General features: G+C 58.0%; 2 protein-coding genes across 5 annotated transcripts; one reads left to right on the top strand and one right to left on the bottom strand.

Moving 5' to 3' along the window:
- Window positions 1-9,958: 9,958 nt before the first annotated feature.
- Window positions 9,959-13,305, top strand: TIMM22 (translocase of inner mitochondrial membrane 22). Of its 2 annotated transcripts, XM_036394920.2 has the most exons (4): window positions 9,959-10,196; window positions 10,514-10,710; window positions 11,715-11,787; window positions 12,727-13,305. In XM_036394920.2, exons 1-4 carry the CDS (start codon window positions 9,962-9,964, stop codon window positions 12,801-12,803), a joined length of 582 nt encoding a protein of 193 aa, XP_036250813.1. In that variant the 5' UTR covers window positions 9,959-9,961; the 3' UTR covers window positions 12,804-13,305. The 2 variants fall into 2 exon arrangements, with proteins under 2 accessions (XP_036250813.1, XP_036250812.2); XM_036394919.2 differs by lacking the exon at window positions 12,727-13,305 and having other exon boundaries at window positions 11,715-12,173.
- A 1,169-nt stretch (window positions 13,306-14,474) lies between these two features.
- On the bottom strand, window positions 14,475-52,206 carry ABR (ABR activator of RhoGEF and GTPase). 3 transcript variants are annotated; one of them, XM_036394915.2, is made up of 23 exons: window positions 51,954-52,206; window positions 38,543-38,727; window positions 34,109-34,213; window positions 33,438-33,623; window positions 32,942-33,049; window positions 32,288-32,348; window positions 30,157-30,209; window positions 29,873-30,013; window positions 29,451-29,572; window positions 29,176-29,341; window positions 28,544-28,666; window positions 28,393-28,468; window positions 28,154-28,258; window positions 27,647-27,721; window positions 27,404-27,501; window positions 27,161-27,292; window positions 20,174-20,233; window positions 19,971-20,080; window positions 19,541-19,680; window positions 18,997-19,131; window positions 18,638-18,743; window positions 16,941-17,088; window positions 14,475-16,811 (listed from the first exon to the last, which is right to left on the bottom strand). In XM_036394915.2, exons 1-23 carry the CDS (start codon window positions 52,174-52,176, stop codon window positions 16,722-16,724), a joined length of 2,748 nt encoding a protein of 915 aa, XP_036250808.1. In that variant the 5' UTR covers window positions 52,177-52,206; the 3' UTR covers window positions 14,475-16,721. The 3 variants fall into 3 exon arrangements, with proteins under 3 accessions (XP_036250808.1, XP_036250809.1, XP_036250810.1); XM_036394916.2 differs by lacking the exon at window positions 51,954-52,206 and adding an exon at window positions 43,090-43,287; XM_036394917.2 differs by lacking the exons at window positions 27,161-27,292; window positions 27,404-27,501; window positions 27,647-27,721; ... (11 more) ...; window positions 38,543-38,727; window positions 51,954-52,206 and adding an exon at window positions 24,072-24,348.
- Window positions 52,207-53,197: the final 991 nt, after the last annotated feature.

Raw genomic sequence — 53,197 nt, 5'->3', positions numbered from 1 at the left:
GCATTAGTTCTAAGTCCCTAAATTCAGTCAGGTGCTGTTCCAGCTTTGCCAACATCCACAATGTACCAATCCTTCTACCCTGCCCATTTTGACAGTTCCTTCAATACCCAAGGTCAGGCTGTGTGAGCACAGGTAGAACTTACCCGTTCTGTATTTTCACAGAACATTCAGAGTTCTTGAGATGATTCACAGCTCAGATAAGGAGGAAGTTTCTGTAGATACTTGATCTGAATGCAGAGTTCCTCCTCCCTGAGGAAGTGACCCCACATGTGATGCAGACCAATGAGGTCACTTGGTCCCCAGGGGAGGGACAGCAGCTCAGCCCTCTGCTTAGGGATCACCATCACAACTGAACAGATGCAGCTCAAAAATACCAGCTCAGGGCAAACAGCTGCAGGGACCCTGAGCTCACCAATGAGAGGGACATCAGGTGCAGACACCTTGCTGAGAAGATTCTTTGGCTGAAGAAACCAAACCCTTTTTGGAGAGCAGCATTCTGCCCCTCTGCCACTGCTGGTGAGTTTGTTTGGGCTCAGAGGGACAGCAGTGTTGGCAGCTTGATAGGCTTTCCTATCCTCCAGCCAAGAGAAATAAAGAACTGAGATGAGGGAGTGGGGAGGCAAGATGAGCTCCTGTACTGCACTCTCAAATATCTTTGGGATACATTTGATAAATATAACTTGACCGAAACCTAAAAATGAAAAGCTTGGCTGTAAGGAGACAGTCACAACATTTACATACTTCAGCTTGGGGAGACAGCCTGGAATAGTGGTGGAGAATTTCCCCAAACCCAAGGAGACCAGACAGTATATTTGTTTATTTAGAGGTTTTCTGGTAGCCTTTATGGCTATAATTACCTGATCTCTTTACTTGGACCAAAGAGTTATTCAGCATAAAACTTTCTGAATTGATAAATTGCCTTTCTGTTAAATGAAAAAACAGCCCAGAAACAAACAGCTCAAATGAGTTGGCCAGGCTGAAAGAAAGCCAGGGCCTTAACCATAATTACTTTCACACAGCCAGGATGAGAAAACAATTTCAAGTAGCAATATAAACTTTTTGCAAGTATCTGCCAGGTTCTCACCCAGCTGGTAAAATTGGTTGACAGACAAAATAACACTGAACATATTGCCTGCATTCTGCTCAATGCACTTGCTCCCACAACTTCCCTACAAGGTATGAGAGAATAAGATCAAACCTCACCGTTAATACACCTTAAAAGTACTGCATTTGAGGAATTTAAAGGCTTTATGCTGCAAACTGCATTAATGGTACAATTCCACAAGAACAGCTATGGATGAGAACTTAATGAAATGGGCAAAGGGCAGAATTTTGGGTGGCACAGCTCATTTGAGAAGCAAATGCATAGTGTGGAAGAAAGACTCACTTAAGGAACAAGGTTTAAAATATCTTTGCATTTACAGATATTTATGCCATATTTAACTGCTTTTGTGCATGAAACAATCTTAATTACAAAGGAGAGAAATTCCATAAACAAGGCTGCTATGTCAATAACAATGTCTTTTTAAAGCAAGTCTCTAATTCAGCTGTAAGGCTTGGGACGTTGCTGTCTGGAGTTGGAAAACCAAAAGCAATTACAAAGGCAAGCCTGCATCAGACAGTGGATATTAGTGGAGTGAGGCCATGGCTTTGGGACAGCTTTTACTCTGTGCTTTTTCCCTTTTGGACATAACTGATCCAAACTTCTTTATTTTCTCAGTTGCAGTGCAGATGTCAGGAAGTTCACGCTGCTGGTGGACGTTTGCAGAGTGAATCATGGGGCACCACTTTCCATTTTGACAAAAACAACTGCTGCTCAGTCAACAAGATGCTGCTGATCAAATGGGTGGATGGAACTCCTGCAACTGCTGCCAAAAAGGCTCCACCAGCACAAGCAAAACTGTGTGAGCTGGCTTGCAGAACTGGGATTTATTTTTCCTTCCCTGTTCTTAAGAGACTACTCAGAGTTCCATGTTCCTACCCAACACCTGAGGGGCTCAGCCTGTGGCTACCAGTTTTGACCTGCAAATGGAGAAAACGCTTGTTGCTGGGAGAGACTAGAATAATTAAATTGGGGTGAAAAAAGGCAGATAATGTTTTATGGAACATGGAGTGCTATAGGAGACAAGAAAAACAGCTTCCTCTGGTGCCTATTGCCAAAATTTCAGAAGACCAGACAACAACTTGAGAATTTCCAAGGGAACAGCCACTGAGTCAGTCAAGAATAGAATTAGGAAACTGCCTGTTTCAAAAGTAACTCTGTAAGATGTGCCAGCATTTTTCAGTATTTCTGTAATTTCCAAGTAGAACACTCAAGAGTTAACACACATTTATCTACAAAAAAAAATAAAAAAGCCAACCCACAGAAAAAGTCAAAATGAGAAAGGAAATCTATGTAGCAAAGAAACACTCATCATATTTCATATACTTAAAATAAAAATTGCTGATCACTTTTGCACACATTTATGCAAAGTTTATCATTCTTTGCAATTTTCAAACATTTCCACTTCCTTAGGCATCATCAACAACCAAGGACAGCTTTCTTGCTAGTCACCCTGTTATTCAAAATGTAGATAAACCTGAACACACAAAAAAGGCAACCCTGAGTGCTCTTCCCTGAGAGAGGACCATAAGACTTATACTGTTCTTTTTTACTAACTGATTTTTTGTTTTAATTTCAGTGATTAAAAGCAAGAAAGGCTTAAGGGAAAAGGAGTAACTTTCTATTTTATTATTCCTCGCTGTTAGTTTTCAGCTATATAGGTTATAATGTGGCACTCATTAACAATTCATAGAGAATTACCATATTCAAGTAGCACAGCAAGTTCTAACTACCTACCCAGGCAAAATCCTGCACAACCCTCCTTGCTCCCTTTACTTATTGTCCCAGAGGGATCTCATGCTGGAAGAGCTGGCATTTTATCACCTAACGGGAGAGGAATTCCAACAGGTTAGAAACTCCAAGGAGCCCGGAACAGAAAAGCATTCCATTAAATCACTGACAGCGCAGAGCTGCACAGCAACACGAAGCTCTGGAGATGTGTGCTGGAGGCTGCCTTGGAATTAAAACCCTGACGGGATTCTGGAGCAAAGTCCCGCTGCTTTGAACTTCTCGCTGCGTTTCAGGGGGATGCAAATGAAACACCGGAGGTGTCAGCTTTGTCTCGGAGGGATTCCCGCTGGAAGCGCCGACAGCCGGAACGGGAGCGGAGCTGGGGGATCCCCCCGACCCACCGGGGGCATCAGGGCAAATCCACAGAGGGAACTCAGGAAGCACCAGGAGGTCAGGCCCCAGGAGAGGAAGGAGCCCTCTGATCAGACCAGCATTGCAGAAAAAAGGCTCTTGGCAAGATCTGATTCCCCGCACAGCAACGCCTTGGAGTGCCCACCTCGTGCTTCCTCTCTGCATCTTTTACAGACACTCCATCAGTATTGGTTCATCATTACAGTAGCTTAATAACTCATCTATTTTACAGGTCAGGAAATGAAAGCACCTAAATTACTGAATAAATATCACAAATTAGCAAGGGTCTACAGTGCTCATCAATTTTAACTCCCATCTAAATCAGCAGTTTTGACAGACATGCACACAGAGGCACCCAGAAATTCAGCATAGAAATTTGGCTTTGATGATGTAATCAAATTCAGAAAAAAGGGAGAATCTAAATTAAAGTTCAACAATTCCTTTCTTCTAGACAGCTTGTAGGAACAAACATGTTTGCTACTGCTTAAACTTTTAAATCAGCTTAGCAGGCTTGAGAAATTGAACCAAGCAGCTGAAATTTGAAGTGCCCGAACACCGAGACCCTCCCAGCATTAACCACAATGTTACAGAGGAACCATTAAGAAGCAAGTAGTGCTATAATGCAGGCAAATTCCATTCTGAGAGCCAGGTTCTGCTTTCAAGACTTCTTATGAAAGTATTTCCTTGGATCTCTTGGTTGGCCATCATAATCCCTTCAGATTTTAAACTCTTGGTGCAAATCTGGCACTCAATAAACCTCACAACTAAAATGAATCAGAAGCATCCTTAAACTCAGCAAAAAAGATCTTGGCATGTGGCTCACGTTGCCTACAGGGCAGGTAAGGACAAATATCAACACTTCACCAGCATGAGCTCATCCTGCAGGCACCATCTTCCCATCAAACGTGCTCAGTGCCACTCGTGCTGGCTCTGCTGTGCCAGAGTTCCCCCCCACACAAAGTGGATGCAAAGTGCTCCTCTCCTCAAGTTCTCATTTTCTCATGCAGCACAGCCACACCAAACAGCCCACACCAGAGCAGAACCTCCCCTACCAAAAGCCCTAGATGCCCAGAAGCAAGAGGCACAGGCAATGAAGGGGGAAAGCAGCAGGAATAGGTGCTCAATTTTCATGTTTCTATAAAAGCAAGTGATAATTTAAAATCTCCAGCAGATATTATAGTAGGAGGGCAATGAAGCAAGAGAACAGATTGCATGAAAAGGAAGAAGTGCCCTATGGAGTTTGTGACCTGTTTACCATAAGTAAATAAATAAATGAAAGCAAAAGAACCCCCTGAGGTGACAGTTTGCATGAGGGACATTAGTGACTCTGTCATGTGGAAGCCTATAGAAACAACTGTCACTACAGAGCGAGGGATTGATTTGCCACACAACAGGAACTCAGGAGAGAAAGCAGATGTGAAAGAAGGGAAGAGGAAGGTTTGGAAATGAGGACAGCAGGGAAGTCACTCTAATATTGACCAACTAACAGCACTGCCCTGGTACACAGCAGCTGAAGGCCAAGAGGAAAATGGAGCAGTTTGAGAACACCATGAAATGAAGAGAGAACACACAAGCCAGGTCTATTCTTTCTACTCCCCACTGAATCACTCAGCAACTCTTCCTGCTCCTGTGGCAGGTGGACTATCACAATTTTGCATCCTTCATTAGGGTTAATTAGTTCACTTGCTGACAATGTTGAAAGAAAGGCCAAGTGTTGGCTCAGCCAGAGGGAGTGACATCTCCAGTTCCTGCAGGAGCCTGCTGCCCAAGGAAAGCCTGCGCTGTCCCTGCCTCTATTCCCTGATCTGAGGGCAGGCTCCAGAATAAATCTTATTCCTTTCAGTTCCACTACCATCCACTGCTATCAGAAATCAGGAATATGTTATTTTGGCCTCTTTGATCTCATTCAAACCGTGAAAACAACAGCCTAAGCATTTTGCCCTGCTGTATCTCGGGGAGCTGGAAACCTTTTACCAGCAAGAAATTCTTACAGCAGTTACCATGGTGACTCTGGTAATAGATATTTAAAGGCAGCTCACTCATAATCACATTCATTAGATATCAGGAGGCTTTAGTAAGAAAGGCACAAAAAGCTTGAAACCAGGGAGCCAGCCAGGCTTGGTGATGGTGTAAGAAATTTATGGGGAGGGATCTGCTTATCCCATCATTTAGCTGGACACAAAGGGCTCCTGTCCAAATCTGGAATGGCACTGAAGCCTGCAGAATAAACTATTTTTAGTTTGTCAATTAAAAAATTGGTCCTGAAAGCCTCATTTTAATTGTGGTATCTCAATTAATCCTTTCAGAGTGGCCATTGCCAGAAATATAAGAAATAGCTGTGCCACAGCTCCATCCCCCATTAGAGCCAGGCTGCTGGGAATCTCCTGGTCTGCCATCACCTGGAAACTCAAATCTGGATAAAGCTCACTGAGTTGAAGAGGTATGTTTGGTTATACAAATGTTAAATCATTTATTTCTTTAGGTTTGAGTCCACAGCTTTCCAATCACTGGAACACAACCCAGAGAATCTGCATCTCCAGATAGGGAGCCACTTCACCAGGCTGGCTGAGCCTGTGCAACAGTCATCAAACTGAGATTTCCTTTCTCTTTTCGCTGCATATTTCCATGACAACTTTCCTGCAGTATCAACTTCTTTCTCTTGGAAAGGTCTCTCAAAGAGAATTTAGGCTTCTATAGCAACAGCTGAAAGCCCTGGGAGATAATGATGCCTGAAACTTTTTTTAGACCACAAAAGTGTGTTTTAAATTATATAGGTGAAAACAAAAATATGTGTAATATTGGGCAGATTGTGAAGAGGAGAAGGAGCACCTTGCTGAAGTGGAACAAACACAAAGAAACCACCTTACTTTCAAAAGGGGTGCAGACTTTGAGATCTAAAACATTTGGGAGAGCAGACAGGATCAAACACTCATCTTGAAAAGCCACATCCTGTTCCTTCTCTCTGAGTTACAGAGCACAGTCACAAGGAACGAGTCTGCTGATCCTACAAGGAGATTTTAGTCCAAGATCTCTGCAGCCTATTTTATATTGACTTCAAGCAAAAAAAAAAAAATTGGAAAATCAGTGAGTCAGGATACCTTTTGAGTTTTAACTCCAATATACCTGCCACCTTCCTGTAATCTAAACTTTTTCTTAGTACTTTAGCTGTTTGCCATGGTAGTGACACAGTGTTCTCCAACACTGAGGGCTACTTTAGAAAAAGAAAACCCAACTGCACTCTCAACCAAATAAATTTGCTAAACTCATAAAGCCAAGGAAAGTACAGAAGCTGAAGCAGCTTTCCTTCATTGAAATTAGATCTATTTCACAAAGCACTTCTCCAGTGCACTTTCCAACCTAAAGTCTTTCAAAGAAAAAAAAAGACAAAACATTTTGACCTACATTCACAAGGTCAAGGAGAGGAAGGAAAGGATTAAATTTAATGTATAGATGGGAATACCACAGGGTGGAAACAAAGCCCAGCAGGTCCAAGCACCTTCCCTTTTGCAGCCACTGGAATCCTCTTTGTACACAACAGGTGAGATCAGCATGTGACCACCTGCAAAGCAGCCCCACTTTCTTCTGCTTGTGCTGATGAAAAGCTTTGCCTTTTAAAATTAAAATGCCCATTAATTTATCTCCTCTTCTTCTCATTCACCCCTACATCAGGACAGTTCTGATAAGAAAAAAAAAGTGCCCACAGGTAGGAATGAGTGGAAAAGAATGGATTTGATCTAATTCTTGTTGACTTCCATCTTCAGTCACTCCTTGCCCAGCTGAACAACTTCAGAGAACACTCTGGAACTGACATTTTGACAAAATAAAACTTGAGGACTGGACTGTGAAAACTTATTTTAATTTTTTAATAGCACTGCTTGAATCTATTCAAAACCTGGAACTCTACATCCAAGACACACATGCAAAACCAGGATTTCCGACAAACCCCCTCATTATTTCCAAGATTTATCCTGTCTGGAGAAGACTGAAGCGTGGGAGTCACTGAGTCACTGCAAAGGTCAAGCGAGACGCAAAGATTCGGTGTCACCGTGTGCTGCCCTCTGCTGAGACAGACACCGAGCTCCTCCGAGCAGCGCCAAAGCTCGGGATCATCTGCGCCCGCTGCTGCCGTCACACTCGCCCCAACTCGAAATGTTTCATTTCCTGGGACCAGGCAAGGTTAAAAATAACCTGAGCTCTTGCACTGGACTGAGCAGCTCCAGGATAAAGGAGTGTCTGGGGAGAGAAGCCAGGGAGAAGGAAGAGGGTCGGATGCACCGTCACTCTGCAGTGTTGGAGGGTCACAGGCTTGGAAAGAAGAAACAGCTGAAAGTTTCATTTAAACAACTTGTTTATCAAAGATGCTGAACTCTCATAGTCCCTCTCAAATCCTTAATCCTCCATCTGATTTCACCCACACGAAAAATCTGTTCAGGCAGAGGAGATTATTCAAATACTCAGGCACCGGAATTTGTTCGTATGTAGAACAGAAGGGGGAGAGGAGAAGACTATTAAATATCTAAGGGGAAAATGACATCTAATTACACATTAATATCCATAAATAAGTATATTTTATAGAATCATATTTACAAAATCCTTGCTTAAATATTTTATTTACAAACAAATAGTAACCCAGCATTTTCTCCAAAACTCAGGGAAAGGGGAAAGAAAGTCAAAGCAATATTTCAACTATACATATAAACTCTCAGTGCTGAAATTCCCAATCCAACACATATGTTTTTTCCCTTTAGGCCTTTGGAAATTAGGCTTTGCTGTGTGACTTCAGCCCAGCAAGGTTATTTCGGCTCAAGAAGATTGAAATCTTAGGTTGAGGGCTCCTTAGGGAGACCATCCTGGCAGCAACCTCCCCTACCCTGACAAGATCCTGCTGTAGTAGATTTTAACCACGTGTTTTTTCATGGAATTTGGCCTTAAAAAAGGGGGAGGGGAGGGAGAGGGAAGTACCCCCAACAAACAAACAAACAAGAATCCCAAACAAACAGTAAAAAGCCATATTTTAAAAAACCCCAAGGACAAAAAGAAAAAAAGGAAAAGAGGGTATAGCAGCGGGTAGGTGGTGCAGCCAGTAGAGGGCAGTGGGATTTAGAGGAAAGTTGTTGAACTTCGTCTAATGAAGTATTTGAAGTGATAAAATTATCCATTTAAATCGTTATTTGAACCTACCTACACTAAGACATAGGCAGGATAGAAAAAGAAACGAACCAAAATAGAAAAGAAAATTTATTACTTTAGGACCTCTAAAAAGTGTTTCAGGGTATCAGGAAGATTTCATACTAATGCATCATTTACTTAATTTTGAAAGTAATTTTCAATTACTGAAATACAATAATTCCATGCATCCTATTGAAACCAAGACAACTATGTCTCATAGATTTTAAAGCATATGGGTAACTTAAAACAGAAAAATATCAAATGAGAAGAAAGGTATTTTTAAGGCACACCTATTGTCACTTGTGAAGATGAAAACGGGTTCTAGTCAACAAGAAAGTAAAACAGGTGAAGAAAAAGCAACACAAGCAGGAAACATAGATTTTTTTTTTTTTAATGCACCTTATTCACCAAAAGGAAAAGCAACATTTCTCACCTTATCACCAAACAGAACAGCTCCCCAGAGCTAAGATTCGTGGATTATTTGACACGAGCCCAGTCTACATTTTGCGACGGAATATCGTGGATATTCTCAGAGCCCTTTTGAGCTACACATGTCCTGAAGCAACACCGCTGCCCCACGCCAGAGGGGACCGAGCTGTCCCCGGGAGCAGCGGGGCATGTCCCGGTGCTCCGCAGCACAGCGGGGACACCTTTGCCAGGTTTGGGAGCCCCACTGCCCCTCCGAGCCCTGCCGGAGCCCCGCTGCCCTCAGAGCCCCCCGGGGGCTGCAGGAGCCCCGCTGCCCTCAGAGCCCCCCGGGGGCTGCAGGAGCCCCGCTGCCTCTCCGAGCCCCCGCTGGAGCTGCGGGAGCCCCGCTGCCCTCAGAGCCCCCCGGGGAGCTGCGGGAGCCCCGCTGCCCTCAGAGCCCCGCTGGAGCTGCGGGAGCCCCGCTGCCCCTCCGAGCCCCGGCTCGGCTCCGGCGGGACGCTACGGGCACGAACAGCGTCCGCCCCGTGCGGGACCTGTTGCCCTCAGACACCGGCGCGGGGCCGGAGTCAGCGGCGGGGAGGATGCGGGGTCACGGCGGCGACACCGCGACACCTCACCAGCTGTCCGCACCTCAGCCAGGGCACAGTGGTCCCGCACTGCGGCACCTCAGCGCTCCCCCAGCAGCGGGATGCCCGGCGCGAGGCTGCCGGTTCTGCCCAGCCCAGCCGGTGCCCCCGCGCTGCCCGCCGCCTCCCCGCGCTCACCTGCAGCCGCCGCCGCCACCGCCGCCGCCACCGAGCTCGGGGATGCTCCGCAGCCGGAGCCTTCACTTCACCTCACCTGCACCGGCCGCACCGGCCACCAGGGGGCTGCCCTGCGGCACGCCGGGTAATGTAGTCCCCTGGCTGCCCGGGACGGCCAATCCCCGCGCGCGCCGCGGAACGTGCCGGGAGTGGTAGTTCTTCCCGGAGGCGTCGGCGCGGGGCAGACTGGGAGATGTAGTTAAAACGCTGCGGTGCGCAGCTGGCTTCTCCCCGCTGTGGAACTACAATTCCCGTGCGCCCCCGCCGCGGCGGCTCTAGCGGGCCCGGACGCGGCGCCGAGCGGCCGTGGGTGTGCATGGCCATCATGGCGGCCCCGCCGCCCTCAGCGCCGGGAGAGCAGGGGCCGCCGCCGCCGCCGCTGCAGTACAGCCTCCTGCTGCAGCACCTCGTGGGCGACAAGCGGCAGCCCCGTGTCTGGGACCCAGCCGTCCTCGGCGGAATCCCCTGCCCGCCCAAGAGCGAGGAGCAGAAGATGGTGGAGCGGGTCATGGAGAGCTGCCCCTTCAAGGCGGCGCTGGCTTGTGTGGGAGGTGCGGCGGCTGTGGGGTCGTTCGGGGTTCCTGTGGCGTCGGGAGAGGGGCAGATGGAGAAGAGACTGCAGTCCCCGTGTTTGGTTTTCCTCCTAAGCCTCCTCCAGTGCCTGTCACATGTCGCAGGCAGGGATCTGTGTCTGCCTTCCTTGGAGGTGCTCGTGGCCTTTCCTCACACAGCACGGGCTGTCACAGGTGTCCACAGCACGAGGGATTCCTGCCCTGTCACAGACAGCAGGGGCAGAGCCGCTTCATTGCCTGCAGGGAATGTGCTGCTCCTGCGCAGCCAAGTTAATTTCACTGTTTATCTCCTACAGGGTTTGTTCTGGGAGGTGCGTTCGGTATCTTCACAGCTGGCATCGACACCAACGTGGGGTTTGATCCCAAGGATCCCTACCGCACGCCCACGGCCAAAGAGGTGCTCAAGGACATGGGGCAGCGAGGCATCTCCTACGCCAAGAACTTCGCCATCGTGGGTGCCATGTTCTCCTGCACGGAATGTGTGGTGGAATCTGTGAGTAAGAGCCTCTCAACCATTAAGAAATGTTTTCTGGTATCCTTTAAAATCTTCTACTAGATCCAAATAAGTACATATATTCTCCTTGTAATAGGGCAATGGAATAGGCTGCTTTGTTCTTTCTTGGCCAGCAAAGCTTTTCACCTTGGAGATCTGTCTTCAGAGCTGCTGTTCTCTGACAGAATGAAGAACTCTTCCGCAGTAGCAAAGTCCTTTTCTGTTTTTAGTCCTAAACGTATTGGCAAGCATAGGCATTACTTTTTAAAACCCTAGCTACAAGTGCTTGTGTAAAATGTCAAACTGTGAGTTGCGAGATGGTAATTTGAGTGTCTAAAAATTCCATATGCAGAAAGGGATCATTTGATGAAAGTTCTTGAGTAACAGGCCCATTTTCATCTGGCTCCTACAGTCAGAAATTACCTTTTGCAGCTCAGTGGTAAATCTGTCATCTGTTTTTTTAATAGGAAAATTACCCTGTTATGAATTTGAGTCCTGCCTTTTAACTGAAAGGCACAATGAGTTAAGAAGTTTAACTCATCTAGAAGAAAAGTGTATCTGCTTGCACAATGGAGCAGAACAAAGAGATCTCTGCACTGGTGAAAATCGAGCATGTCCTGCCTATGGAAATAGTGCACCTTTGTCAGCTGGTGCTGTGACTCTCACTGTGCCAAGGACCAGCTGCATGGCCAGGCTCAGGGCTGCTCGGATGTGGCTGTTGCACTTTTATACTCAGGGCTGTGTTCTGTCCTGGCTCACCTGAGGATCCTTCCCACAGCACTGCATTGCACCACATGGATTTGTCTCACCTCTCCTAGTTCCCTTCTCCTTCCTCCCTTCCCTGCCCTGCAAGTCTGGGAGTGCAGGGCCATCTGCTGAGAGCAGAGGGAAGAACACCCTCAGCTGAGAAGGGGATGGAAGGGCGTTTAACCGTCCTTGCTGTTAGCACAGATACTGAGTGTTATTCCATATTTCCTTGTTGGCTGTGATTTGTAACTCCACAGTATCGTGGGAAGTCAGACTGGAAGAACAGCGTTATCAGCGGCTGCATCACGGGAGGAGCCATCGGCTTCAGAGGTTGGTGGTGCCTGCTGGGAACTGTTTCTGTGATAAGATTGGATTTGGTTATGCAGCACACGATGTTCTCAGTGCAGCACACACAGCACAAACCTCTTTGCATGGGGATGTGGTGAGGCCAGCGTGAGAGTGTGCTCTGGACTGGCAGAGCTGTCAGCTCCAAGAATAAGTGGGGATAAGGAAGGGTTGGTCAGAGAGGAAAATCAACAAAATTCACTTGAAAGAAAAATCAGGAGATGGTGCTGGCTGTCCACACTCTTCTGTGGTGTCATGGGAGAGAGCCAAAATACAAATAGAAGCTGTTAACTGAGCTCTACACATCTGCCATTTCACTGTCTCCGCTACTCTCCTTTGAAATTAGAACTAAAGAGCTCATTTCTTTTGTACCATGTGTAAAATGCTTTTTTCCTTTCTCATGTATCAGTTCAAACAGACAATTTTACTTACATGTGAATGAGAAGTGGAGTTTTAGTCCAGCAGCACTAGTGGAGACTTTCCTTTAGTGGTAACATCTGGGAAAATGCCCAAGTAGGAGAGAGCTGTTCTGCTCATCAGAAACATCAAACTTCTCTCACTCTCCTTAAAAAAACCCCAGTCCTGTTTTAAGAAGCGTAAATGAAAAGAAAGCTCTTGAAAGTGCTTCTAATTGAGCTTAAGTTGTGTTTGTCCTAGACCTAATCCTCTTAGAGCTGTCAGAGCAGTGGCTGCTCCTCCTCTCCCTCCCTAGCCCCACCAAGCCACTTGCAGGACTCAGATGAGAGCACAGTAAAGTCAGCAGTGGCCACGGGAGGGTTTGTACATCAGGCAGTGGCAGTGTCACTGTCCCCTGAGAGGGCACTGCCAGGTTCCTGCTCCTGTGAACTCTGAGCCAGCACAAGTTACTGGGAATAAGAATATTTCTCCTGCTTTGTCTCATGGTTTCCCACCCTTGCCTTGCAGCTGGGCTGAAGGCCGGCGTGATCGGCTGTGGAGGATTCGCCGCTTTCTCCGCCGCAGTCGATTACTACCTCCGGTAACAGCCAGGAGCAACATTCCCTGTTCAGTGCTGCTGCTGAGAGCCTGCACCATGGCACAAGCACCAGGCTTACCTTTCCACTGCCTCTGGAGTCGGGGTGGCGCTGGCCACTGTGTGAATGACTAACAGCAACCTGGCTGCGAGCCCTGGCGAGCTGCTGCAGGCAGGCTTGCGGGAGCAGGGGAGGATGGAGCCAGGCACAGAGCAGCATCTCCAGGACAGATCAGCTGACTGTCAGTTTCCAGGAAACATGCCTGGACTCTGAGCTCTTTCGATCCTTTGGGGCTGATTTTGATTAAGTCTGTTGCTGGCATCAGAAGAAGGCAGGAGGACAATCTTCGAAGAGAAATGCAGCGATTTAGGTTATCACGTATTTGAAGGTGCTGCAAGTGTTTTAACAGTCACCAGTTTGCAGCTTGCTACTCTGTTGGGGAGAGGTAAGATCCTGTAGAGAAATAAGCTTGTTCCAGGCTTTTCTTAAAATACCAGCTGAAGACAAACCACCATCTGTACAACTTGTCTTATTTCAAGTACAGAGATGAGCGCCAGATTTCTTTACCATGTTTTAAAGGGAAAAGCAGAAAGGAATCCTTACCCTTAGAGCTGTGGTTACTGGCAGATGAACAGAACAGTTTAAGGGAAAAAAAAGAGGTTGTTGCTGAAGTATAATTCTCTGTAGCCACTTGGCTAGCCTGATTTAACCTCACTGTGGGAGTGCAATCTTGCTACTGCTTTAACTGCCCCAGGCTCACCCCATTAGTTCCAGCAGTTTGATAGTGAGACTTAGAGCTGTGAGAATAAACCAGTGTTTGACACATAACTGGGCACTCACTCAGCACACAGCCTGCTTCCCATCACATCCCTGTGCCACCTCCAAGTGCCCCAGTGTTACTTACACAGGGGGAAGTGAGTGTTTTTTCTCAGCTCAGTTTTTTCTGAGCCCAAAATTGGTGCTGAAATCAAAACATCTGTTTGTTAGGTCAAGGAGCTGCTGATTGGTGTTCTGTCTGCCCTCCTGCTATTCTAACCAAGCTCTGTTCTCAGACCTCAGAGGGTCATTTTTAACCTTCATTGAGCCATTCCATAAAGGCAAACACTCCCTCTAATCTTTTTGAGGCAGTGGCATTTCAGATGCAGTGCACACAAGTAATAGGGATTCTCCCACTCACCTCCCCTCCTTTGCATCCACGGTTGGACATCCCAGAACAGTGACAGCCCTTGTTGACCTGGAAGAACAACACTAGCAGTGTGTTTTGGCTGATACAGTGGTCAGTGGTCAGTTTGGAGGCACATTGGCTCCCATTCCCACATGGAAAGAAGTGGGGAGACAGCAAGCACCATGTGATCTATCAGATGAGGTTTCCAGATCTCCTGATGTCCCTTGCTGTGCCTGTTCAATATCCTCAGGCCAGAAGCTGTGCAAGTCAGCTGAATTTTAAGCTTGAGTAATTCTAGGCTGATTAAACAGCCTGGCTCCAGACAGTCCAGGGTTTTTTTCCTCCAAAATGCAAGGATGGAGCCCAAACCATAAGAAGTCTCTTCAAAGATTGCCTGGCACAACGCCTGTGCTTATACCACTGGCTTGAAGTGCAACTAGCAAGAATTCCACGACAGAAACAAGAAGCTGTGATGCCAGAGTGATCAGTTAGTGCAAACAGCAACACCACAGGGCTTCTTTTGTGCAAATATCAGGGCTTTGCATTTTTATTAACATTTTTTTTTCTCCTCACGAAGTTTTACAGCCATTTAAAGTTTATAATCTACAGAAATTGAAACAGAACACAAACAAAAATATATCCTTAACAACTTTTGAAAGTCAAATATTAATTAACAGTTCTATTCTACCTGTAGCTGCAAGAGTCCACCCCCCTCTTTTCCTTCCTGTAGGGACAAGCAAAAGCCAGTCATGGGGACAGCCACAGCCTGTTGTGCTGGGCTGTGGGGACTGGGCCTCCAGCCACTGTCACAGGGGGAGATTTGGCTGTACAGAGTCTCCATCTGGAATGACAGAGAGTGGACAGAGACTTGGACACATGTAACAAATCAGACACACACAGGGATCTGTTGTGCAGTCAGATCTAAAGCTCGGCCTCCTTACTGGGTCCAGGGCCAAGACAGACGCCTGGTTATTTTCTGCAATGCTGTTTCCCTTCTGTTTAGCTGGTAGTCAAGAGGAGCAGGGTCTGGAGTGTGAGCCCTTTGGAGGGGGACTGAGACCTCCCCTCCTTGGTTGCTTTGCTGGTGCAGGGCTGGCAGGTGCTGCCTTCCCCAGGGAGGGGGCTGAGGACATACCTGGTGCATCGGTGGCTGGGCTCTACCTGGAACAGTCCATTAGCTGGGAGGGTAAAGGCAACGCTGCTGTGGGGGACAGGCTTGGTCACTTCTCATCCATCTCCATTTGGCACAGGAGAGCACAGGGCCAACGCAGTTGGGGACATGGGGGGGCTTTTCCCACAAGAACACAGACTCAGCTCACAGAGCGAAAGGTTTTGTGTCCCAACAGGTACCAACACCTACGTGGGAGCCTGGGGGACATCCCAGGAGCCAGGCACTGGGGCAACCTGTCCTGCCCTGGGACACGGCCTGACAGCTCCAGCCATCAGCTTGGGAGGGGTCACTGGAGCCACTAACAAACAAACCTGAGCTGGCTGGGCACAGCTAATCCAGCAGCAACCACTTTGGGAGGAAGACAGAACGAAGCATTTCTGCCTTCAGTCACGAGGGCCATGAAGGTTTCCTCCTTCCATCCTTCTGTGCTGGTTCCCAGGCTGGGTGACCATCCAGCTGCTGCAGAGCACTTGCCTCTGGCAGCCAGGCTGCCACCGAGGCAGGGCCATGTGCTGCCATGTGCCCACTGCAGCAGGGAAGGCCAAGGAAGGGATAAAACATCTCCTTGTCCCTGTGGCCACGGGAGGAATGCTGGTGCCCCAGCAGGCTGTGCCACGGGGTGCATGCAGTGCTCATGGCAGTGCTGGGCTGGCAGGGGCACGAGTGCCTCACTATGGCAGAGGGAGAACTGTACAGCAGATAGCCTGTTCCCCACCAAATTCCCAAATTGAGGAAATTTGCGACCACATCAGTGCCAGAGCATACATGGGGTCAGCCCGTGGTGCAGAAAGCAAATCTGCCTCTGGCTGGCCATCCTTTCAGCCTGCTGTGGATCGAGACCAGCACAGCACCTCTGGCTCCAGCCTTGTGTGAGGGGTTACCCCATGACTACTCAGAGGCGAAATCCAGCGAGGGGAGGAACCGCCACGCCACACACACACAGGCAAAGCACAGGGCTGGAGAGGGGACTGGCCTGAAAACACCCAGAGGAGCCGTGGCAGGGAGGAAGCAGCGCCCTGCTCCTCTGCTCTCGGGGCCGCAGTTTGCTCAGAGCGGAGCAGGATCCGGGCACGGGGTCCGACGTTTGCGCAGGCAGCGAAGCCAAAGCAGGGCTGGTGTCACCGTCACCAGGGAGGGAGGGAGGGAGGGAGGCCCGTGAGCTCCCGGCCTCGGAGCGAGCCAGTGCTGCACATGCAGGCGTGGGCAGGGAGCTGGGCAGCAAACAGGCACTCGTGGGGCACTGCAGGCTTCAGGCAGGGGGTGCCTGGAAGGAGTGAGCGGGCGGGAAGGAGTCCAGGAGAAAACTAGCCAAGGGGGAAGCCTGTGTCCACAGCCCTTGTCAGTCACTACCTCTTCCGTTGAGCAAATATACATAAAAACAATCCTTGAACACAAGAAGGGACATAAGACACGACTACTTTACAGAGAGGGCCTGGCACCTGCTGGGACCAGGCCACTGGAACGTGATTGTACAGGAGCTGCAGGCAGCACCGTCCTGGGTCTGGGCTGGTCTCCCTTGGGGGCTGTGGTCCAGTCCGTGTCCCCCAGCAGGGAGCTGGAGTGTTTGCAGCTGGTGCCTTCTGCCTGCAGGCTACACGTCCGTGGAGAAGTAAAGTGTGTTGCGTTTGAGCTCGCTGAAGGAGATGGGAGGATGCTGCAGGTAGTAGAGAAGGACCTGGACCTGTAGAAGGTAAATGGGGGGTGTTACTACAGAAGGAGAAAGAGCTGCCACCTCCAGCTTGTCCATCAGCAATAAGTAACAAATCTACCCAGACAGGCAGGGTGAACCCCTCCAGTACCCAGCTCTTACCTGGGCCATCACATCATGGGACCAGATGTCAGAGGCCAAGGTGAGGTGCGCCTTGCTCTCCCCCTCTGAGGGTCTCAGAAGTGTTGGTCCAAAAACCGTGGCCAGATTGTGGAGAGACATTTTGTTGATAGGTTCCTTTTCAGCCACCCTGTGGGGTACAGGAGAGAGGCAGTGTCAGCCCCTAATGACGCTCAGGAGTGGGGATCCATGGGGTGATGTGGAGGCCGAGGGCTGCTCTCCCTTCTCCCAGCAGCAGTGGGGCACCTCCAGCTTTCCACTGCCCTCTGTAGCCCTCAGAAAAGCCAGGTACAGGGCAGGGAGCTCTGCCCCCTTCACGGCCTCTGCTGGAGCTGCTGGGCCTGGCTGGGAGCCCTGGGTGTGATGTGGCAGCAACCAAGCCCTGACTTCTGCACTGCGGGGCCTCCACCCTTCCCGAGCCCGCAGGGTACAGGGAGCCCTGCACCAGCCCCTGCCCCCTGCACCCACTCCCCTCGAGGCTCCCTGCCCCAACAGCCCTGTGGGAGCCCTGCCAGCACGGAGGGAAGCAGGACCACAACATTGCCATGTTAGGAGGCAGCTGTGCTCCCCGGCACAGGCTGCTCGCTTGAGCCCCGGCCAGGGGAGCAGATGTGGGAACTGGCTGTGCCCGGTTCTCAGGATGGAAATGGATTTTTCCTTCTCCATCCCCCAGCATCAATCACTTTTTCTGTTTGATTTTAGCCAAAGCAGAGGAACAAAAAAAAAAAAAATCATGATGCAAGTAACATGAGCCATGAGCCCCAGCTCTGGCCAGGCTCTGTGTTCTGCTCTGCTGCCCTTCCACAGCCCTGTAGCTTTCCTGGGTTTTGGGCTCCCAAGGAGCCCCTAGTCCCTGAATCCCCAGGTTTGGATGCACCTCATCTGGGCCAAGAAAAGCCTATCAAACCACAAACTGCTGCACTCACCCTGGGATAGCTGATATGAGGTGTCACCTGCAGTTCTGGGACATTTCCACAGAGCTGAGTGTCCTTGGTTCTTGGCCACCCGCTGCTGACAGGTGACAGGGATTGCTGCATCTTGTTTTGCAAGGACTACTGCTGGACTGGTGGGAAGGGACACTGCAGAGCTCCCAACTGATTCCTGTCCTGTGCTGAGGCCAGCTGCTCCCTGCAGAGCTCATCCAAGCAGCTGCACGCCGGCTGCAGCAGCCAAGTGTTCCGTGTTTGCAGAGGCCGTGTGCTCCCTGCAGAGCTGACCTGGATCACTGGCCAGGCACAGCCCAGACCCTGCTGCCACCACAGCCGGTGGTTCTGGGACACCAGGGGCTGCTCTGGAGGGGCAGATCAGCTCCAGGACACCCCCCAGGAGAGAAGATGTGGAAAGCCAACACTGATATCAGAGAAGGTCTGAACAAGCTGCAGCCTGGGGAATATGCCAGAGCCCAGAGAGACAGGGCAGGTGGGACACACCTGGAGCTGTACCCTCTTGGAAGGGAAAGGACCACTCCATGCCTGCCCCAAGCTGCTGTTGCTGGCCCTGGCTGCTGCCCTGCTCTGCACCAGCACAGCCTCCGCTTTGGGATCAGCCTGGAGCCATGCAGGCACCACAGGAATCAAACAGCAGCTCTGACTCTGTTCATGTCCCATCCCCACGGCAAAGCAGTGAGACAGACCCATCCTGCACCTCCCACCCATCCCAGGCAGCCCCTGAGCCATTACCTTTTCAAGTGCTCCAGCAGGAAGAGGAAGGTGATGAGGTTGGGGTCAGGCAGCGAGCGGAGAAGGTGCATCATGCAGTTCTCCTTGGCAGCAGGATCTGAGAGAGCTGGAGGCAAAGAGGGAGAGGGCTCAAGACAGGGTCTGCTGCAGCAGCAGGACCCACCACAGCGAGATACCTCCCAGCAGCCACTGTGTGAGCACTGGGGAGCAGCACCACCAGCCCTGAGCTGGCCTGGAGCCAGCAAAAACAGCCAGGACCAAGTGGGCTGAGCTGGGAAGGACCCTTGGGAGTGTCCCATCCCAGAGCAAGCAATGCCAAACAGTTTGTGCATCGTCCCTTTCCCCTTGCCATCCCTTACCGATGCCCTCCATGAAGGCAGGGTAGAGCCTGTCAGTGAGGAGGGGCTCGGGCAGCTCTCGGAAGTACAGCTTCAGCGTGCCGGCGATGGCATTGATGTCCATGTCACTCAGCATCACCAGGATGTCCTTGTTATCTGTCCAGAGAGCACCCACGTGTGATGCCTCCTGCCCTCCTGATCCCCTCTGTGTCACTCCAGCCAGCCAGCCAGGCTGCCAGCTGCAGGGCAGGGACAGCACTGCTGGGTTCACAGCCCCATCAGCCAGGCTGAGCCTGGGAAAAGCCCAGTGGTTCCTGCCTGGCTGGGCAACAGGACACACAACGATTTGTGCAAATCCATTTGCAACGTTTCCCTGACTCAGTGTCTCCCAGGAGCCAGCTCAGAGGCACAGACAGGCTGGGATCCCTGGGTGTTTTTACCCCTCCTCATCCCACCCCTTCCTGTGCAGAGTGGCACATCTGGCACAAGTGCAGCGCAACAACCAAACCCAGCCTTGCAGGGGCTGGGGGAGTCTCAGAACACCAAGCTCCCCCAGGACACTCACTCGCATCAAAGACAGCTTTCAATGCCTGGATGTCAGTGGCCACTCCAGAGATCCTGTAGATGCCAACCTCTTCAATTCCCCTCTTCTCCACCTCCTCCACGCACTGGCGCACAATGTAAGGCACCTTGGAGCGCTCGCGCCTGGCTCGGGAAGCAGAGCTGTCACCAGAGACTCCCAGGGGAACCCTGGCAGCCAGCCCAGCCCTGCCAACCCAGTGCCCAGCCCTGCATGCAGGAGGGGAGGATGGGAATGGCAAAGGGAACAGGAAAATCCCCAGCAGAGAGCAAAGGCCAAGCTCCCCAGTGCTGGTGGGAGCAAGGGGACACAGTGCAACTGGAGCAAGGGGACATAGTGCAGCCCCACACCAGAGCAAGGGGACACAGTGCAGCCCCACACCCAGAGCAGATCAGCCCCACAGCCCTGCATTTACTTTGTCACAACACTGATTTTCACCCCGAAGACACCAGTCTGCTTTTTGGACGGGGTCCTCTTCAGGCTCATGTCCCTGCTTGTGAACTTCATGGAGAACTCCACCTTGATCTGTGGGAGACAGGGGGTGAGTGCTGGCTGGCCTGAAGGCAAGAAGGGGCTGCATTCACAGCGAGGGGCTGGGGGTCCCCCACCCTCACTTACTCCATTCATCTCAATCACATCCATGTGCCAGTTCTTCGTCTGCACGGCCTGTGGGTCCAGCTGTGGGGAGAGAAGGTCTGTGAGTTCTGTGGGGACACAGCCCCAGTGCCAGCCCTGCTGTCATCCCAGCCTGGTGGCCCCCAGAGCCCCTGATCTGCAGATGCTGTAGAGCACAGGATATGCTTTTCCTGGGCAACATGCTGCTCATGAGCAGAGGATGGAGAGGTTCCCCTTTAGGGTCTGGGGTCCCTCTGGCTGTGCTCTGAAGCCAGGTGGGCACAGCCCCCCTGTCCTGCCCTCTCCCCAGAGCCCCTGCAAGGCAGTGCTTTAACCCACACCCACAAAGCAAGAAACTTCCAAGAAATTAGGACTATTTCTGGCGGCAGATTGATGAAACAGAACTAGGGCAGCGTTTTCCATACAGAAAAACAACATCTCCCCATAGCCAAGGCTATTTATAACCCCTGGGAATGACAGGCTCTGCTATTTCTGGCTTTGGGGCTAGCGGGGGACTCGGTGACGCTGCCCTGGCGCCCGGGTGCAGTGAGAGGTGCTGGCATTCCCAAGGCCCTGGCACGTGCCCTGGTGGGCTCCAGGCCCCAGGGCTGTGCAGAGGTGGGTGCAGTTGCCTCTTGGGGCTTTTTGGTCCCCAGCTGGTGGTATTGATCCAGCCCCATCGATCCCTGTAATGCACAGGGCAGGCAGCCCGGCCCTAATGTCCCCTTGGGGAAGGGGATGGGATCTGGGAGCTGGTGGAGGCTCCCAGGGCTGGGGACACGCAGCTGCCAGGCCACACTGGCACCAGGCACGTGGGGTCACTCTGCAAGGACACGGGAGCTTCCTGCAGCTGCTGGGTCAGGAGATGCTCTGGGCAAGCGTAAAGATGTTCAGAGCTGCTGCTCCAGCCACAGAGCTGCTGCTCCCCTGCCCACAAAGTCACTGCACGTCATGATGGGGGGGCACTGTGGGGTCCCTCATGTCCCTTCTTGCACACCAAAACCCCACAGTCCCAAGGAGAAGCTCGAGCTGCCCTGGCTCTTGGCACAGACCCAGCACGGTGGCATTGCCACATGCCCAGCCCTGTGAGCCCGAGCAGCTCCTCAGCCATGGGAAAACTGTGAATCTCAGCAAGGCAGAAACGTCTCCAGCATGGCCCAGGAATGGCTCCTGACACGGAGAGGAGTGTCAGGATGGCTCCAGCCCAGCACATGGAAGAGCCCAGCGAGTGCCACGCTGCTCCCTCCATGCCAGCCCTGCTGGGGAGCAGCAGCAGCAGGAGGAGGAGAAGGAGGAGGAAAGCTGCGGCTGCCCTGGGCTCCCATGGGACCCTGCAGCAGGTCTGGACACTGGGATCACGAGACTGCAGCCAGAGCACAGCCAAGCCCAGTCCTGCTGCTCCAGCTCCTCTGTGCTCCCCTGCAGGGCTGCATCCCCCACAGCACTGCCAGGAAGGCAGCACAGCCAACACCATGTCCCAGGCACTTCCAGCCCTTTCCCCACTCATGGCAGTGAAGCCCCTTCATCCCCCAGCCAGGTCAGGAGCCTGTCTGCTCTGCAACACAATTTTATCTGCAGCCACCATGCCTGCCTTCCCTTCCCCAGCCCTCAGCTCCCTCTGGCTCCGATGGCCCTGGCAGCTCACATCTGGAAGGGCTTTAGCAGAGCTCTGAAGAAAGCTTTTATTAAAGCCAGGTTGGCTGCTGCCAGTGCTGCAGACCTTACCCTGAGCTCCCCTGCAGCCCCTGCCCCCTGCATGGGCACAATCATCCCACAACAGCCAGCAGGGCCCAAATTTGGGCTACTTCTGCTGGCACCATGGGCCTGAGCCCCCCTGCAGCTAGGGCAGGTCCCTGTGCACTGCTGTGGCCTAACCCTGGTGCTCTCTAACCCTCCTGCAGCAGCAGCAGCAGCACATGATGCTGCCACTCCCCAGTTTCAGCAAAGCCACGTCCAACACTTCATCTCCAGGCGTGGGAGGATGGACAGGAGCATCCACCCACAGAGCCAGAGGCAGCTCCTGCCCACACAGCGCTGGCAAACACCCTGTCCCAGCCCCCAGCACCATCTCCTTGTCCTCTGAAGGGAGCTGCCTTGCTCCAGCAGGATGCAGGGACATCCCAGGTCAGTGGGGAACTCCTGGGGCAGGCGCCCTGGGGAACAGCCCTCGAGCCAGCATTGTGCAGGATGAGATGTCAGCTCCTCTTTGGAAGATCAGACGGCTTCAAACACCCCTCTGTGCCTGGGCAAACATCTCAGCCAGGGCACCAGCACGTTTCCAGGCTGCTCCCTCCTGCATCCCAGGGACTCCCAGCCATGGTGGTATCCATGCCCAGGTCAGCATTCACTGTGGTGCTGCTCTCATCCACAGGGATCTGCCATCATCCTGGCTTCCCAAATTATCCAAAGCTGCTTGTTTGTAGGACAAGGCCCCAAGTTGTGGAGGAACAGGCAATGAGCATCCTGGCAGTCCTGCAGCACTTTGTGTGTTCTGGAGAGGTCCTGCTGGTGCTGACCCTCCCCTCCTTCTGCTTGTCTTGTCCATGGGACAGCTCCGGACTTGAGGTGATGAGGCCACATCCTGGAATTCTGTCCTCAAGACATGTCCAGGTCGTGGCAGACCCAGGCAGGACTGGGTGCACAGAGCTCCAAGGTGAGGAGCTGGTAGGGCTCCAAATCCTCAGGGTGGTTCCCCAGGACCCCAAACACTGGGATGCTGTGGTGGGGCAGGGTCAGGCTGGGCATGTCCCCTCCTCACATCTCAGGCCCATGAGGTCACCCCACCTCAGCCTGGGGTGAAGCAATCGGGAGCAAACCAGTGACTCAGTCTTTGAGGTCATCTCTGCCAGGGCCCTGGGGAGTGGGATCCCAGAGGAGCTGCTGCAGCCAGCGCTGCTTCCCATCAGCATGGCACCCACAGCTTCCCCAGCCTGGCCTCCCATGGCTGCCCTGGCGAGCAGATCCCTCAGCAGACCTACAGACAGTCCCTGAGCCCCCAGCACCGTGGGACAGGGCAGCCCCCACACCAGCAAACGCTGCCAGTGGCCAAGCACAACCCCCCAAAAAATCAGCAATCCACAGCCCTGACTGAGAGTGACCCGAGCAGCAGCAGCAGCCACAACCCAGCAGGACCCTGCCGGGGCCACATCCTGCCCTGCAGCCCCAGGGAAGCCAGCAGCCAGCACGGGCACGGGAAATGAAACCCCTTCATGCTGTGACCCAGCAACAGCCGCCGGGCAGCCTCCCCAGAGAGCCCTGCTGCCCCTTAATCCCCTGGGCTCGGCACAGAATCGAGGTTAATGCAGCTGCGTCACACACACAGAGCCAAGCCAGGCTGGGCAGGGGGACTGCACCGAGGGAAACCCCCAGAGTCCCCCGTGGGGCTTTTGGGACAGCCTGCAAGGGTGCTGTTCCCCTTCCTCTCCCTCTGCACTCTGTGTTTCCAGCAGCACTGCCTGATGTGGCTGCGACACAGCTGGGAAAGCCTGGATGGACCCGGGTTGCAAGAGGGGGACACAGGCAGTGTCCCCGGGAAGCGGCCCCAGCCAGCCCAGGAGCATCACTGCCCCCTGGAAAAGCTCCAGGGCCGGACAGGGGCTCCCTGGGGCTCTGCAGGACCCCCGGTGCAATCAGCTCAGCCTCCGGGAGCCTGCCAGCACACACAGGGAGAGGGAAGGAGCAAAACAAACACCTCACAGGCTGCCAAGTGCATCTAAGAGCTCCCAAAGCACCCAAACACCTCCCTGCTCCGCGCACAGACCCCGCAGCGCTCACTCTATACACAAACAACACAGCCCCCCGTACCAGCGCCCCCCACCCCACAAAAGCACCGGTGACAATGCAGAGCAGAGCCCGGCAGAGCCACCCCAGAGCCCAGCGCTGCCCCCCGCACCCGGAGCACCTTCTGCCGGAGCAGTTTGCTGCGCACCCTGCCCCAGAGCCGGGCGCCCGTGTTCGGGGCTCGCTTCCCCTCGGGCTCCTCCACGCCGCGCTCGCCCCCGGTACCGGCACCGGGGCTGCCCTCCGGCTGCACCAACACCTCCGTCATCGCTTCGGCTCCGGGCAGGCGACACGAGGGTGCCCGCGGCTGGGTCAGCGCAGCATCCGCATCCCTGCTGCTGCCGGCGGCGAGAGGTCAGCGGGGCCCGGCCAGGGGAGCCCGGCTGGGGCTGCGGGGCGGCGAGCGGCCGGGGCTCATCCTCAGGCTGTGAGTCGGGCTGGCGAGGCAGCCCCAAAAACCTCCCTCCCTCCCTCCCCCTGCGAGGAAGTGACTCAAAGGAGCCCCCCCCGGCGGCCCCCACGCGTTTAACCCTCGCCCTGCCGCCGCTCGGGAGCGCTGGGGGGGCTGCCCGGGCTGCCCGCCGCCGGTATCCGCTGTTGTTATCCCCTCCCGTTATCCCTCTGCCGGTATCCGCTGTTGTTATCCCCTCCCGTTATCCCTCTGCCGGTATCCGCTGTTGTTATCCCCTCCCGTTATCCCTCTGCCGTTTTCCGCTGTTTTTATCCCCCTCCCGTTCTCCCCTTGCCGTTTTCCGCTGTTTTTATCCCCCTCCCGTTCTCCCCTTGCCGTTTTCCGCTGTTTTTATCCCCCTCCCGTTCTCCCTCTGCCGTTTTCCGCCCCGAAGCGCCAGCAGCAGCCGCGGCCCCCGGGCACCGCCGCTGGCGGCTGCAGCATTCCCGGCTCCCCGCAGGAGCCAGGCTGGCTCTGCTGCTCTTGCTGAGAGCAGGAGGAGGCTTTTCGGGGTCTGTTGTCACGCCTAGGGACAGCTGGGTACCCCCACGTCCCCTCTGTGTACCCTGGCCCGTGCCAGCCCCACTGCCAGGGGGGCAGGGAAGCCCTGGAGGGTCCCTGCCGGCAGAGGGACACGCTGAGGTGCAGCTTGGGGGGACTTGAGTGCCCCCCAGTCCATCCCTCAGCAGCCCCTGGAGTCCCCACGGGTCACTATGGCTCCCTGCAGGTCAGGGGTGCCCCAACATCACAAATCTCCCCTGCCAGAGACTCTGCCAGCCCAGGGAAGGGGACAGACAGACAGACAGACAGGCAGCTATCCCCTGAGGGTACAGCAGGCACCGTGCCCATGACAACACAGGCTCTGCTTCAACAGCCAAATCCCCCCGGGCATTAATGGGCTGAGGAGGGGGGTCCTGAGACCCCCTTCATGCACCCACTGCCTTCTCCTCCAGGGCCTGGGGGCCACATCCAGCCTCTGTCCTCTGCAATGTGGGCACAAGCACAGCCTGCTTTGCCCCCCACAACACCCATCTGCCATCCTGGCACAGCAGCACACACCCCTGCCAGCACCCAGCAGACACAGCCCAGCTGCTGGGAGCAACTGGGACAGCTCAGAGCAGGGCTGAGCCCTGCAGTGCAGGGGACACAGGACCCTCACGGGGACATGAGCCAAACAGAACAGCCCTAACCTGACCACAGCATATTCCAGCTTTAGAAAATAAAGGGGTTAATAACAACAAAACAGGGTTAGTGCCAGCCAGGAGTCACAGCTTTCCACTGAGCAGCCAGTGCTGCTATGTGGAACCAGCAGCAGCTCATGATGAGCCCAGGGACCAGCCAGGGTCAGGAACATCCAGGGCAGCCTGAATGGCTCAGGGACAAGGCAGGGGGGCAGCTCTGGGGCTTGACTACAGCCCACAGCCCCAGCAGCAGCAGCACTGCCCATGCTGCTCACAGCTGTCCTGCCCTGCCACCAAGCCCAGCCCTGTGGCTCTGGGTGACACCAGGACAGCCCCAGCCCTGTCGCTCTTCCACCCATCCAGATCCTCCTTGGGATAAGCAGCCCCAGGGCCTTCTCTCTTTCCTGCTCTTCCCCCAGAACTCTTGCACAGCGGGTACGGGCTGTGCTGTCCCTGTCCCGACCCCCGCATCTCCCAGCATGACTCATGTTTGTTGATCCAGGCTATTTCCGAGAGCGCAGCTGGACTGATCCCCGCGGGACACCGAGCCCCTTGCCTGCCCTGGCCTTCCCCCTTGGCCCAATGCCACCCCCACAGCACTGCTTCCTGGGGGAGAGGGCAACGCAGGGGTGATTTCAGGTGTGGACAAGCCACTGGTGAAGCTGAGCCCCCTCCTCCCACCCTGTGTCCCCTCCAGTGCTGTTTCCCCACAGCTTCCCATTCCCTGCAGCACTTCCCTGCTGCTCTCTGCTCCCCTGGGACCTGCCCTCAGTTGCTTTCCCACGGAGCAGGCAGCCATGAGGGGCCCTTTGAAGCGGCCCTGGGTGCAGGGCTGTGTCCCAGGCGTGACCCTGTCCCCAGCACAGCCAGGCTGGGCTGCCCACCAGGAAAACACAGAGACACCCCCAGCCCAAACTGTGCTCCCCTGCCCTGGGCTTGCCTGCAGCCTGGCCAAGGTGGCTGCAGGGGGAATGGGAGATCTGGGGGTTGCCTGCCCCCCACTCCATCCTCCTGGTCCTGCTCACCTGGGAGCATCTCAGGGCAGCCCAGACCTCCATCCTCCCTGCCTGGCAACCGCCAATCAGAGGCGGCTCAGCCATTGCCCTGGAAACCCCCGTTGCCATAACAGCAGCTGATGGAGGCACAGGGAAGGCAGATGGTGGCAGAGGGGGACACAGGAGGGACGGGGGGCTGCACATGCAGAGCCCTCCCTAGGGCAGCTGCCAACCCCTCCCTGCAGCCCCCCGGGGCCACAGCACAGAGAGCAGCAGAGCAGAAAAACTTCCAGCCCAGCTGGGGCTGGATGCATCTCTGCAGGGGAGGTCTGGCTTTGCCACCTCCACAAAGGCCCCTCTCACTCTGTCCCACCTTCTCCTGCAGCCACTGTGCCCCAGGACCATCACCCCCATGCTTGATGCCCACCCACCTCCTGCCTCAACCCACAACTGCTGTACCTTGATCCCAAAAGCAGAGCTGCCCACCCCAGACACCACTCCAGGACAACCCTCCCAGCCCAGGTGCCAGGCCCTAAGGAGTCCCCCTTTGGGTGAGAGGATGCCCAAAAGCCCCAGTGCATACCTGGATCTGCCCCTTGCCCATGATCTTGTCCACAATTTCGTTGTTGTCCTTGTTGAGTTTGGTCTTGTCGTAGCACTTCTCGTAGCAGAGGATGCGCAGGGACTGGGAGCCCTCCAGCTCAATCTCAAACTCCTGGGGTGTGGAGGGAGGGTGGCTCAACCCCAGCACCCCAGAGCAGCTCCAGAACTGGGCTTGAAGGGAAATGGGGAGCACAGCCCCCCCCTGCATGCCACCCTCCCTCACCTCATTCCACTGCGGCTCCGTGGTGTCCCGGAACACCCTGGTCTTGGCTTTGCTGACAAAGTAGCCAAAGGAGTCCACCTCCAGTGTGCAGTAGAGATCTGGGGGAGCAGACACGGCTCAGCACCCCAGGAACACCCTCACCATCTCCCAGGGGACCACAGTGGGCAGAGCAGGGCCACGTGCTGGACCTCAACTCTTCTGAGCCCACCGGCCCCTCCAAGCAGGGTGGGCACCCACACTTACTGGCTGACTGCTTGAAGCCCTTGGCAGAGTGGACGATGACGTGCAGGAACCCATAAAGCCCTGGGGACTCATCATCTGTGGCAGGAGAGCAGGGGCTGTGTCAGGGCCTGGGGCTGGCCATCCCCAAGGCAGCCTTTGCCACCTTTGCCACAGCAAGCACAGTCCCTGCAGTGACACCCAGATCCCCCAAGGCCCTGCAGGGACATCCCTAAGTCCCGTATCCCCCACTGACACACATCCCAAGCTCTCCTGCTGCTGGACAGCCCTGGGGGAGGTTCCCAGTGGGGCTGGCTGGGTCTCACCCTGGGCACACTGCTCCTGCCCAGCCCACGGTGTGGGATGGAGAGAGCCCAAAAGCAGCCCCGTGCTGCAGCCAGGATTGCTCTGCCTGGGAGCCCGACGCTGCTCCAGCAGTGCCACCTGGTGGGAAGCTGTCCCCTGCACAGCAGAGCCCCCAGAGTCCTGCCAGCATCATCCCGAGCAAAGCAGGACCCAGCGGCCACTCACCGTCCTTGTTGCTGGTGACTGGGATGTTGTGGACAGTTCGCAGCTTGAAGCAGGATCCTGTGAGCACCTGCAGCTCCACTGAGCTCAGGACAAAGGCCTGGAGGTCTGGGAGAGGACAAAAACTTCAGAGGGACACAGCCAGTGCTGGTCATAGAGACTGGAGAGCACCAGGCTGGGATCCTATAGGACTTCTGGGGTGACCAGGAGCCCCAGGAGCACCTCAGCAGCCCCAAACTCACCCTTTTTCTGCAGTCTCTGGATGGCCTCTCTCCACTCAGAGCGCTCGTAGTCAGAGGAGAGGAGGAAGAGGTAGCTCTGTAAGAGAGGAGATGTGGCAGGCTGTGTGCAGGCAGGGCTGAGCCGGCCCCAGCCCCAGCCCGCCCTCCTCACCTTCCCGTTGCGGTTGTGGATGCGGAAGGGAATGGCAGGGGAGTTGAGCAGCAGCCAGAATTCGTTCTCAAACATCTTCTTCTTGAGGCGCTCGATGGCGCGGCTCTGCCCCTTGTTGGCTTTCTGCAGACGGGGAGCAGAGAGGACCTTCCAGAGGTGCCCCTGTGCCCCAGGACCCAGCCCTGATCCAGAGCAAGGCACCCACCCCAAGAGCAAGTCCCACACCTGTCACAGACATCTTTTATGAAAAATCCTTTCCTTAGGATTTTTTCTCCTGAGGAGCTGAGAGGCCTCAGGAACAAAATGTAAACAATGGTTATCTGCTGCTGTGGAATGCAACAGGTGCAACCAATCTGTGATTGGTCTCATGTGGTTGTTTCTAATTAATGGCCAATCACAGTCAGCTGGCTCAGACTCTCTGTCCGAGCCACAAGCCTTTGTTATCCTTCCTTCTTTTTCTATTCTTAGCCAGCCTTCTGATGAAATCCTTTCTTCTATTCTTTTAGTATAGTTTTAATATAATATATATCATAAAATAATAAATCAAGCCTTCTGAAACATGGAGTCAGATCCTCGTCTCTTCCCTCATCCTAAGACCCCAGTGAGCACCGTCACACACACCCTTCTCTCACCTCCTTCTGCACCTCGCTCTTGATGGCTGAGATCTTCATCTTCATGTCCTCCAGCTCGTGGTCGGGGATGACGTGGACCTGCGGGCAGTGCTCCGACTCCTCCGGCGAGGGGAACACCAGGTCGGCCAGGGGCACGTACCACTTGCAGTCGTACTGCTGGTGCTTCCTGCAGCCAGGGCACGGGTGCTGACTGACGCCTGACCCCCTCCCTGGCACATCTCCCACCCCAGTGAGGGACAGGGGGGTCGTGGCAGAGCGCCCAGCGCCCTCCTTACCCCACTGCTGTCTTCTTCAGCTTGGCACAGAGCAGCACGTCGGTGAAGAGGAAGACGTGCCGCAGCTTCCGCGAGCCCTCTGACAGCTCCACCAGGAAGCCATCCTTGACAAGCTGCCGGGTCTGCGGGCCAGAGGGGCTGCCATGAGAGCAGGCAGGGAGCAAAGACCACCAATCCATAGAGAAAGGCCAACAATCCTGTCCCTCTCTGTGGCTCAGCCACCAGGAGCATGGGAAGGTCCATATCCTCTATGTCCAGCAAGCAGCAAGGACCGGGTAGAGCCCTGACCTTGTACCTGGAACTGTATCTGGAGGAGCCTCTCCAACTCCTACCCAGGCACTAAGGAGCTCTTCAGGGCAGGGGGCTGGCAGAGGGCTCAGCCCTCACCCTGTGCCCAGGCACTGCCCACCCCACGGGCTCACCTCGCCTTTGGGGGTGGTGACCGCTGTCCTCCGGGGGTCGATGTCCTCATTGATGCTGGAGAGGAAGTTCTGGGAGATGCGGAGGGCGTCCTGGAGCAGCGGGTAGTCAGGGTGGTCAGCTGGGGTGTGCTTGAGGAGATCCTGGAAGGAGACAGGCACAGGTGAGCAGCTCGAAATCCCGCAACCTGGAGACCCCTCATCAGCACTTCCCCACAGCTGCAGACCCCCAGGAGCAGCAGAGACAGAGGCCACCACCACCCCCGTGGCCCTGGTGTCACACTCACGTGCAGGACGAGGGTGCTCCGTGTCACCCGGTCAATGGGTTTGTACAGCAGCGCTGAGGGGAGAGACAGAGTGTCAGGAGCCACCTGTGCCTGCAGCCCTGGCCCCTCTCCTGCCCCTCTCCCACCTGTCACAGTGAGCACAGGGGCAAGCAGGGGAGCCCAGATGCCCAGGGCAAGCATCTGAGCTCTGTCCTGCACAGCTGGACAATCGTGGTAGTGCCAGGAGCAGGGGGGAGCCAGCACTGCCACAGCCCCGTGTCCTGCTGCGCTGGGGGCACCAGGAGGCACAGCCAGGCCGGTGTGCGGTCCTGGGCGGTGGGGACAGGATGTCCCACCACACCTGCGGCAGCACAGGGCTGGGACAGCCCCCTGGAGGGCAGGGCCTCCCCGGGAGGGCTGCACCCACACTTGCTGTGCGGTGGCTGAGGAGCGGAAGAGCCGTTCCTCACTCTCGGCAGCTTTTTCAGTTTCCCTTTTTGCTCAGAGCTGGGTCCCGTCTCTCACCAAGCTCTGCCACGCCATGGGACACCCTGTACCCACCCCTCTGCACCACCCCAGGCAGCCCTGGCTGCAAAGGGGGCCCAGGCTGCTCCAGCAGCAGCAAAACCCCCACCCTACAGAGAACACCGAGGCTTCAGCCCCACAGCCCTGCCCCATGTCCCTGCCTGCAGCCCCCCTGACTGCCTGCGGGGCTCACCCAGGGCAGAGCTGCCTCACACACAACCACACAACACACACAGGGGGTACAGACACCCCCTTTCTCCTGCCACACACCCTCCCAGCAGGAAACAGCCCCAGAGGCTCTTCAGAGGCACATTTCAGTGGAAGCAGACAGACCCTTCTCCTCCTCCCCACCTCTTTGGGCAGGCAAAGGCACAGACCCCACTCACAGTGCTGCTCCCCATGCATGGCCACATTCATGTCTCCCCAGGCTGCTTCCAGCCAGGCTGATGCCTCTGGGGTTTCCCTTCACTTTGGAGCACTTCCCCAAACTGCCGGGGCCGAGAGCAGCCAGATTTTGGGCCATGGGAGAGGAGGGAAAGCTGCCACCTCCTCAGCCTGGGCTGACTCATGGGGAGTTCCCATCCCTGTGATCCCAGAGGGGGCTGCCCCATGGCCCCCAGCCCTGAGACAGGGTGAGCAGGGGGTCTCTGTTCAGCAGGTGATGATGCCAGGCTGCACCCCAACCAGAGGCTGCACCCCCACATCTCCATGCCAGAGGGTAAAACAAGAGCCCTGCTCCCTGTGCCAAGCCAGCCAGAACCCTGCTCTGGGATAAAGGTGACAGGCAGGGTGCCCCCCCTTTTCCAACATGAGGAAGGATGGACCCTCCTGCTGCCATCACTACGGGAACATTCAAAGCTCCGGGGAGCCCCTGGAGGGGTGGTCCCAGCACAACAGAGGAGCAAGGGGCTCCTTGTGCCCACAGTCCTGCCTGCCAGCCTGGGACCCACAGGCAGCAGAGGCAGGGATGCCCAGTGCCTCTCCTCCCAGCCCCACGATGCCGGGGCAAACGGGGACCCCTCCCCATCACCATCCACACAGCACAGCCCGCACGGGGGGGGTCCCCCAGCCCGGCACCCCCCTGCCCACCGCAGCTCCGTCTGTCCCATCACTGGCACGATCCATGCCCGGAGGGGACAGCGAGCGCGTGGCTGCGTGTGCCGGAGCCAAGATGATTCAACCGAGCCTGGAACAAAGACGCTCCCAACTTCACCCTGCAGAGCACGACCGCAGCCTCCGCCCCCCCGGCGGCACAGACCCCGCGGCACCGCTCCCTGCCGGACCCCAAAAGCGGAGCCGCCCCCCTCGCCTCACCGTAGGTGCAGTTGCAGCAGAGCCGGACAATGAGGAGGATTTCCATGGCAGCCCCGGCCCCGCGCAGCCATCGCAGCAGCTCAGCCCGGCTGCGGCAGCGCTCCGGCCGCTCCGCACGGGGAGGAGCGCTGGGCAGGGGCTGGGGGGCTGCCGCACGCCCCCCGCATCCCAAAGAGCCGCCCGTGACCCCCTCCTCCCCTCCCCGCCGGCTCCAGGCACACAAAGGGCTCGGAAATTCACCCGCGCACACAAAAGGATGCGACCCCCTCCCCGCATCCCCCTCCCCGCGTCCCTCTCCCCATGCCCGCCGTACCCTCCATGGTGACAGACGTGTGGCTCTCCTTGGAGTCCTTGGGGCCCTTCACCTTCAGCTCCTAGGGAGGGAAAGGCCCATCAGCACAGCCCGGGGGGCTGAGGTGGGGGGAAGGTCGTGGCTCAAGGTCATGGGGTCCCCCCAACCCTTCCTGCACCCCCTGGCCCCAGCCTGGCCCTGCTGGAGGCCACACACAGGTGCTGGGTGAAGGAGTGTGGGTTCCTGCCTGGCTGGGAGCAGCTCTGGCTGTGCCCAGCTGCTTGGACATGGTGCTGATGCCACCGAGCTGAACAAGAGCAGGGAGCCCAGGTTGTAGCCATGGAGGTCCCAGTTTCTGGAGGGGATCCAGGCACGGAGCTCCAGGCAGCAGGAGATGAGCCACAGGTGCCCAGCACTGGTGACAGCACAGGCTGAGCCCAACCTGAGCTTGCACAAGGTGGGGACAAGCTCCTGCAATGCCCAAAAGAGCACAGCCCTCCAGCAGAGCCCCAGTGGCCCAGCCCTTGGGGCAGTCCCTGCAAGTCCCCAGGGCAGGAAGAGCATCTCCACGGGGCAGACAGGGTCAGCTCAGCCTCGAGGACAGTGTTCTCTGCCCTGTGCAGGGACAGCCTGGGCACAGCCCTGCCCCACTGGCACAGCCCCATCCCAGCTTACCTCTGAGATCTTCTGGAACTGGTAGTTGCTCTGGCTGCACTTCTCTGCCGTCTCCAAAGCGATTTTGTAGTTATCCACAAAGGCCTTGTAGACCCCCAGCTGGCTGGCCTGTGGGGAGTGGGGGTTAGCCAGGCACCAGCAGGGTGCTGAAGCCCCCCACAGCACCCAAGGGGTCAGGCAGCCCTTGAGGTGACACTGCCCAGAGCTGTCCCCTCCTGGCAGGACACTCAGCCAGCTTGGCTCCTGCTCAGGGCAGGATGGTGGAGCTCCTGCCCAGCCTGTGCTTCCATAAAGCTCCAAAATCCAGCAGAGAGATAACAAGTGCCTGGCCAGCAGAAGCTGAAGCTACAGCCCTTCAACCTGGCCTCTCCTCCTCTACCCAGCACGGTCATGGCATCCATGGGAACAGCCCCTGAGGGCATCACGACTCCAAACTCATCACAACTCCAGCCCTTCTCCTCTTCCAAGTGGAGCAAGACCCAGGGAAGGTGCATACCAGCTTCTGGAAGAGGTGACCCATGGTGACATTGCTGTCCCACTGCTGCACCTTCGGGCACAGGCTGTCGTAGAACTCCTTGTGGATCTCATAGATATCCTGGATCTTGTAGAAAATGGTCTCGATCTGCTGGAGGGTGAGGACAGGCTGCGACGTGGTGGCCGTGGCCTTCAGTGGCTTCATGGGCTGCCAAAGGAGGGAGAGTTTGAGATGAGGGCTAAGAGGAGAACACTGGGGATGAGGAGGATCTGAGCTGGCAGCGAGGGCTGCCCAGGACAGATGGACCAAGGCTGGCAGCTGGACCAGGGGCACTCCGGGCTCGTGCATCCTCGGACTTCCCCGCAGCGGCGGTGACCCCGTGTTGCGCAACAGCGTCTCGCCATGAAGGTCAGCAAGTCCACAGGAGGAAACAAGGCCACAAATATGTCCCCAAAAGGGACATGGGCAGCAGGGGAAGTGAGATGGGGGTAGACAGAACCCAAGGGTAGACCCCAGGAAGAGCAAAGCTGACCCTGGTGTGGCTCCTGGAGCTTTGCTCCCACTCAGGCTGATGTGGCTGGGGGAAGCCACCCAGGAAGAAATGATTCCATCCATCCATCCATCCATCCATCCATCCATCCATCCATCCATCCATCCATCCATCCATCCATCCCTGGAGGGGCTGTGCTCACCAACAAGAGGGCCTCCAGCTGGTTGATGTAGATCTCCTCACTGGCCAGGAAACCGGAGAGCACCAACTTCCGCATCTCCAGGCCTTTGCCAGCATCCCGGTCGCCCTGCAGAACACAGCAAGGAGCCTGGCTGAGCCAGCAAGTGGCACAGGAGGAGACCCCTCATCCCACCAGCCCATTCCTGGCATCCCCACGTGGGCACAAATCCCTGCCAGTGTCGGGGGGAGCTCTGTGGTAAGGCGTGGGCATGCGCCAGTGGGCAGCAGAGCCCGTCTGGAGCCAGCTGGGAAAGCCACGAGCTGTGCTGGCTGCTGTCCCCTCCCTGCTCCGGGCTGGCCACGAGCCCGGTGCCGCTGGCAGCGCTCCAGGATGGCGCACAGCATGGCAGGACTCTCCCAGGGCAGAGTCCAGAGACGCCCAGTGAAATCATGCTTGGCGCTGGATGGGCTCCCACGTGAGGTGGCACCACCCTTTCCCTCGGCTGACGTTTCCCTAGGGATGTGCCACCCCAGCAAGCACTGCCCAGTGGCACCCAGGTCTGCTGCAGCACTGATGTTCCTGTGGTGTGACCCTCATGGCAGGGAGATGGCTGGGCTGGGGGGGCTCTGAGACCCTCAGCGAGGCTCTGCCAGTGCCCAGGCGTGGACACCCCAGCACCTGGACCATCCTTGGTCATGCCTTTCCTCTTAAAAACTTGAGGGCCAGGCTTTGCCACCCAGACAGGGGCCAAGCAGAGCCATGGGGGCGTCACTCTGGGCCATTCAGGATGGTTTGGGGGGGGGACATTGGTCGTGTCTCACCTCTGCCCATGCCAACCCTGGCTGTTGTGCCAGGGGAGGTGGCACAGCCCCAAGGTGGGCATGGCTGAGGATCAGCATCTCTCTGCCCCACTCCAGTGCCCACCAGCCAGCCCTGGGGGCTGCTGTGACAACAGAGTGTCCACCCTGCCAGGCTGCCCCACTGAGGCTGGGCCACGGTGACAGAGCAGCAGGAGGGTGAACGGGGGGGCCACTTTTATTCACTAGGAGCTCGTGGGCTCTTTGCCACAGATTAGTCACGGGCTCTTCCTGCTTCCCCAGCCTGGGCCCTGCGCAGGAGCTCAGCAGATAAGGGGCCCACCCACGCTCGGGGCCCACGCACCCCACGGGGACAATGTCAACTCCTGTGACCCAGAGCAGTGACTCTCACTCAGGGCCTTGTGGCTGCCCCATGCAGGAGACCCCAGGAAGAGCAGGGCCAGAGCCCTCCGAGGGCTGGAGCACCCAGGCACCCTGGCAGGGTGGGCATGAGAGGGATGCTGAGCTGCACCTGCCAGCACAGGGGTCTCCCCTGGTCCACCCCCCAGCTCTGTTTTGGGACTGTTTAGGGGTTTCTGGTGGCCGAGTGTGGGAATCGGCCAATAGCCGAGCAGCGGTCAGAGTGTAAAACCAGCCCCTTCCTGAGCATCCGGTGCCGGCTCTGCCGAGCCCCTCCGCTCCCACCCCGCAGCACGTGTGGCTCTGCTCCCCCCTGCAAGGACAGCTGGGTGGTCACCCCACTCTGAGCCCCCGCACCTGGAGCCTGGCACAGCCGTGCCCCGTGCCCTGGCACAGGCAGTCCTGGGGGAGTGCTGGGGCCGCAGTGATGCTCCCGCCGCTCCCAGCTCTGCCCCCCGCCAGCACCCACCGCATCGCCCCGGGGCCGTTCCAACACCCGGCATCGCCAGCACCAGCCAGATGCCCCTTGTCCCCACACCCACCGCCCAGCACGGGGGGCAGGGTCCCCCCGCTGCCCACCTTGTCGCCGGCCGAAAATGGAGACACGGGGCTGGTGGGGGTTCCTGGCTCAGAGTCATCTTCATCCTCCAGCACTTTATCCAGGTACCCTATGGCCTCCTCTTCCTCCTCCATGGCCGGCCGGGCAGCGGGGCGCACAGGGGACCCCACAAGGCTCCAGGCAAGGCGCTCAGGCGGCCGGGCTGTCCCAGCCTGACTCAGCTCTGGACGCCGGCCACCAGCGCGGGATGAAAGGAGCCATTATGGGATCCCCGGTGCTGCTCCAGCCTGACCCAGCTCCGGCCTCCCCGTCCAGTCCCCGCCGGCCCGGGCGCTCCCGGCGCGGCTCCGGGCTCGGCAGCGCTGCGAGCGCAGGGCCAGCCCCGCTCCCGGCCGGCTCCGCTCGGCCCCGGGGCCGCGGGCGCTGCAGGGGCCGCTGCCCCAGCCCCAGCCCCAGCCCAGCCGGCCCCGCCGCTCCGCCCTGCGCTCCTACAGGAAATGCTCTCCCGGCTACGGAGGTGGGGCCGCTCCGCCGCCGCCGCCCGCCCGCCCCCAAGGTGGGTCCGGCAAGAGCCGCGGGGAGGGGATCCCTGCCAGCCCCCCCGGCAGTGGGAGAGCATCCCCTCTGTTGTAGCCCTCTGGACCCCCGTGTCCCGTGGGAAGGCACAGCCGGACCGTGGGGATTGCCGCCAGCGAGAAGGGAGCTTGGAGGGCAGCAGCATCACCGGGTGCCACATGGGGACCCGGCTGTGCACCCCCAGAAGGGACCAGAGCTCTCCGTGCCCCAGAGGGGACTTGGGGCAGTGTCACCGAGCCGAGCCGGCTGTGTTCACACGGACCTGCCACACCGGCTGGCACCTCAGCGCTGAGCCCCGGGGCAGCGGGACATGGGGACAGCAGCACTGCTGTGACGCTCGTGAGGGACACTGAGGGCCTTGGCAGGCAAGGCAAGAGCAGGCTGGAGGAGGGGACACTAATGCAAGAGCTGCTTCAGCAATTTCCCCCCCTGGCTCCTCAGAAGCAAAAGGGGAACCAGTGGCTGCATGCGCTCTGCCCACAGGAGCCATCTCTTCTCCCTGCACCCATCTGAGCCTGCAACAAACTCCTGCTGTGAGATGTGGGGACACAGGGACTTTCCAGAGCCTGTGTCCAGCCCTGTATCCATGCCACAGCTCAGCCTTTGCAGCACAACCCTGCCCAGCATGGCCAGGTCCCCAGAGTGGGGAATGGTCCCTGTCCAGGGGAATGCTGCCCACAGTGCCAAAGCCAGCAGCACCCAAGCAGGGGCTGGGACACCAAGTCCACACCACGACCACATCCCACGGTGGGATGGGGAGGGTTAAGATGTGTCTGCACGCAGCAGTCACTGGCTCCAGACATGGTTACAGCTGCCCCAAGAGCCTGCAAGACGAGATGCCCCACCAGAAACCTCCCCAAACCAGCCCTCACAAAGGCAGTGCCACCAGTCCTGCCTCACTGCAGGAGAGCAATGGGCTGAACCTGGCACCCTGTGCCACACAAGCACAAGCCTGTGCCCCTCGCAGGGCTGGACACACTGTGCTGGTATTGGAGGGAGCTCTGCCAAGCCCCAGCACAAGCAGCTCCAGATAAAGAGAGGGAGGCAGAGCTGGCACCGGGCTCCAACACTTCCCAATCCTGTTTGTCACAACCAAGTCAATGTCCTTGCCTGTGCCCAGACCCAGGGTGCCCCACCAGCCCTCAGGGACACCCCTGTGCCAGCATCTCCCCCCAGCTCTGTCCCCCAGAGCCACCCTCCCTCTGCTGTCCCTCTGGCCTGGGGCTCAGAGCCCAGCACCGAGTGCCAGGACTGGGGTGAGGGGCTCTGCTGGGGGGTCAGGGAGCCCGAGCGGTTCAGAGACAGCCCCGGGAGGCGGTGGCAGAGGGCAGCACCCTGCTCTCCCTCCCCAGGGGCGCTGGGTGCTGAGACGGCGATGCTGCGCAGGGCGACCCTGGGGAGGAAGCCACACCTCTCCCTCTTCTGCCTCAGCATCCGGGTCAGGAGCTTAACTCTTTCCATGACAAAAATAAAACTTCACTTTTCCCAGCGCGGGCAGCGGCAGCGCCGGGGGATCCCCCAGCCCGGGGCCGTGCGGCTGCTCCCCGCACCAACCCCGAGGGGCCTGCCTGGACCCCACTGCTCCCGGCCTTCATGGAAACTTTCATTCTGGAAAAAAACCCACTTTTTTCCCTTTGGATCCCGCCCCGCAGCTCTCCGGGCATTCCTCCTCTTTTGGAAAACCAGAGCGCTTCCCGAGGATGCGCTGCGAACAGCAGGGGCTACATCGAAATTGAGCACAGCGAGGGGGGGCACCTTGCGTCCCCAGCCCTGCTGGCGCCTGGTCCCCGAGTGCCACTAGATGGAGCCGGCAGCCCGGCGGAGCCGCTGTGCCCGGTCCCCAAGGGCTCCCGGGGCTGGGGACCCGGCACTCCCCGCTTCCAGCGCTCCCGACCCGGGACCCTCTCCCCGGCCAGCCCATCCCATCCCGGCTCCGTCACGGCGGGACAGGGACCGGCGTGTCCCACGGGCATGGCACCCCCTGAACTGCCACTCCTTGGAGCCCAGACTGCCACAGCCGGCAGAAATTGGGCTGCCAGGTCAGAGCAGCTGCAGAGCACCACAAACACCGCTGGCACCGAGACCCCCCCGCCCAGCACCTACCCCTGTGCCGAGGCCATCGGTGGGCGTGGGTGACACACCGTCCCCGCTGTCCTGGCCGCGGGCGCTGAGCTGGGGGGACATGGTGGGCGACTCATCGATGTAGGGCATGGTTTCCGAGCCCTCCGGCAGCGCCTTGGGCTCCTCGTTGCCCTCGGCGTCGTACTCGTCCGCGCCATAGTTGAAGTCTGCCGGAGTGAGAGAGGGGTGGCCGTGAGCATCCAGGCGCGGCTCGGGGACACCGTGTGGCACCGAGGCCACCCAGGCCAGCCTGTGCTGACCCGCGGGCAGCTGACCCCGCGTCCCAGGGCCACTCAGGGCCAGCCCAGGGCGGCCCCGCTGCCTGCTCAGCCAAGCAGGCAAGAAGACATCACAGATCACAGCGAGCATCCCCGGCCCCGCAGGCATCCTCTGCTCGACACACTTCCCTATATTTGAATAATTCACGGAACCGAGAGGCCCGACGGCCTCGTCTGCGCAGGGACAGCTGCTCTGCCAGACGCTGCAGCCCCATGCAAGTGGCTGTGCCCTGCCTGCCCGCCGGCCACCATCCCTGTGCCATCATCCCTGTGCCATCATCCCTGTGCCATCCCCGGGGACAGACGAGCTGGGCTGGCAGCCACGGCCGTCGTCCTCCTCGCTTGCCCGTGCCCACACTCCTCGGAGCTGGAAATGCCAGGATGCCCAGCTCGGGGGGCAGTGCCACCCCCGCGGGGTGAATTGGGCATTCCCTCCCCGATGGGGGACAGAGGGGGGCTCATTCCCAGCGCAGGATGAGCCCCCCCCCCCGCCAGAACAGCACCCATTTCTGGGTGCCCCACGCTGCCCCACAGTCCCCCATCACCCAAGCCCAGGGGAAGGAATTTGAGGGAGACAGAGCCCCAGCGGGGAGACGGGGGGGGTCTGCAGAGGGGCCCTGGGGCGCAGCGGGGCCCGGGGCACATCCGAACCGGTCACCATGGGAACGGCAGCGGCTCGGTGGCGGCGGGAAGAGGCTGCAGCAGCCCCGAGATGCCGACAAAGGGGAGGGGGAAGGGAGCCCGGCTGCTGCAGGGGCGGCCGTGGGGTGCACCCAGCACCCCTCACCCCAAGACAGCGGCCAGGAGCTCCTCGGCAGCTCCCAAAGAGGGAGGGGGCTCATCCAACACCGCCCCCTTGCTGCCCTCCCATCCAGCAGCCCCATGGATCCCTGGAAGCCACATCCCCACAGGCTTCCTGGGCACAGACACTGGGGAGACCCCAGCTAAGAGCCCAGCTGATAACCTGGCCACAACGGGGTGCCCTGGGGTCAGAGCAGCCACCCCAGACCAAACCCCACACCACTGCCACTCCATGTCCCCAGGGCCCTGGCCATCCTGGACAAGGACTCCCCTGGCTCCCACCAACACCATCCAGCACATTAATCTTACATCCTGCTTCCTAGGGAAAGGGGATAAATCTTTAAATCAAAGAGCGCTGCAAAGTGTGCTCAGGCCAGGAGCCCTGCCAGTGCCAGTGGGGAGGGATGGATGGGGAGTCCCATCGTGCACCTGAGAGGGGTTGGAGGAGAGCTGTGACATGGGCCAGATGCACCCCATCTCTGCCAGGACACCACAGCCCCTCTCAGGCCTTACTTCTTCAGCAATTAGCTGATGACAATCCCTCAGTGGGCCACCACAGCCCACCTTCAACCCAGGAGCTGACTGGATTGCACCCCCCTGGTCCTCAGCTTCCAGGAAAAAAGGATCCCTGGCTCTAAGCTGCTCTGCCTCCTCATGGTGGGCTGTCCATCGTCTCTCCTGTCCTGGACAGATCTCAGCTGTGATGCTTCCAGCACCATCCAGGAGCACAGCCGCACAGGGCTCATGAGCACTGGTGTCTCCCATGGTGGCCACTCCCCAGGACACCACCCCACAGAGCTGCCTTCAACCAAGGACTGTCCCCAGGCTGGGAATGCCCCACAGAAACCCAAACTCTCCCCCAAGCTCCTTTTCTAAGGGAGAGCCAAGGCAGCAGAGAGGCGCCAAAGCTGATGATCACCATCAGGTGCCATTGCCTTCCCTCCACCACAGCCAAGGTCTGCAGCTCCAGGATCCACCACAGGGACACCCAGAGTGGCACTGTCACTGTGGCAGTGCTGGCAACCCAGGTGGGGCTCATCAGCATCCAAGTAATGAGGAACAGAGCGTTAATGAGGCAGCTGGGGACCCTGGGAGGTGACACCTGCAGCAGTGCAGGGAAGGAGGTGGCATGGAGAGGGAAGGGCCTGCAGGGATGCAGGAGTGACCTGGCTCTGTTGGTAGTAGCTGGATCTACACCCCAGCCCCAGACCAGAGCTGGGCATGACATCTACAGGCAGTGCCCAACAGGCACACACTGAGAGGGACCCTGAGCTGGCCCCAGGACAGAGCCACGTCCCCACAGCTCCAGCTGTGCCACCCGAGGCTGTGCAGAATTTGAGGGGCCTCACCTGGGGAGCCTGGGCACAGGAACCTCCCAGCAAGCCCAGAAGCTGCTACAGGGAGGGGACCAAGCACCACCAAGCAGCCAGGACAAGCAAGGGAGACACTGATGGGCAAGGGGACACAGAGAGGTTGTCCCCTGTGTCTCCCTGCCTGTGGGGTGCTTGTGCCACCCAGGCAGCCCAAACCCAGCATCTCCCTCCCTCCTCCCCCACAGCTGCATTGCCCCTGCAGCCTGTTCGGTGCCCGTGCCAAAACCCAGAGCTATTTTTGCTCCTGATTTTTAGCAGCAGTGGAAATCCTCCTGCTGCACCCCAGGCATGGAGACGGAGGGCAGGGAGGAAGCCTGGCCCAGGGGAGCCACTCTGGGGGACAAGGACACCCTGATCTGAAACAGCCTCGTGGCCCCAAGCCCACAGACAGCCCCAGGGCCCTGAGCTGGACCCAAGCCCACACTGCACCAAGGGATGCTGGCACCCATCAGGGCAGAGGCCCTGTGAGCTGGCACACAGCCCCAGCAGGGTGACAGGGCCAGGAACACATCCCCATGAGGGATTATTTTCCCCAGGAAAATGTTTTTGCTCTGCGACATCTCCCCAGGCTGGCCCAGGCTATTGGCAGCACGATGGCCCCCGTGAGGGAGCTCAGCCAAGGGCAGCAGCTGCTCCTGCCCAGCCTGGACAGAGCACAGCCACAGCAGCCCAGGGTGGCACTTCCAGATGGACACGTGCTGTTCCCCGACACCCTGTCAGCGTGTGGGCACAGCCCAGTGCTCACCCATTCCACCCCACTTCCAAGAAAAGCCCAACATCCACAGAGAGCCTGTGAGATTTTGGGGGAACGCCACGGTTTGCCTGTGCCTGGGTGAAAATTCACCATGACAACACAGATGTGTGAGCTGGCCTCAGACCTGCTCCGTGGGCCTCTGCTAAAGGGTGGCTCAACATAACAGCATCTCCTCCACACCACCACTGCCTTGCCCAGTGTGATGATGATGGCTGGATCCTGCCCTGCATCCCCCAAAACATGGGCATGGCCAAGCAGCCTCCCCCACACCTTGGGGAGGGCAGCAGGAGCAGGATTTGGGATGGCAGAGCCATGGGAAGGAGGGTGCAGAGGCTGGGGCTGGATGTGGCCCCTAGGCTCCAGCCCAAACCCCTGCACAGCCACCCCAGCCCCTGTCCCTGCTGGATGTGGCCTCTGGCTGTGGACATCAGAGGCTTTGGGCTGGAAAACCTGGGGCGGGGGCTCAGCCCTGCCCACCGTGCCCCTTGGCGGCCCGTGCTGCCTCCAGGGCATGGCAGATGCCAGATGCATGCATGGAGCATGCTCTGGAGCATCCCACCTTCCCACGCACCCAGCCAAACCCCGCTGCCCTACCAGCACCAGGCTCCGAGCCCAACGCTGCGCCCCAAACCCCAAACCCCACCCCGGGATGCCCCCGCAGCTCCAAAATAATCACGGGGACCCTGTGACCGAGCCCCTCGTCCCCTGGATCTGCCATGAGAGCAGCACCGGCCCCGGGGCTCCCTCCTCCCTGCCGCCCGTCCCTGGGGTCGGATCGGGGGGGTTCGCACCCCCAGGCTGCTGCAGGACGCCCCCGGCCCCGCCGGCTGCCAGCCCCCGGTACCGACACCGCGTTGCCACAGCACCGGCACCGCGCCTGGAGCTCGCTGCGAGCATCACGGCTGAGGGAGGCAGGGATGCAGGGAGGGAGAGGCGCCCTCCCACCGCCGCGCAGGGACAGCGATGGGACCTGCGGCCAAAAACCATCCCCATCCCCAAAACCCCCGCGGGCAGTGCCGGCTGCGGGGAATGACCTGCTCCAGCCTCAGCGACCCCCCGAGCTCGGACCACCGCCACCCACCCTGCTCATGCAGACCCCAGAGCCTGGGGGACGCCGGACAGAGCCCGGACAGAGCCACCAGGACATGCGGGATGCTCCCGGAGGGGAGCACAACCCCCTGGCAGCACCGGCAGCCCCTGGCCGGGCTCGGCTCCGCCCGGGACAGCGCAGCATCCCTGCCCAGCGCGCCGCAGCGTTACACAACAGGTAGGGGCCAGGCAGCCCCGGCCCCCCGCGCCCCCCCGGCAGCCCAGGGCACGTACTGCTGTAGAGGGTGTCGATCCAGGAGAGGCGAGGCAGGCCGCGGTGGCTCAGCGGCTCCATGCTCCCAGCGCTGTGCCGGCGCTCAGCCCGCTCGCATCGCACAACAAAGGCGGCGGGCGGGAGGCGGGGGCCGCGGGCCCGGGCGGGGGCTGATGGCAGAGCCGGACACGGGCACACGGCCGCGCTCCTGCCAAGGGTGCCCAGGGAAGGAGGTGCCGCCTGGCAATGGCAGCGCGTCCCGCCTCCCGCCCCTGCCTCGCCGGGGGGAGCCGAGCTCGGCGTCCCCCCGCACGCAGCAGCCACGCCGACCCTCCGCGGGGGTCTGGGGACCGGCGAGGAGGGGGAGGAAGATGAGGATGAGGAGGGGATGGTGGTGGCACAGCAGCGTGGGCACCCCAAGGAGAGCGGGCGGGAAAGGGGGAGTTGGCTCCATCACCCCTTCCAGCACAGTCTCACCTCCTTGCTGTGACCTGGGGATGCTGGGCCAAATTCACAGCAAAACCGCCCCAGCCCCTCAAATACCTGAGGCTGAAGGACACAGTCTCTTCCCAGCCCTGCTCTTCCCAGCCCTGCTCCCCCTGGTTCTGGCAGCCAGGGCCTGCAGGAGCCGGGAGCAGCCCTGCCCCACACAGCTGGGGCTGGCAGAGCAGGACGCGGGCAGGCAGGGGTTAAACCGCCCTCCCCGGCCGCAAAGGAGCCAAAGGAAAATACGAAGTGCCAGAGTCATCAACCCCAATATGTCAGGGCGCCAGCCAAGCGTTCAAGTGCAAAGAGTGCCCTGGTTCAGGCTGTGCCCGGCAGGGCGGGCACCATCCCCGGGCACCATCCCCGGGCACTGTCCCCGGGCACCGTCCCCGGCCCGTCCTGCCCGCGGTCGGCACGGACCGGGAGCGGCCCCGCTGCCAGGTGGAGCCGGCAGGAGGGACAATGCTCTGCCGGGCACACGGGGAAGGTGGAGTGTGAAGTGCCGGGACGCGGAGGGGAGACCTGAGGGGACCCTGCACTGCCACCACCTGATTGTCACTGCCAGGGATGCCCATGACAGGCTCGGTGCAGCATTTTGGGGGAGCACAGCAATGGCAGAGCTGCGGTTCAGCATGGCTGGAGCACAGAGAGCCATTGGCACCTGGCATCCAGGATGAGGAGCCACTGCTGCCCCCAGCACAGCCCTGCCCGCCTGGGGGCTGCATCCAGCCCTGGCCTGGCAAGGACAGCCAGAGCCTGCTGCACCCACGGGCTGTGAGTCAGGGTGCAGCCCTACAGCTGCCATTTGCCTTCCCCTGCCCCATCCCAGGTGCTCTGGGGAGCTGAGACTCCCCTTGTCCCCAAGACATCGGCACAGGCAGTGCCCAAGGGTGGCCACCATGTGACAGCCTTTGCTGTCCATCCCCCACCAACTCCTGCTTCGGCTCAAGCTGAACCTGTCCTCACTTTGCCCCTTAATGGATGGAGAGTTTCCTGCACACTCCCCAGCAAACCCCACACCCACCCCTGCACCCCCAGAGCCCGAGGCTCAGCCAGGAAGGTGGTGGTGGTTCAGCTCAGAGCATCAACCTTGTTCATGGCAGGAAACCACAGTCCGCTGGTGCCCTGGGGAGCCCTGCAGCAGCACCAGCACAAGATGCAGCTGCTCATCCTCAGCACCATGGCTGCAGAGCCGTGGGGGCAGCTGGTTTTCCATGCACAGCTCCCTGCATACAGGCAGGGAGGGGCTTTTCCACATTTCTCCCTCAGCCAGACACATTTCCTGGCCACTCCCGCCCAGCCTCTCCATGCCCCCTTTGCACATCTGCTTCTTTATCCAACGCAGACCATGAGCTGAGCACTTGGATGAGCTGCCAGAGCTCCTGGAGCCCTCCCCAGGCTGGCCACCCCCAGCCTGGCACCACACAGCAGGTCCTGGCAGTGCCACGGCCAGGAGGACCAGGCAGGCAAGTTCCCCACAGCCGGGTGAGTGTCCTGGGAAGGCCAAGGCAGGGCCACCCTGTGCTGCACCACTGAGCCAGGCAGGTTGCACAGCCCACACCCACCAGCCCCACCAAACTCCTGGGGGGTATTTTTACTTTGGTTTCCATATTCTTTTCACCTCTGCAAAAACAACAACAAAAAAACCTCAAAACCTGCAAAGCAGCTGAACCTCCCTCCTCTCCCTGTGGTTGGGGGGGGGGGGAGCACCCACCCCAGCCTGGCACCCATCAGCCCTGGGTGACAGAGCCCAGTCCTGGCTGAGGAGATGCTGCCAACCATGTTCTCAACCCCCAGCCCTGGGTGACAGAGCCCAGTCCTGGCTGAGGAGATGCTGCCAACCATGTTCTCAACCCCCGCCACCGCCCCCAGCTCCAGCTGGGAGCATCCCTGCGGCAAGAGCTGGGAGAAGCTGAGCTCCAGCATCCCTCCCCAGCAGCAGCCAGCCCTGCACAGCCTGCCTGGTGTCTGGCTGTCTGCCTGGCATCTGCCCAGCCCCTGCCCGCCTGCCCACGCCTCGCTATTTCTGGGCTCTTGTGCAAGAGTCCTCCAGTCACAGCCACGGGAGCTGCAGGAGCCCCAGGGCTTGCCCAGAGTTGGGCAAGGGCTGCTGCTGGGCACCCAGGGCTGCTGGGCACCCAGAGAGCAGCCCCAGAGCCACCTGTACCTCCAGCACTGGGAGTGTTTGCCCACAGGAAGAGCAAAACGGGAGACTGAGGTTGGGGAGCACCATGCAAGTGGCTAAAGAAGTTAAGGACTGCAAGAGCAGCCAGAGTGCTTTGGTTTGGGACAGGGAAAACCTCTGTGTGCTGAAGCCATGGCAGGAACACAGGCAGGCTCTCCAGCTGCAGAGCCTGGGCCTGAGGTGGGAGATGCCAGAGCACAGCCTGGCTCCCCCAGCTCCTCCAGTGCCTGCTCTGCTGGGCCCTCAGCAGGTCCAGGCTCACCCTCGCTGGTGCAGAGCAGCTGCTCTCCCCTTGCCAGAGGCTGCAGAGAGGAATAAATGAAAATGTTTCCAGCCTCCCTGCCAAGGAGCACAGCGGGCCCTCAGTCCAGCACTGAACTCCTCTTCCTGTATCAGTTCCAGTGGAATTGAAACCCTGAGGTCTGTGCTCACTGGGGCACAGCTGAGAGGTGCCTGGGGAACAGGGAGGTCACCTGGAGCATCCTGGCCTCAGGGCAGTGCCAGGCAGAGTGCCAGGGCCAAGCAAGCATGGGGAGGAGGGCAGAGACACAGCTACAGCAGCACTGACCCAGCCTCTCAGAATACCCAGATGGAGAAGGAATGAAAGGTTGTGGCTGGTCAGAAAAAACCTTTTCCTCCAGGTGAAGGCTTGGGCCAGCTATTGCACTGAGGGAGGCAGCTGTGGCTGTGTCTGCCACAGCCCCCAGCTGCTCCTCTCCCCCCAGCCCTGGTGCTGAGCTGGCTGGGCCAGGTCTGCCCCCCAGCACAGGAGCTGTGGAGGAGGAAGAGGAGGTGTTGGTTCACAGCCTCGGAACAAAAATCACCTATGGAACAAAAACTGTCCATGGCAGATAGGAGACCTTTGTGCTGGGACGGGGCTATCTGCCAGATCTCCAAACAATCCCTGAACTTTACAGCTGGGATTTATCTGGGGGCAGATCTGCAGGAGTTCTCTGGGATTCTGCTTAGGCTGGCCAGGCTGATCCAGCTACAGCCAAGGGAGCCAAGAGGTGCCGCTGCTCCTGATCCACACACAGCAGTTATCCTGCTTAGCAAACACTGACCAAGCCATTTGGGGTGGGAAGGCCAAGCCTGCTCCAAGGTGTCCCTTGGGGATGGGGTGAGTTCCCTGTGTTCCCTCGGGCTGGCTCCCGGCCACTGCTCCCGGTGACCTCAGTGGGAGGAAAATCCAGCAATGCTATGAACCAAGGGGGTTCAGGTGCCACTTTCTGGGGTGGATGGACACTGAGTGAGCTGCCCTGGCCAGCCCAGGCTCCTCTCTCTAACCCGGGGAAATATGAATTCCCTGGCAGCACAGAGCAAAGCTTCTCCCCGTGATCACTGCCACAGCAGACAGCACCCAGCAGAAGACAGAGCAGAGCATCCACTGGGATCCCAAGTGTGGGCAGGAGGGGAGGAGGAACCCGAGGAACAAAGAGCCTCCATGCACAGAAGTGTCTTCCCAGGGAAACAGAAAGAAAACAAACCCCAACCAGATTTCAATGGCCTTACAATGCAAATGTATGCAGGTCCCGCAGGGCACTTCTGGCTCTATCCAGCCACCTAATGAGGATTTCTTGCCTGCCCTGCTGCTGCCATTGCTTCTACCTGGGGCTGCTGATCACCCACAGCCAGCCCCTGTGAGCCTGGGGCCTCCTCCATGCCGAAGTGCTCATCCCCATGGTGGGCACAGCCCATGGCACCGCTGGCACTGAAGGGCAAACTCCATCCCCAGCCCCACCGCCCAGCCCTGAATGCTGCCAAGCCGGGGAGCTCAGGGCTCTGCCCCAAATTCTGGGGGCCAAAACCCAGCCAGTGGGGCTGTGCCCAGCTGGCAGAACACAGGGATGCATCCAGACCCAGCTCCTCCAGGGGGGATGTTGGCATCTCTGTGCTGATGAGAGAACCACTGCCATGCCAGGGGAGCACCAGTGAGACAGACAGGGATCGCCAACCCTCTGTGCACCCTTCCTGCTTCTCTGCAGGGCCCTGGCACCTGGAAGGGCTGCTCCCCCAGCCAGAAGATGCAGCTGCTGCTGCCATGATGGTGCCCACAGGCAGAGCTGATCACAGATCTCCCCTTTGCTCTTGCAGCTCCTTTACAAGCCCTTCACTATTTGCCCAAGCAGCACTTGCTGCTCCCACTTACAGCTTTAAACTGCAACTCTTCTACTCAAAGGCTTTTCAGCCCCATAAACTTTACATTTATTGATGATCTTCTTTAACAGTGACAACCTGTTCCAGAGTTAACCCTGCAGTCCCCAGCTCAGGCAGCATCACTCTCAGCCTGCCGTCACTCAGGGGCTGCTGTCACAATGCCACCAGGGGGGTTTGTGGAGAGAAATCACCTCCCCAAATGCTGCCGGGCCCCAGAGCAGATGGAGACAGTTCAAAGGTCCCCAGCAGGCACACACACACACACACACACTCTCTCTGTGGTTTTGTCCTTGCCTGAACAGCTAAAATTAAACACTGAGACTCTGCCTGGCCTGCCCTGGCCAGAGGAGGAACTTCCAGCCTCTTCAGAGCCAAACAAGCCCTTTCTAACAATGAGGGAATATAACAAAGTAAAAATTTAGAAACTAAACACAAGGACACAGAGGTGGTAGATGGGCTCTTGGGGAGACACAACTGCACCCACTGCACCACCCTGATTTGATGCCAAGATCCCATCCAGGTGCTAAAGGAGGGGAGGTGGATGCACAGACCATGCAACATTTCATCTTCCTGAGGCTGTGAAATCACCATTCCTTCCCCTCCTGCACACCATGACCTGCTCCAGGCAGAAGGAGATGCACCAGGACAAGCTCTGGACTTTGCTCAGTATTTTCCATTCTGCTTCTGCAGAATATTCCAAGAAAGGGATGAGGAAAAAGCAGGGTCTAAGTGCAGCTTGGGACAGCAGGACAGAGCTGCCCCATCACCTCCACAGCTGCAGGGTTTTTTTCTGGGACAGACAGAGGTGCCACTTTCACAGCAGCAGCAGCACAAGCAGGGATGGAGTGACAAGAACAAGCCCTGACTTTACTCAAATCATGTCAGGAGCCCCCAGCATGACACCCATGCCAATCCAGCCCCCAGCTGGGCATGCAGGGGTGAGGTGGCCAATGCCACAGGAACTCCAGATGCTCCAGGGTCCCTTTCCCTCTTCTGTGCTCACCACCCTCCAAGGCAGGACCTGCTGCTGCTGGCAGCTCCCTTCCCCTTCCCAAGGTACCAGTGAAGGCAGTGCAGCAGAGTGAGGAGAAGAGCCCACGTGACTCCAGAATCTCTCCTTGAGAGAAACTGTAATTCCAGCTAAACAGAGGGCTGGGGATTCACTTACAGCACATCTCACAGCCTCAGCATCCTGCTGTAACCAGATCCACCAGCTCACGCCGTCACGGACTATTCCAGCTATGCCAACGCTCCCCACCCTACAGCTCATATTTGTGGCGTGTAGGGCACTGCACAGGGCAGCTCAGGGGCTCCCAATCCCCACAGCCTTCCAGAGGAGCTTCAGCTCCATGGCAAAGCCAGCCTCTTTCTCTGCTTCCCAAGGACAAAGCGAGGAAACCCAGCACCGAGTCGCTTCCACCTCTGCGCTACCTGGCTGCGGGCACGCAGCATCTCCACCGAGCATCACCCCATCCTCCTCTCGGCCACGAGCACCTCCTCCTGCTCAGCTCACCCTCTCCAGGCTGCCACCAACCCACAGCCCTCCATCCCTCCGTGGCAAACAGGAGATGGAAGCAGCAGCCAGCCCGAGCCCGCTGCGCCCCGGCTCCGCGCACGCTCAGCTGCGAGGCCAGCTGTGTGCTCAGCCACAGGGACAGGCGATGGCCAAGATGAGGGGAATTTCAGCCCTTTCCACGCTTCATTCTGAGCCATCTGCTCGCTGAGGCTCAGATTTTGTTGGTCCCAGGAGAGCTGGCACAGGCGTTATCTCAGATGCCAGGATGGTGTATCTGGCTGTCACACGCGCCGCTCTGGTGCGATAGCCCCAGACGGGCATCTTGCAGATTTCCTCCCTTTAAATCAGATTAATCACAAGCTACTTAAAGGAAAACACTGTGTTTCCCTGGTAATTCCCATAAAGATGATATTCAACACTCCTTCACTTGCTGTCCAGAGGGTGCTTCCCAAGGTTGATACAGCTGGGGACTGACTGCATTCAGCCACAGCCACCGCAGCACCAAACTCTGAAATTCACATTAAAATACTGAGGGACCCAGGCAGAGCAGCACTAACCAGGTTACACACCACCAGAGTGCTGTCAGGAAAAGCAAACAACACCACAATCATGAATTTTCAATTGCATCTGGAACATAGAGAAGTGAGAAGAAAACAACAGGAGCACGGGGTTAACCAACTGTCCATGAAAGGGGGATCCAGGCAATGACTGCACACCTCTACTGCACTCTCAAATCCTGCTCTTAAATGTTAGCCCAGGCAGAGCACACAGGGGCCCTTATAACGCCCAACAAAGAAAATGCTGATGCCTGGGAAAGGCTCAGGACAGGCTGGGGACAAGGCTGGGGAGGGCTGAGCCCAGCCCTGTCACGGGGCAGGGGGATGCTTCCTCCTCTGATGAGTGCTGGAGCTGCTGACCCTGAGGAAGATCCATTTAGGGGAGGAGGAAGAGGCCACATTCAACCACAGCTGATGCAACCTTGGACTTCAAAGTCTTGCCAAAAGACTGGAAAGGGCTGGACCCCTCCAAGTTGTGAAGCCAGGACTCTCAGGGGCTTGTGCTGTGCTTCAGGAAAGCCCCTTTAACGTCACCCACCAACCTGAGAGCAGCCTTGCACCATCCTGGCTTTGGAAACATCCAGGAGCATAACCCAGACATAAACAAAACACAGGTCTGAGTGTAAATCAAAGATCTGTGCTTGGTCATTCTGATGCACTCGAGCCACTTCAGCCACAGAGCAGCTCTCCAAGAACCACAGCCCATGCCTGCTGCTGGGAGCTGGAGAGGGGCTTGGAGCAGCCCTTTGGAGGCAGCATTCCCAAGGTCCTTGTTCCTGGGCACAGGCTCCCACGGCCGACTGGAGAGCAGGACAAACACTCACACGTGCAGCCTGGCACAGCACGGTGACAACACCGAGAGCAGCCACATACTTTGGACATTTCAGCTCCAGGCAGCTCAGGAAGGTGAAGTGGAAACTTCCTCCAGCACTGCAGACTAATGCAATAAATATAAATGAACTAAATATTAAGCATAATTTGACATCAGAGCACTTGCTCTCCAGGCAATCTTGAACCAGCACGATACGGCCTCAGGGGGAAACCACCACACCAAACAATCGAGCAAGAGCAAAATTAACTCAAGTCAGCTGTGGAATTAGCAGCATTAAAAGTGACATTCCCTAGCTGCCAGGACTGTGTTTGAACCGGGTTTAATGCTGATGCAATAACAACTTCCAGGCCGCTGGAAGTAGGACAGTGTGACGGCTGACAGCGCGAGCTGGCTGTGCCTCCAGTGCCACCACGCAGCCAGGCACTTGCGAAACATCATTGTCCTCAATCCACCTAGAAAAACGCCCCGGGACATGTCACCACCCCGGCATGCTTCTGCTTTAGAGCCTCCAGGATTTTCCCGCAGGAGGTCAGAGGGTGTCACCTGAGCAGAGGTGTTCCCATGAGCCAGGAAATGACTCCTGTGCAATGTCCGGCCCCAGAGGTGGCTCGTGGGCCACTGGGCCATCAGCGAGAGCTGCAGGGGACTGGCCAGAGCCAGCTGCAGGGGACTGGCCAGCCACCCTCCCTCCTCGCCCACCCAAGGACGGGGCCTTGGCACGGGATGTCCCTGGGAGTGGGACAGGGAGGAGCAGAGGCTTGGGGTGACCTTACTGGTTGGTCAGGGGCTGCACAAGGGCTGTCATTAGCCGTTCCATGGGGATGGCAGAAGGACTTTGGGCATCCTCTACTACGTTTCGGCATGGGGTGCTTCTGGCTGCGTGCTGGGGACACGCGGGGGCTCCTGTGCCGAGTCACAGCACGGGCCGCACCAGCCGGGTGGCACGGATGGCACAGGGGCTCGGGATTGCCTTTACCCTGGCACGGCACGGCACGGGAGGAGCGCAGCACCGGGGATGCCCTCGGCCGCGCACATTCGCCCTTGAGCGTGCGGCGGGGCCGGCTGGGGACACTCTGGGGACACCCTGGGGACACCCTGGGGACACCCTGGTCCCCGGGGGCGCGGGGTGGGGACGGCTCCCCCTCACCCACCTGCCGAGGAAGCGTCCTCCGCGTCCGAGCTGCCGGCGCTGCCGCCCTCCGGGGAGCTGCCCGCGGGCCGGGGGGCGGCGGGCGGCGGCGGGGCCCGGGCCAGCGCCGCCTCCAGGTACCCCACCTTGAAGCGCTCCTCGGCCAGCGCCCGCTGCAGGCGGCGCAGGTGGCGGCGGCAGCGCTCCAGCTCCCGCTCCATGGCCCGCACCGAGCCCAGCTCCATGCGGGGCGCCGGCTCCCCCGGGAACTGCGCCTGCCAGTGCCGAGCGAAGTCCGCCCGGGCCGCCTCGCCCGCCGCCATCCCCCGCCCTGGAGCCGGGCTTCCCCCTACCCACCCACCCGCCCGCCCCCGGTACCGCCGCCTTCCGCCCCCCGAAGCCGCCGCCGCCGCCGCGGGGCCTGACGTCGGTGCCCGCCCCCGGCCCGCCCCGCCTCGGCTCGGCTCGGCCCCGCCGGGGCGGGGGCAGCGCTGCCACCGCCCCCCGGCTCGGCCCCGGCTCCGGCGGGAGCGGGCGGGGAGCGGCGGAGGGAGGGACGGGACGGGACGGGACGGGACGGGATGGGATGGGATGGAGACAGCAGCGGGGCGCGGGTGCTGCGCTCCTGCAGCTCACAGACTCCTAGTGCCCCCTCCGGGTCTCCCCGACGAGCTGCGGGCACGGGGATGTAGGTAAGGGAGTGCCCGGTGCCGGCAGCTCAGGGCAGTAACAAGGTGATAATTAACGCCAGAATCCATCCCACGTGCTCCAGGAGATCCCCGAGCCTGGAACGGCTGAGCCTTAAAGGTTCCTGTGACATGGAGTTGCTCCTGTGCCTTCCACAGCTGCCTTCCACGTGCCCTGGCCTTCACTGCAGAGCTCTGTGTGTCCCATCCTCATCCTCTGGCCAGTGAAACTCTGCCAGGCCTGCTGGTCTCAGGATGGATGAGCCATTCCTGGCACATGGAGCAGCAGGCACAGGCTCCTGTGGTGGGCAACAAGGCCTCCAACTCCCTGAAAGGAGTGTGAAACCTGGTGAGGGTTTGTCTCTACTCCCAAGGAACAAGGGACAGGACAAGAGAAAATGACCTCAAGACTTAAATTGGATATTAGGAAAAGTGGATGGTCAGACTTTGGAACAGGCTGCTCAGGAAAGTGATGGAAATGTTCAAAAAACAAGGATGTGGCATTTAGTGGTTTAATGGTAACAAGGCAGTGCTGGGTTAACATTTGGATTCGATTAGGGGGGCTTTTCTACCTGGAATA

The sequence above is a fragment of the Molothrus ater genome, chromosome 21 (assembly GCF_012460135.2).
Source record: "Molothrus ater isolate BHLD 08-10-18 breed brown headed cowbird chromosome 21, BPBGC_Mater_1.1, whole genome shotgun sequence".
Taxonomy (NCBI): Eukaryota; Metazoa; Chordata; class Aves; order Passeriformes; family Icteridae; genus Molothrus; species Molothrus ater.
Note: the sequence above shows the minus strand (reverse complement) of the source record. Positions and strands in the feature narration are given on the sequence as shown.

Coding starts and splice junctions, on each gene's coding strand:
- TIMM22 (XM_036394919.2), top strand. CDS start 9,962: ATGGCCATCATGGCGGCCCCGCCGCCCTCAGCGCCGGGAGAGCAGGGG. Junction 10,197..10,513: donor GGCGCTGGCTTGTGTGGGAG/GTGCGGCGGCTG, acceptor TATCTCCTACAG/GGTTTGTTCTGGGAGGTGCG. Junction 10,711..11,714: donor CGGAATGTGTGGTGGAATCT/GTGAGTAAGAGC, acceptor GTAACTCCACAG/TATCGTGGGAAGTCAGACTG.
- ABR (XM_036394915.2), bottom strand. CDS start 52,176: ATGGAGCTGGGCTCGGTGCGGGCCATGGAGCGGGAGCTGGAGCGCTGC. Junction 30,014..30,156: donor GGAGCACCCTCGTCCTGCAC/GTGAGTGTGACA, acceptor GTCTCCTTCCAG/GATCTCCTCAAGCACACCCC. Junction 27,722..28,153: donor AGTCACCAGCAACAAGGACG/GTGAGTGGCCGC, acceptor CTCCTGCCACAG/ATGATGAGTCCCCAGGGCTT.